We start from the raw sequence: 71,236 nt of genomic DNA on the forward strand, positions 1-71,236 counted from the left end.
AGGCAGCCCAGAGCCCTCTGATTCCCGGCCGCGGCTCGGATTTAAAGGGCTCTGGGCTCCCCGCCACAGCGGGCAGCGCAGAGCCCTCTGACTCCTGGCCGCGGCTGGGATTTAAAAGGCTCTGGGCTGCTGGCAGCCCAGAGCAGGGGAGAAACCTAGCTCCAAATATTGCTGGAGCAGAGCCCCTGACTGTGAATATTCCTGGGGCTAAAGCCCCAGGAGCCCATATAAGTTGGCGCCCATGGAGGAGGCAGCTATGGCAGCACGGTGACGAGAGCAATGAGGACATGGACATGGACACAGAATTCTCTCAAACCGCAGGCCCCAGCACGTTGGAGATCATGCTGGTAATGGGGCAGGTTCTAGCCATGGAACACCGATTTTGGGCCCGGGAAACAAGCACAGACTGGTGGGACCACATAGTGTTGCAGGTGTGGGATGATTCCCAGTGGCTGCGAAACTTTCGCATGCGTAAGGGCACTTTCATGGAACTTTGTCACTTGCTTTCCCCTGCCCTGAAACGCCAGAATACCAAGATGAGAGCAGCCGTCACAGTTGAGAAGCGAGTGGCAATAGCCCTCTGGAAGCTTGCAACGCCAGATAGCTACCGGTCAGTCGGGAATCAATTTGGAGTGGGCAAAACTACTGTGGGGGCTGCTGTGATGCAAGTAGCCAGAGCAATTACTGAGCTGCTGCTTCCAAAGGTAGTGACTCTGGGAAATGTGCAGGTCATAGTGGATGGCTTTGCTGCAATGGGATTCCCTAACTGTGGTGGGGCGATAGATGGAACCCATATCCCTATCTTGGCACCGGAGCACCAGGGCACCCAGTACATAAACTGCAAGGGGTACTTTTCCATGGTGCTGCAAGCACTGGTGGATCACAAGGGATGTTTCACCAACATCCACGTGGGACGGCCGGGAAGGGTTCATGACGCTCACGTCTTCAGGAACACTACTCTGTTTAAACGGCTGCAGCAAGGGATTTACTTCCCAGACCAATTCGCCTACATATTTCCACTGAGGTTAATGGATCTTTTTTAACTGCAGGGATTGCAGCATTAATGCCAGATCGAGGGATCAGAGCAGTATATGCTAGTGTTTTACACATGATAAGTCAGGGAAGTGTCTCTTTATTTCCAACTTAAACAGAGGCTGAAATTAACCCCTAGTGAATTTCAATATCAGCTCTGCCCTGTAGTGACACACTGGAGGTGGGGTGTATGTGTGTGTGCCGGGGGGAATCTAACCTGTCTTGAAAAGTCAGTTTAATGTATTTTAGAACCACAGTAAAAACAGTAAAACATCTCAGTCAGACTCTGATGGTTATTACATGGTGGTACTAGAGGGCTGAGCTAAGGTGGGTTGGGTGCCCTAACTATACATTTCCATATCTGACCATCTTTGGATTTATTTTATGTGGAACTTTAACTGAGCATTTATAATGCTCGTTGTGTGGTTAACAACAACATCCCTGCAACGCATTTTACCCAAAGTCACTGATATGTCCTCTCCTCTGTAACTCCACTTTAACACAGTTTTTGTCAAGCGATAGATAGATTAGATAATATCTATGCTGGAAAGGGGGAGGGGAAAGAGCCATCCAGATGATCATTACTTGTACCTTAGCTTCCTTCTTTACTTAACAATAAAACTTCCCAAGAAACAGACAGTTAATGTGACCGTTGGGAACAAACACTATCGGAGCTGATAAGGGGAGTTTTCTTTTATTGATGCCAAGTCTGAAGGTTAAATCAATTCCTGCTTCCAGAGATGGGAGGGACAAAGATTTTCACATAAACTGTGGTTCTAGGGTTTGAAGGACAATAATTCACAAAAAATTTGAAGCCAACATTCATATTTAGGCATCTAAATAAGTGGTCTGGCTTTCGAAGGTACTGAGTACTTGCACCTACCATTTAAGTTAGTTAGATGAGTTGTTGCTCCATGCCCTGGAAATCAGGGCACTTATTTAGGTGAGCAGATCTCACATTTACTCTAAAATATGCAACACCTGCCCTGAAGCCCTATCAGGCTTAAAGCCTTGGAGATAGGTGGAGATTCTTCCATGGATACAGACTTGGCTTTCTTCTGAATATTGCCCAGGACAGGGAGCTCTGAAGACCTTGGGCAGGTCATTAACTGCTCTGTGCCTCAGTTTCCCCCTCTGAAATATGGGGATTATAATGTTCATCCACCTGTGAAAGCACTTTAGGATTTGCAGCTGAAAAACTTGAATATCAGGACTAGCTATTACTATAGGTAGTGATGCCTGCAGGTCAGGATGCCTGGCAGTTCCCATTGTAAGATTCTATTTTCAATTTCTGATAACTTTGATACACTTTAACAGTTAAGACTAAAATTTTCCATGCTGGGTGTCTGCCTGCAGCTGAGCATTTCTGGAAAATTTCAGGAAAAATGGTTCAGCCATTTCTGAGAATGAGAACAGGGAAAAAATTATAAAAGGTTTAGAAAACCTGAGCTATGAGGAAAGGTTTAAAAAACCTGGACATGTTTAGTCTTGAGAAAAGAAGACTGAGGGGGGACTTGATGGTCTTCAACTATGTTACGGGCTGGTATAAAAGACACTGACCAATTGTTCTCCATGTGCACTGATGGTAGAACAAGAAGTAATGGGCTTAATCTGCAGCAAAGGGGATTTAGGTTAGATATTAGGAGAAACATTCTAACACTAAGGGCAGTTAAGATCTGGAACAGGCTTCCAGCAGAGGCTGCAGAATCCCTGATATTGGAGGTATTTAAGAGCAGGTTGGACAAACACCTGTCAGGGATGGTCTGGAGAGATGAGGTGGGTGCTGTAATATCTTTTATTGGACCAACTTCTTCCAATAAGAGATATTACATCACTCATCTTGTCTCTTTAATATCCTGGGGCGGATACAACTACAACAACACGGCAGACAGGGATGGTCCAGGTTCACTTGGTCCTACCTCAGAGCAGGGGGCTGGACTTGATGACTTCCTGAGATCCCTTCCAACCCTGCATTCTGTGATTGCCCTTGTGTAGCTGGGTGGTCACCCACTCCTGCCCTGAAGGGCTTCAAACAGCCTGGGGAGAGGGCTGTGGCAGGGAAAACAGCTAATAGGCTGATTGGTGAAGCAGCTGCAGCTGGGCCACGCCCAATCAGACCTCAGCTGGCCCTATATAGGAGGCTGGGAGCCAGGAGCTCAGCAGTCTTCTTCTGCCGGGGAGGCGGTATGGCTGCTGGGAAGCTGAGGGTGCCTAGAGTGAGACAGGGCTGCAGAAAGGCCAGAGGAGCTGAGGCACTCCAGGCTGGCAACTCCCCAGGCTGCAGGGCCTTGTCCCAGGCCCTATAGAGGCACTGGGTTACAGAGAGAGGCAGCAGGTCCAGACTCAACCTTGCCTATGCTGAGTGGCTTTTACACTGTAGTCTGTGCCAGGGAGTGGGGGCTTGATGATGACTGGCAGTAGCCCAGACTGAGGCAAGGTGGGGATTAGAGGGTTGGGGGGTTCCCCAGAGAGGGGAGACCCAGAGGCAGAGTGTGGGGGTATTACTGGGGGCGTCACCCCAGATAAAAGGGCACTGGGGTACGGGCGGGACATGGGGCCAGCGGCAAGCGGGACACCGGCCTGCAGAGTGTGCTCCGGAGGCTGGATGAGCTAATTCCCTGAGACACTGAGACACCAGCAGGAGGCGCTGCAGGGGTGCGTCCTGCACGTTTACACCTTGTCTAGAAAAAAATAAAAAATCTCACAGCTCTTTCACTGAGAAGGTCTCCTGCCTCCCTACTTTGGAGCAGGGACTAAAAATTTGGCAGGGGAGTCCACCTGGTGTCAGGGATGTGTCTTGTGCCAATCCAGTGAAAATCTGCCCAAATCTGGCCAATTCCTAAGCCTCTGAAAAATCACTGTTCACACATGCAGCTAAATTCTCTGTACTGAATATTTTCCAGCCTTTCACAGCTCCTACCTGTGACTGGACTGCACATGTGCCACCCACACGGAGCAACTGAGCATGTTTCAGGCAAGACTGCAGGTGCTGAGCAGGAGGTTACCTACAATTGCACCTCCTGACTGCCAGGGGCCCTGCGGTGTCAGGCACTTGAACTGAGAGCAGGGAGACTCTCCTGAGTGTTCAGGCTGCAAAGTCGAGCTGTGAGTGAGGAAATGCCACTACTACAGTTGCCTGTGAAAACTTAATTCAGGCCTCTTCTGCATATGTATATGATACAGACTTTCATGACAAGGTCAGATGCTGTTTTTCCACAGGGTCTAGGATTTAACTTTATTTGAACTGCTGAGACTCCTCCCTTAGTTTCAGCCATCTGTAAGACACCGCTAAGCACCCCACCTATGACAAACAAAGGGGGGTGGGCATGAGCCCAACCAGCAATTTTGAATATGTTGGCAGAGGCTCCACAGGGTATTGTCTTTGGGGAGAGGCAGGTGAGTGGAGAAGAAAGACAGAGACAGACAGACAGATACAGCTTGTACAAGCAGCTGGCAGCACAACCCTGGAAAACACCCAGAGGAAGTTTTGGGGGGCTGGCTGAAGAGTGGTTTGGGTGCTGTAAGCAAGGACACAGTCCCCTATTCTTGGCTCCTTCTGTGTGCAGGGAAACAGTTTTGTCTATTCCTTGTGAATAAACAAGATTGCACCAAAAGTCCCAGATTCCACCTTCAATTTCTCCTCCCACCTGGAAAACCAACAGAGCCCAAACTTTGAGTAGCTGCTCAGGCCAAAAGTGGTAGCGCTGTTTTATCTTCCCTCAGGAGCAGAAAGCTCTGGCAGAAGGTGCCATACAAACAGAATTTATTACTGTTATAGTGACCAGTGGAGAGCAGGAAAAGCAGATTTCAGAACTGACACGCCCCAGGTTGGCTCACATGGATCACGGAGACTGCTGGCACCAGACCCGCCATCTCGGTGCTTGCTGAGGGTGTGTGCCCATCTTAGGGGACTTTGATCACTGTTCTGCAATCAGCCTGTCCCAGGGAGTCTATGATCATAACTTTCCAACCACTTTGTTACTTTCATTTTAGCAGCAGGTGGAAGCAGCAGGAGGCAGAACGCTCAGTTCAACTAAAAATACATTAAATGAATCAATAAAGTATGAAGAGTCCAGTCTGCAGCCCCTGGGCTCTGGGACTCCCTGTGCGGAATGGGGGAGACAGCCTCAGCAAGGGAAATGGACACTTATGATACAAGCACTTCCTAGAATGGCTGTGGATGGGAGCCCCCTGCAGAGACAGAAACAGCTGGGCAGCTTCTTTCCAAGGTGCAGCAGGTAAGGGTGCTCTGGAGTTTGGTGGGTCTGTCTGAGATTTCCTTACTCAGAGCACGTCTTCTCTAGAGCAGTGGTCCAAAAACTTTTCTGTCGCACCCCCCTTACCCGTCTCCATGTCCCCCTCTGCCCCAAGGAGCTGCTGTTGGAAGCTGGGCCGGCAGCAAGGCCACAGCTCCCGGGAAGGGCGTGCGCAGGTGTAAGGGGGCCAGGCTGGAGCTGGAGCTGTGGCCAGGCCAGGAGCTGGGCTGAGGTCACAACTGGGGGCAGGTCAGGGGCTGGGAGTGGTGCCGGAAGCAGAGCCGCTGCCGGGGCTGGGAGTGGAGCTACAGCGGGGGCCATGGCCAGAGTAGAGCTGGGAGCAGAGCAGGGCTGGGTGACGCTCCCTTCCTGCCCCCTATTGAGGGATGGCCCAGGGCCCACTGCACACACACCCCACACAAATGTTCGCCACACAGTTTGGGGACCACTGCTCTAGGTGAGCTGTTACTGCCAAAGGGCCTCGTTCCTGGTGATCGCAGGGATAAGCCAATGCCTCCTCACTCTGAATTTAAGCATGGCTGTGGAAATGTCCATGTAAATTCAGAGATCTCTGCTCATTGGAACACAGACAGGGACGCTGACACAGGGCTGGTTCTCCCTTTCACTCATCTGCTACAGTTACTAATATTAAATGTAATTGGCAAGTAATTTCCATCTGTAATTTTCCTTAGGGGATGGTGTGTATTGTGGTGGAGTGTATTTCTTTTCCTCTCCCTTATTTATAAGGGCCTGGATGCACAAAAGGAGTTAAGTGCTTTAGTCTGAGGTTTTTGGCACCTAAGTCCATGGGCAGAGGGTGAAACCTGGAGTCGGGGAGGTGAGCCTTCAGCCCAGCTCGTCACTTCTTCCCATGGCCCTGACACTCCCACCCCCCTCCCACAGGAGCTCAGAGTCATCCCCCCTCCTCCGCGGCCACCAGGACCCCGGGCACCCAAGCACTCCAGCCCCATGTTGCAAGGCAGGTAGGCAGGTGGCACAGCTCCCCGAACACCGGGTGGGCGGGTGGCACGAGCACCGGCTCTAGGTGCCTAGAGTCCCTAGCCCCAGCCCACAGCTCTGGCCATGGGGGAAGAGCTGCAGAGCACCAGAGAGGGCAGAGCGTGGGCAGGACCACACAGGGCTATTGGAGAGGCAAAGCCTTCCCTGGCCTTTGATACCTGCCGCCCATGCCTAGGTCCCAGTTTTAGGGTCCATTGTGATGCACAAAACCCCAGCCAAATCCTCTAGGGGCCTAAACACTAACTCAGCACCTAAACTTTTGCAGTAAAAGTTCCCTCAGGGCCTGTGTTTCTGCCTCTTGGCATGTATCCAGCTGCCTCCCTCTCCGTGTCCACACACCTATCTCCACCTGGGCCCAGAGCGATTCACAAACCAGGGGAAGATAGGTGATCGGCCGCTTGCTGGATTGGGCCCCTTAGGCAAGTGTTCACAAAAAGTGTAGGCCTTCCCTCTAACCTCTAGTCCAGTGGTTTGGGTACTCACATGGGCAGTGGGAGACCCCCAGTTCAAATCCCCCTGTATCTAAGGGGGTAGATGGGATGTGACCTAGGATCTGTCACCTCTTAGGTAAGGGCCTTAACCTCTGAGCTGTGGGGTATGTTGATATGGGGCTTCCTCACTTCTGAGGCACGACCCCGCCAGACTATAGAGTTATTCTCATGTGGGTGCTCTCACTCTCTCTGGTCCAAATGGGAGAGCACAAGCTCCAGTATGATTCTGCAACCTGGTGGTTAAAACCCTAATCCAGTATGTGGGAGACTGAGGATCCAGTCCCCCACTGCAGTGATCCTCTCATTATTTATAGACAGTGGAATGGCTTCACCAGGACAGACAGAGGGACCCCACAGCAGATATGCTGGATCCCAGTGATTCAGGCACTGACATGCAAGATGGCAGATCCATGTTTAAATTACTTCTCACACTCTGCCTGACGAGGGACTTAAACCAGGGCCTGCCACACCCCAGGGCAGTGCTCTAACTGCTGGGCTAAAAGCTACAAGGGAGGAGCACCTCCTCCCTTCCCCACCCCCCAGCATCTGGCTAAAATGGCAGAAGTGCCCAGCTCCAAAGCCAGTCCCCCGCTGTTGGTCGTTACCAGAGCTAGGTGCCTCCCTGCAGCCCAGAGTGAGGTGCCGATCTCTGAGAGAGGGGTGGGGCTTAGCACACTCCCCTCTGTCTGGCTCCTCCCCTGGGGTAGCTTGGGCAGCTCCCTGCCTAGTGTGCTGGCTTTTGTGAATGGCAGTCTAGGGCACCCACCTCTTCCTGTTCATTGTATGGGACCCTGGGCACCTAACTCAGGCTTTGTGAGTCCCTGTGATCTCCTAGGCACCTAAAAGTTAGGTGCTGTCGCTGTGATGCTGAGCTCACAATGCTGAACTCCGGCCTGCGTCACTAAAGTGACATTCCAGAGTGAGGGGGGTGAAAGAGGAGAAGATAAAAATCTTGGTCCAGATGCAGTGAATCCCTCCCAGCTCCTCCCGAGACTGCAGGGACATTGTCCCAGAGGGCAGGTTCTGTTACTACGTGTGTCTGCCAGGGCAGGGTTGCTTCACCTCCCCTAGAGCTCTGTCAGTGGGAGTCATGGGGAGAGGGGGAGGCCATGAATCTGCACCCTGGAGCTCTGGTCAGGCTCCCTTCCTGGCCAGAGCTGGCCACTCTGTGGGCCACACAGGCCCTGGTGGCTGTCCCTGTCTAGGGGAAGTTATTCCCCACTTTGAACTTTAGCGTCCACAAGATGGGGACCTGCATGGACTCCTCTAAACTTAAATCCTAGTTTAGATCTGGTTATGCTGCCACCAGCTAGAAATTCCAGTGTCTAGCACACTCCCTGTTCCCCCAAAACTTTCCCTGGGGAACACAGTCCCAAACTCCTTGGATCTTAACACAAAGGGAAATAGCCCATTCCCCCACCTCCCCCTCCCTTAGCCGTCGGGAGAGATCACCTTGATTCAAACTCCTTGAATCAAACAAAGAGGGATTCACCTTCCCCCCTCCTCTTCCCCTGAGATTCCAAACAAGGGAAGAAATCAATCAGGTTCTAAAAAGAAAAGATTTTATTAAAAGAAAGAAGGAAAGTACACTATCTCTGTAACACCAGGATGAAAAAATACAGGGTCTAATTTATAAAACTGGAGAGACTTCCCTATCCACTTTTCTCAGGATAATCAAAAGTAACAGCAAACAGAAATAAAGAGATTTCTCCAGCCAACACACATTTGCAAATACAGAAATTAATCACAAAACTAATCCGCCTTGCTAATACTCACTATACTGAATAGAAGGAAATATTTCAGGAAGCTTGGAGAGCCTGGATGTACGTCTGGCCTCTCTTAATCTCAAGAGAGAACAGCCCCCCAAACAAAGAACACAAACAAAGACTTCCCTCCACAGAGATTTGAAATTATCTTGTCCCTTGATTGGTCCTCTGGTCAGGTGTCCGTCAGGTTACTGAGCTTGTTAACCCTTTACAGGTAAAAGAGACCTTAACCCTTAACTATCTGTTTATGACACCAGAGCTGGCCACTCTGTGGGCAACACAGGCCCTGGTGGCTGTCCCTGTCTAGGGGAAGTTCCAGGCACAGTCTGGTTCCTGGCTGGGAGGACTTGAAACCACCGCACAGCCTGGCAGGGGTTGTACAGTTGGGTGCAGGGTGAGCCTGATTGACTCTAACACTTTATCTAAAGCTCTTTGTCTGTCACAGCAGTTTGGATGTTGCAGATCCCAGGAGGCACAGTCGTGCCTCATGGAATTCATCCCTGACATTGCACCAATGCTGGAGACAATGAGGGTGGGTCACTGACATGCAAAATCACCACAGCCACATAGGGAGTTCCCAGAGAGCCCTCACCTGGGACAGGTGTAGCTGGGAGGTGGGGCCACTTTGCCCCAACAATAACTTTATATTTAACATTGAAACAACACCTCCACTTCCAGCTCTGACCACTGCTCTCTCAGGCCTTGTCTGCATTGGCTTTGTCTCTTAACATGTTCCTGGATTGCTGCCATTGGTTTCCACAGGTGGTAACCATGGTGCAAGCACTAATGAAGACAACAGCCACTGAATGTGGCATTTTAACCACCATGTCATCTAACCCTGGTCAGAGAAGGTGCAGACAACTCCGGTTTCTCTGACTCCGTTCCTTTCCCTGGTACAGGATGTCTTACCTCCTCCCCATGCCCTGTGGCGCTGTCACTGCATCCCACTCACTCGCCGTCTGGTTTGTTATTTCTCCTGTTCCCCAGACCCAGCCACGATGACGGGGAAGGTTCCCTCGTTCTCCCCCGGCTCCACAGTGAGCTCCGCTCTGCCCGGCTACGTCGCTCTCTGCCTCGCTCTACAGGTTCACAGGCTGGTGTCAGGTAGGAGCTCCAGTCTCCTCGACTGGGTTTGCTGCCTATTGCTATTATTGTTGGTCATCACCATCCATCTCACATCACTGCCTTGTGTTATGCCTTGTGAACAGCATCTGCTCAATCCGCTGCCTGGTGCATCTTTTGCTCTTTACACAACAATCAGCAACATGGAGAAACCACAGGGCACGGCTGGGTCCCCAGGAACCATAGTCACTATCTATACGCAATCTCGTCAGGCCTACTACACACACGCTGCTGCTCTGACTGGTGGCTTCTAAAGCATAGCACATGGTGAGCACCATTACAGAGCTCACAGACTATTTAAAGGGACACTACCCAATTCCTGTGCACTGCACTGCTGGACCATATAAGTCACAAATCAGACTCTTCAGCCACAAACAAGTCATGAATCCCTGACTCTCCAGTTATGAAGTAACAACCCACAAGTCATTCACACTGCGCTAGGGCTAAGCGCTAAATCTCATCTCAGAATGGGGATCTGAGGATATTTGCCGGTTTCTTCATCCTGTGCTCTCGGTGCAGCCCATTTCGTGACCCACTCCACACCTGGGGCTGCCTCCACAGCTACTCAGGTTCTGTGGTTTTCCCCCCTGCTGTGGTTTCCAACCTGCTAATTTAACCAGCTCTCTCTGTGTCTCCTGATGCTGAGTCTCTGCCCTGAGACCGCCCCTTTCTGTGCAGTTTCACAATGGCTGGTTCTCTGCCCCCTGCTTTTTTCTATCTGCCTCCTCCCCACTCTCCATTATCTTACCTCTGACTTGCCTATAAAGCCACCACCTGCAGAATGGTGATGATTATCTGTTTTCACATCTTTACACCTTGCAGGCCCTTACACCATCCCTACACCAGCTGGGGAGGGGCCTGCACTGGAGCACCATGAAAAGATCTTTGTGTATCACAGAATCAGTCCTTCCAGTATCCATTATCCCAAGGGGCCCAAGAGAAGGGTTGAGCCCTATTCAGATATAATCAGGAAATTGTCTAAAGTTCACATGTGAACTCTGTGTGACAGATATTGCAGCCACATGCGGCATTTAGGGGACTATCAAATTCACTTTATGAATGTTCTGTGTATCTTTCTACCTCCATCTATAAATAGTATCTATACCTGCTATGTGTAACTTTGTGGGCTCGGGATTGTAATCTACTCCATGGGGGAGGGTTACCCCATCTCCTCCAGGATTTACACACCATGGGGAACAATTACTGCTGGGACAGATAACAGCTCCAGAGAAGTGCCACCTCTAGGGAGAATTGCACAGACTAGTTCAGACCAGGTCCATAGAAGCCAAAGAGAACAAAGATTTTTTGGTACAAATCCTTGAGGCCTGGGATCTTCGGCTACAAACTGACAGGATCTGTTAACCAAGTGGACAAACCCTTAGAGAAAGGTTTGAAAGACTTTGGACCCTACCAGAGCGTCCCATGTGCCAGATGAGAATCCTTTGGGATATGTGTAGCATGTTCAGACCTTCAGTTGGTTTATGGTAACTTTTCTCTGTCAAGCTTTTATACTTCTATGTTCTCTGCTTTGGAAGAGCTGTTTGGTTACTGGTAGCTGCTGGCATACGCTGTTCATTGCCCTGGGAGTGAAAGCACAGTGCAGGTGCTGGTCTTTGGTGAGGCCTGCTGGGAAAACCACAGTGAATTGCAGGGAGGCTGCAAGTGTAAAACCCCAGTGTGGAGGGAGAGGGATGTGTGTCCCTGCCCAGGGAGAGGTGATGGCTGGAGGTCTGAGACCTACGGGAACATTTCTTGAGCAGGCCACAGAGGGAGTCAGAGGTGCAGTTACCCCAAGCCTGTGACTCTCTGTACTCATAGACATGTCTAGGGCACTGCATGGGTATGGGGTGTTCACTTCTAACACAAGGTGTTCTCTTACTGTGTGTCTTACTGCTGAATTAATGCCACCCCCAGCTCCTCACCGGTTTAACTTCCATTTTTTATTGTACAATTTCACAGCACAGTTCACAGTGGCTGGACCTGACCATCCAATCACTGCCTCCCTAGGTGGGAAGGCCGTACTGTCCTGCCACCTCTCCCCTAGGATGAGCGCTGAGAACATGGAGATGAGGTGGTTCCGATCCAAGTACTCGCCAGTTGTGCACCTGTACCGTGATGGGCAGGATCAGTACGGTGAGCAGATGCCGGAATATCGAGAAAGAACTGAGCTCTTGAAAGATGACATCACCACTGGGAGAATTTCCCTGAGAATACGTGATATTCAACTCTCAGATGATGGGCAGTACAAGTGTTTTTTTAAATCCAATGTGTCTTATGAAGAAGCTTTATTGGAACTGCAGGTGGCAGGTCAGTAACTTGTTCTGATACTTTGATGTCTTCAACAGGGTAATAAGTGGAGTCAGAGGGGTCACTGTGAGATGACACCTGATTTTTCTCATTATAGTGGGGCAGTAGCTCTGCTCTGGTTAAGGTGGATTCTAGTTTACTGTTTAACACAGGCCTGCACAACTCGTAAAGCAGCGAGGGCCATATTACTCCAAAGAAAACAGCTGAGGGCCGAGCCCCCCGGCCCCGCCAACCCCCCTCCCCGGCACTGTCAACCCCCCCAACACCACCAACTGGGATTGATCTTGGCTGGTGCCTGGCACCTACAGGGTTATAATGGTTGATGCACAGGGTCCTGTAGCCCAGAGCCTGGTATAAGAGTGGGAGAGTTGGAGAATCCCCTCCTCCCCCAGATGGTTAAAGGCAGGAGGCCTGAGCCCTGAACCAGAGAGACCAGAAGGGGAACAGGTGTAGCTAGTTCTGTAATGGTGACGTGAGGTTTAGGTCAGGTGCAGCAAACACCAGACTGCTGACAATCCCCATGGCAAGGAGACACCTCTGTGCACTTCTACTGACACAGCCTACAGACCTCAGCACTGAAATGTGGCAAACGTGATCCCTCTCCTCATATCACAGTGACAGCTCTGCCAGCCTGCTCGAATGAATCCCTCCACCAGTCACTACAGCGACTGTGAACACAGGGGAGGCAGTGGGAGTGAGAACAGAGAGATGCTAGAAATCTGAGAAACACAACACAAGCAATGGCAACTTCTCACAGCCCTTCCTCATGCCTATGTATTACGGCACCGCCCTCACTGAACCGTGCCCAGCACCTGTTACCAGCCCAGGAGGCAGAGTTAAGGTTGCCGGGCTGGGGCGCTGTGAGCTGTTACTTTGTATCTCTTGGGTTTCAGACATTTACGTTTAGCCGCTCTCTGCGTTTGGGAAGGCACAAGGACCTGCTGGGCAATCGTCATTCTGCATTAACGAGTGTCTGTTGGGAACTAATATGTAACTATAGAGCCCCTGTGGCCGATGGAGTCTGCTCTGCAGAGCGGCTCCAGCCAGGAACAGGGGCACAATGGAGCACAGCAGGATAACTCACTTCCAACCCAGGGCATAGGTGATGCATTAGGGAGCATGCGGGGTCACATGCTCACCGAGATTTGCTGCCTGGCTTGTACTGAGCATACCTAGTAATAATGCTGAAGCCAGCTGCCCTCTCTCTGACTCCCCCCCCCACACACACACACACTGTCGGCAGGCACGAGTTGTCCCAGCCCCAGAGGCACCTGTTTGAAATCCTCTGGGGTAAACGCACACACACCAGAATAGTACAACCAATATAGGAAAGGGGAAGGGGAAATATTTATTTACAGAGGGGCGAAGGTAGAAAAACAACTGGAGGAATATTGGGGGCGGGGGTGATGAAACAGGCTGAGATCCAACACGAGGTCCCAGTGGTACCACAACATAAAAGGGTAGATGCCAAGCACTGCATCTACTCAGAGTTCAGAAGTTCTGGGCAGAGTTCCAGTCCAGTGGTGAGTCTTGGGTATCTTGGTCATCTTTGGTGCCAGTGAACTTTCCCCAGCAAACCCCTCCGGTGCCCTCTTCTGCCGCTCTCTGCAAAGCCTCACAGAGCGACAACCTCCCAACTTACCTGGGTACAGCCTCCCTCTTTATTCCCAATGGAAGGTCACAAGCCCCAGTACTCACGGCCCCATACAGCTGTGGGTGACAAGGATACTGGGTCCAGCTCTGGTTTGTCCTTCTCAGGTGATTCCTTCCCATCACAGTGCTCCTCCTGGCTCCTGTCTTGGGTGTCCCCAGTCAGCTGCTCTGTCCCTCCCGGGCTTCGGACAGGTTCTCAGCTGCTTCTCTTGTTGGGAGCTACAGACACACACACCCTGTTGCACTCCCTCTGTCCACCCTCCTCCCCATAGGTGCCAACTCCATGGGTGTTCCAGGGCTTGAGCACCCATGGAAAAAAATTAGCGGATGCTTAGCACCCACTGGGAGTCATCTACCCCCTCCCCCCTAGCACCTCCCATCCGCTGGCCCCGACAATCAGTTCCTCCCCCTCCCTTCCAGCGCCTACCGCCCAATGCCATCAGGTGTTCCATGGTGTGCAGGAGGCGCTGGGAGGGCGGGGGAGGAGCAATGGCCAGGAGTGCTCAGGGGAGGGGGTGGGGCAGGAAGAGGCGAAGTGGGGGTGGAGACTTGGGAGAAGGTGTGGGGTGGGGGTGGGGCCTGGGTTAGAGCTGGAGGTTGAGCACCCCTCACGGAGCCTGGAGGAAGCCAGTGCCCCAGGACAGGTTTTAAAGGGGCCGTGCTCTCTAAACCCCAAGCGGGGGGTACAAATATGTTTCTAAAATTAGCTTTGTAAGTGAAAGGAGTGGAAGAGTTTAGCCTTCCTGCCCATCAGTTAAGCAGTGCTCAGCTCCTTCCAATGGTTCTTCTTATTCAACCCTTTGTCCCTGCTGCACGTTGTGCAGTGAAAGGCATGTGACATTATGACTGACACAATATCTCATTGAAAGATGACAGGGCCAGAAAGAGTTAATTAACTCACAGACTGACCTGACCCAGGGGTGAACCTTGAGGACGGTTAGGAAGATATGTAAATGACTAGAGCTTTGAAATGCAAGTCTGCATTGTTAGAGGTAGAAGGGGAGATGTTTGCTCAGGGCTTGTGATGTCAGCAAACAAGTCTTGTCTATTGCTGTAGTTTTAATTCAAAGATCAAAAAAAAGGAATATTAACATTTATGATGATACTTGAGTAAAATAGTATTATTGTCTCTGTGTCTCTTTGAAGGTTGTGCTAACCTGTATCTGAACTGTTTAATGGGTAAATTACTCTGTGCTAATTGCCAGGATGTTTGGGAGAAGGAGTTAAGCCTATTGTTTTCTCAGGCTGAAAGGCTGCTGGAAATGTATAAGAAGCCTGGGACACGATCCTGCTTCATCTCAGATCTGCTTTGGGTTTCAAGAGGGGAAACCTTAAGCCACAAGGATTGAGATCCCCAGTCATTGACTGGAGCCACCCTGGATATGGAACTTGGACTATAACCTCTGGACTATTTCTCAAAGGACTTTTGGCAACTACAAGCTCATCTCTGCTGTGTATCTGAACCTCAAGAATTGAATTCAAGTCTGTCTGTAGATTAATCTTTTAACCAACACTCTCTATCTTTTCTTTTTTAATAAATTTTAGCTTAGTTAATAAGAATTGGCTGTAGCGTGTATTTTGGGTAAGATCTAAGTTATAATTGGACCTGGGTATGTGGCTGATCCTTTGGGATTGGAAGAACCTTTTCTTTTATATGATGAAGTAAGATTCTTAGGAATCATCATCATATCTGACAGGTGTGTCTGGACGGAGGCCTGAGGCTGGGCACTTTAAGGGAACTGCGTGGTTTGGACTTCTAAGTAACCAGTAAGGTACTGTAGAAGCTGTTTTGTGCTGGTTGGTAAATCTAAGTATTGGAATAACCACCAGCATTTGGGGTTTGTCTGCCCCGTTTGGTTTGCAGTTCACCCTGATTGAGTGACCTCAGCTGGCTCCCACGGGCAGCACCGTCACAGTGGCGTAGTCGGGCTTGGATCCACAGAACCAGGTCAATTAAGCTTTGGGTCAGAACCCCACGCTATCCAAATTGGAATTTTGGTATTGAGAGTTTGGTTGGTTAAAGAGCGGTTGCAATGGGTGAGCAAAGAGCATATGAGGGTCTTGACAAAAAAGCCCTGGAAGATTTGTGTTCAGAAAAGGGGATAAGCTTTAGAAAGAAAGCTACAAATCAAGAAATGAGAGATCTGTTAACGGCCAGTGATCAGGAGGCAGGAGCACAGCCCTTACCTGATGCTGTAGAAACTGCAGAAACAATTACAATGAGAAAGGCAGCAAATAAATTGCAACTGGAGCATGAACAGAAACTAGCAGATCTTCGATTGCTGGAAAGGCAAAAAATAGCTGAATTAGAAAGAGAAGCTGCTAAAAGAAAGAAGGAGGCTGATGAGAGGCGTCTGCAATTATTGGCTGCTGAAGAGAAAGCTCGCCAGAGGCAACAGGAGACTCACAAAATGGAACAGGAGACGCACAAGATGGAACAGGAGACAGTTAAACTCCGGCTCCAAGTAATGGAAGAGCAGAAAAAGTCATCACCCCCTGGTACTCCACTTACCCACCACCGGGAGAAAAGCTGGGAGAGGATGTGTCCCATCTACAACGATACTGAGGATATAGAGGAGTTTCTGGGTACCTTTGAACGCCTCTGTAATCTGTACCAGATCCCCGATGATCAGCAAATGCCTGTCCTGCTGACCAGACTGACTGGAAAAGCCAGGGAGGTATTTAATGAATTGGGGGAACAAGAAGCCTTGAACTATGGGCAGTTTAAAGATTCTGTGTTAAGGCGGTTCAAGGTTACTCCTGATTCTTACAGAGTTAAGTTTAGAAAGTTTAAGATGTCTAATGATTGTACTTTTGTGGAATGTGCTCATAAGCTGATGGGTTTTGTTAAAAAATGGGTTATGGGAGCAAAGGCACATGGGAGTTTTGAAAAGCTGCTGGATTTAATAACTTTGGAACAGTTCTTAGACATTGTGCCTGACCATGTGAGAGCAGCTGTGTGTGATAGGGACCCTGAGTCAGTCCTACGGGCGGCAGAGATTGCGGATGCCCATACCCAAAACAGGGCTCGAGAAGGGTGTAAAGCCCTGGGGAAAACTAATCACCATTCTCCCCAGTTCAAGAGGAGGGAAGGATTTAAAGGTAAACCTGGCCCTGACTCTTATAAGGTTGCTCACAGGGGCCCAGAGGGTGGGAACTCTCACCCCAAGAGTAAACCGGTTAAATGCTATCACTGTGGGATGTTTGGCCACATAAGACCAGATTGCCCGACCCTAAAGAGCAGCCCAAAGCCAGCAACCCCAAAAGCCACAGTAAATGCCAACTCCATTACCCTGAGCTCCCAGGCTGAACCAAGTCCCAACAGCTCCACCTTAAGTCCAGGTGCAAGCAGAGCAGTGGCTAATGCCAACCTCATCTTCTCCAGTGGTCTGGGAGGAGGTGATGAGCTCACCAGTTATGTCAGGACTGAGGCTTGGCAAGGAAGTGAGAGGTTTATTAAGGAGGCAAAGGTCAATGGTGTTGAATGCATGGGGTGGCGAGACACTGGCTCGGATGTTACTATAGTCAAGGGACATCTGGTGAAGCCAGAGGACATGTTGCCAGGAGAGTATGTGACGATAGTGGCCCTATCTGAGTACTCTGTGGACCTGCCAATGGCTAGAATCCACCTTGAGTGGGATGGCTTTAAAGGGGATGTGAAGGCTGCTGTCCGGGATTTGATTCCGGCTGATGTTTTGGTAGGAAATAACATACTGGGGGTGCCTGGCCAAGTTAATGTGACGACCAGGTCACAGAGAAACTGTGGGTCTGTGGCAGATACCCTGACTGACTGCAGTGAGGGGGATGGTGAACAGACAGAGAGTGTCTCTCAAGATGGATCAGGCGAGGGTTTGTCTGAAATATCAGAGATGGTTCTGAATTTAAACGAAACCCAGAGTAAATTCATTGTGGCTCAGCAGAGTGATGGGTCCTTAGAGAAAGCCAGGAATGAAGCTCAGAGTCAGATCCCAGTTAGTAAAGAGAGAGGCAGGTTTTTTATGCAGGATGGTCTGTTGTATAGGGAACCGCCTAGGGGAAGGAAGAATTCCCAAGCGGCAATTCGCAAGCAGCTTGTGGTACCTGAGAGTTACCGCAATGATTTGTTGAAGTTGGCTCATGATGGTCCTTTTGCAGGACATCTGGGTGTAGGCAAAACGTGTAACAGACTAGAGCAAAATTTCTACTGGCCTCACCTCTTTGGGTCGGTGAGGGATTACTGCAGGAGCTGTGAATTGTGCCAGAAGCGTAAGGGGTTAAGGGGGCCTAGCAAGGTGCCCCTCCAGCCTCTGCCCATTATTGGGGAGGCTTTTGCCAGAGTGGCTGTGGATATTGTGGGGCCATTCCCCAAACCTTCCAGAAATGGGAAGAAATACATCCTGGTGTTGGTAGACTTTGCTACCAGATATCCTGAGGCTGTAGCCTTGGCTAATATTGAAGCTGAGACAGTGGCAGTGGCTTTGTTCTCTATTTTTAGCAGAGTGGGTTTTCCCAAGGAAATACTGTCTGACCGTGGGTCTAACTTCATGTCTGTGGTTTTCAGGCAGTTGTGGGAGTTATGTGGGGTAAAGCACCTGAAAGCTGCTCCCTACCACCCCCAGACTAATGGCCTAGTGGAAAGGTTCAATGGAACCCTGAAGTCTATGCTGAAAATGTATGTGGATAGACGCCAGAATGACTGGGATGTTCTGCTGCCGTATCTATTGTATGCATACAGGAGTGTGCCCCAAGAGTCTACAGGGTTTGCTCCCTTTGAACTGCTCTATGGGAGGCAGGTCCGGGGGCCCCTAGATTTGGTCCGTGATTCATGGGAAGGTAATGTGGAGGAGACAGAGCAGCCAGTGGCAGAATATGTGGCTCAGTTCAAGGAGAGTTTGCAAGAGATGATGAAGTTGGTTGAGCAGAATCTGAAAGAGAGCCAGGATTCTCAGAAAGCCTGGTATGACAGAGATGCTAAGGAGAGAGCGTTTGAAATAGGGGACAGGGTGTTGGTGTTAGATCCTGTCCGGAGGAACAAAATGAAGGATGTTTGGACCGGACCCATGGAGGTAGTGGAAAGGATTAATGAGGTTACCTATGATGTGAGGAAACCCCATGGCCGGGGAAGTGTGCAGACGGTGCATGTGAACAGAATGAAGGCCTACCATGCAAGGGAGGTAAATGTGAACATGATCTGTTGTGCTGAGGAAGAGGCAGTGTCTGTTCCTTTGATTGACATGGTTGCTGAAAGCCAGGAAGAGACGCCTCTTGAGAGCATTGAGATGGGGGAGGGTTTATCCCCCCCTCAAAGGAAGGAGCTGCTAATGTTATTAAAACACCACAAGCGAACATTCTCCAACAGGCCAGGGCTCACTGATAGGATGACACACTCCATTCAGACAGTGGGTCCCCGCCCAGCTCCCAGCAGAGCGTACAGGGCCAAGGGAGAGATGCAAAGGCAGATCCAGGAAGAGGTGAAAAGCATGCTGACAATGGGGGTAATTACCCAATCTATGAGCCCCTGGGCCTCTCCCATTGTGATGGTGCCAAAAAAGGATAAAACCATGAGATTTTGTGTGGATTACAGAAAGCTAAATGCTATCACTCAACCTGACCCTTACCCCACACCCAGAATAGAGGATCTGTTAGATACGCTGGGAGGGGCCAAGTTTATAAGCACCCTGGATTTGACTAGGGGATATTGGCAAATTCCCCTAGATGCTGATGCACAAGAAAAATCCGCTTTCATAGTGGAATCTGGCCTGTATGAGTTCAAAGTGTTGCCCTTTGGGATGCGTAATTCGGGGGCTACTTTCATGAGACTTATAAATGAGGTCCTACGGGGATTAGAGTCTTTTGCCAGGGCCTATATAGACGACCTGGCCATATTCAGCAGTTCGTGGCAAGATCACCTTAACCACACAGGGGTTGTGCTGCACCGGCTCAGAGAGGCCAATCTAACTGTTAAGGTGTCTAAATGCAGAATGGGAGCTGCTGAGGTGACCTACCTGGGACACAGGGTGGGCAATGGGCAACTGCGCCCTGAGCCTTTGAAGGTGGAGGCCATTAAGAACTGGCCTGTCCCTAGAACTAAGAAACAGGTCCAATCGTTCATTGGTCTGGCCAACTATTACAGGAGGTTTGTTCAGGGATTCAGTGACGTTGTAGCTCCCATCACAGACCTGACGAAAAAGGAAAAACCAGACCGGGTGCAATGGACGGAGGCCTGTGAGCAGGGATTTCAAAGCATAAAAAGTGCTTTGGCCAAAGAGCCTGTTTTAGTCAGCCCAGATTTCAAAAAGCCTTTTTTGCTGTGTACAGATGCTTCCAATATTGGGCTGGGGGCAGTGCTAATGCAAGAGGGGGCAGGGCGTAAGAGACATCCCGTGGCGTACTTAAGTAAAAAGTTGTCCCCCACTGAGCAAAATTACGCTACCATTGAGAAGGAATGTTATGCCATTGTCTGGGCTGTCAAGCAGCTTAAGCCCTATTTGTACAACCAACAATTCACTGTGTTGAGTGATCAGGCCCCTCTGGTCTGGCTGCACAAGGCCAAAGGTACCAACTCCAGGTTGCTGCGCTGGAGTTTAGCCCTTCAAGAGTATGAAATGGATCCAATCCACATAAAGGGGAAGGAAAATATTGTAGCTGATGCATTGTCCCGGATGGGGACTCGTTAGGATGCTCTCAGTGATGTTTGTGTCATCCCTTCCTGCATCAATTTTGCGTTGGGGGTGTGACATTATGACTGACACAATATCTCATTGAAAGATGACAGGGCCAGAAAGAGTTAATTAACTCACAGACTGACCTGACCCAGGGGTGAACCTTGAGGACGGTTAGGAAGATATGTAAATGACTAGAGCTTTGAAATGCAAGTCTGCATTGTTAGAGGTAGAAGGGGAGATGTTTGCTCAGGGCTTGTGATGTCAGCAAACAAGTCTTGTCTATTGCTGTAGTTTTAATTCAAAGATCAAAAAAAAGGAATATTAACATTTATGATGATACTTGAGTAAAATAGTATTATTGTCTCTGTGTCTCTTTGAAGGTTGTGCTAACCTGTATCTGAACTGTTTAATGGGTAAATTACTCTGTGCTAATTGCCAGGATGTTTGGGAGAAGGAGTTAAGCCTATTGTTTTCTCAGGCTGAAAGGCTGCTGGAAATGTATAAGAAGCCTGGGACACGATCCTGCTTCATCTCAGATCTGCTTTGGGTTTCAAGAGGGGGAAACCTTAAGCCACAAGGATTGAGATCCCCAGTCATTGACTGGAGCCACCCTGGATATGGAACTTGGACTATAACCTCTGGACTATTTCTCAAAGGACTTTTGGCAACTACAAGCTCATCTCTGCTGTGTATCTGAACCTCAAGAATTGAATTCAAGTCTGTCTGTAGATTAATCTTTTAACCAACACTCTCTATCTTTTCTTTTTTAATAAATTTTAGCTTAGTTAATAAGAATTGGCTGTAGCGTGTATTTTGGGTAAGATCTAAGTTATAATTGGACCTGGGTATGTGGCTGATCCTTTGGGATTGGAAGAACCTTTTCTTTTATATGATGAAGTAAGATTCTTAGGAGTCATCATCATATCTGACAGGTGTGTCTGGACGGAGGCCTGAGGCTGGGCACTTTAAGGGAACTGCGTGGTTTGGACTTCTAAGTAACCAGTAAGGTACTGTAGAAGCTGTTTTGTGCTGGTTGGTAAATCTAAGTATTGGAATAACCACCAGCATTTGGGGTTTGTCTGCCCCGTTTGGTTTGCAGTTCACCCTGATTGAGTGACCTCAGCTGGCTCCCACGGGCAGCACCGTCACAAGGCATCATCTGTGTTTATAAATGGAAGAACCAGTCCCTTGTCCCTGCTCAGGAAACTGCAGAATTAGGGGGAGGGATAGCTCAGTGGTTTGAGCATTGGCCTGCTAAACCCAGGGTTGTTAGTTCAATCTTTGAGGGGACCATTTAGGGATCTGGGGCAAAAATTGGTCCTGCTAGTGAAGGCAGGGGGTTGGACTTGATGATCTTTCAAGGTCCCTTCCAGTTCTAGGAGATTGGTATATCTCCAATTATTTATGGAGCAGCTCATCCACCATCATTAGAGAAAATGAAGTGTATGCACACGAGCTAGAACAGCACTGAATGAGAGGCAGGGTTACCTAGTGGATAGCGCAGTGGATGTTGTCTGGTCTACACTACAGAGTTGAGTCAATGTAAGATAGCTTACATCAACCTAGTTATGTCAGTGTCCACACTAGAGCCTTGCTTGGATGTAAGTGCTGTACTACAGCTCCACGAGAGGTGTAGGGCTTATGTTGGTTTAGTTAGGGAGATGCAGTGTCCATGCAGACAGTGGGGTTACTTACATCGACTGCTGGCTGTCTTGTCAATTTCAAGGTTTCATGCTGGAGCTGTGAAATTGACAAGAAAGTTGGGGTCACAGCTCAGGCTGTCACACTGTGGGTGGGTGGGGGCTCCAAATAGAGCCCAACTGCCCCCCAGGCTCCGAGCTCCCCACTCCCAGATGGGCTTGTGCCCGGTCTTCCCATCCAGAGCCAAGCTGCCGCCAGGATCCTCACTCCCCAGAGGAACCCTGCTGCTCCCTAGGGACCCTGCTACGATCCGGGCTGCTGCATGGACTCCAGGCTTCCTGCTCCCTGCTGGGAGCCCAGGGGCCACCTGAATTGGAGCTTTGATGCAGCTGGGCTCCCAGCAGGGAGTCAAGAGCCCAGGGTGGTGGGGAGGGGCAGCCAGGCTCTCAGCAGGGAGCCGAGCATCCAGGAGACACCCAGGCTCCGGGCGTGGGGATCCTAGTGGGGAGCTGGGAGCCTCAGTGCAGTCAGGCTCTGGGCAGGCAATAGGGAGCCTGTAGCCCAGGCGGCACCTGGACTCCTGCAGGGAGCAGGGAGCCTGGACAGCAGCCTGGCTCAGATCAGGGAGCCTGGGGGTCAGCTGGGTTCCCAGCGGGGAGCTGTACATGGAGCTGGGTGCGGAGCTGAGAGCCCAGGCTCTCAGCCCCCCCTCACTGCTCCCTTTAAGAGAGTGGAAGCGCTCCTGTGGAGGAGGTGCACCACCGATGGAAGGTGGGTAGTGTGGACATGAACCACTGCAGTAATTATAGCAGTGGCTGTAAGTTGACCTGACATAGGTCGACATAAATTTGTGGTGTAGACATGCCTGGAGTGCCAAGGGAGAGCAGTGCTATTCCTGCCTTTGTTACTGAGCTCTGCATGGACTTGGGCAAGTCTCTGGGCCTCTGTTTCCTCTCTCACCCTTTGTCCGTCTTGCCTGTTTAGACTGTAAACTCCTCAGGGCACCGACTGTCTCCTGTGATGTGTGTACAAAACCCAACACACCTGGGTCCCTGTCTCAGCTGGGGCCTCTAATCAGGGGCGCCAGAATAGGTGGGCAAGGGGGCCATGGCCCTAACACTTTTCAGCACTGGCCCTGCTCTCGCCCCTTCCCCACCCCCCTAGGCAGGTGGAGGGTCCACAGCTCCCAGCCCACTCCAGCTTCCGGCTTTGCTGGGGGTGGGGTCTTGGGTTGGAAAGATGGAGCAGGTGTGGGGCCATAGAGGGGGTAGGGGGCCCTGACCACCCCACTTTTGGGAAGACTCCGCCTCCCCTGCCTCTAATCACTACTGTCAGAGTAACAGTCATAGCCAGTAACTCTGATACACTTGTACTTCGTGTTTCTCATTGTTTTAACGCACTAACAATGTTACATTCTACATGGAACTCTTCCAGCCACTCACTCCCATCCATAGCACAACTGTCAACTCTGAGTAACCTGAGCTGCCAATCACGGCCAAGAGTGGGTGTTATGCAGAGTTCACTTTATAACTTCAACAAGATCATTCCCTTTTGTAATGTTACCAAACTTTGGTTACACAAATACCCTCTATAATTCCATGTCACTGCAGGAAGAGTGAGCGAGTTCAGTCTAGTTTGGCAGCAAAACTCCCACCCCTGGATAAACACACATGAGATAAATATGCACATTTGGATGGTCATGGACGCCTGTATCCTGAGTTGCTCCAGTTTGGAATAAAGACACCACAGTGTAGTAAAGCTGCTCAAACTAAAACAATCTTTATGCTCATAAGAGGACAAGCTGAGGGTTAACTGAGACTCCTCATAAATCTGAGAACAATCTTATCATGACGTCCACACAGCAAATACTTTGCAAACAGCAGCAACAAAATTAGCATCAGATTTCTTCAGCACCAAACGGTTCATAGGCCACACATCCTGTGCATTTAAAACATACACTGCTGATTTGGCATTAATGTGACCACCTCACCCTGGGCTGAACCAGCAGCCAGCACCCAGCTCTTCGAATAGGCTGATGTCCTTCTTGTGGGTATCTTCTTGCTGCAGTGAGTAAAAGTAGGCCTGTGAGTATCAACACTCAGGGCAAAAATCTTCACCTCCCCTGTGGTGTGACTGTCGCCCTCTGTGTCTGGCTGAACTATGGGCTTGTCTACGCTATCCCTTACTTCAGTATAATGTTATGGGGTGAATAACCTACATCCCTGAGTGACGTAAGTACCCCAGAACTTAGGTCGGTGTAAGACAGCACTATGTCAGTGGGGGAGCTTCTCCTGCCTACACCCCCGGTGCCTCTCACAGGGGTGGAGTTATTATAACGATGGGAGAGCTCTCTTCCATTGGCATAGAGCATCTTCACCTGACGCACCACAGTGGTGCAGCAACATCAGTGCAGCTGTGCCGTTGTAGTGCTGCTAGTGTAGACGAGCCATGACTGAAGAGTTTGGCACCTTTTTTCTTTATACCTGGGAGTGGAATTGGCCCCCACCCTTGGAGATGCCCTACTGAGCATGCTGCAAGGGCTCATTAACTTTTCCTTTGTTTACCTGCTAGTCCCCAGCCAGCTGGAGTCAGGGGATGGCTGTTCCTCTCCTCTGGCAGGAACAGAACCAATATTGACTACGACTGTTTAAAAGGAACAGCAGCAGAGGCACTGGTGGGGGGAGGGAGAGTTACATATAAATTTCACCTTAGGCCCATTAACCTCAGTTCTTGTCTTTGGCTCTTGGGCATTTCTCATGAGTCTGTCGGACCAAAGTCTTGTGAGTCACGTCCCTGCTGGGAGAGCACTCCGGAGCCTGTGCTCTTCTGGGCAAGAATCTGAGCGGGAAGGCTCCAGACACCCGTCCCTTCTCTGTCTTTCCTTGGAGGTTTTTTCCCTCTGTGTGAAATTTCCAAATACCCTAAGGGCCTCTCTGCTCACAGACTGACCCCGCAGTAATGAAATCAGTTTGAATTCACACCTTTGGTTATGGTACAAGACCCTTGTTCTCATTTTTTTATTTCAGTTTATCTGATCAGGAACAAAAACCTCACGTGTGAGCTGGTGTGGGAGGCGTGACCTTAACCCTGCATTTCCTTGTTATCCAGGGTTTGTGTTTCTGCTTTGCTGAGTGTATTTCCTGGCTTTCAGAGGTACCCAGGGTAACTGGAACAGTGTGTATAGTGGGGGTGCTGAGATCCATTGAACCAAATTGTGAACACTGTATAAGATGGAAACCACTACAGCACCTCTGGAGGTACCTGTTCTCTGCTACCCACTTCTGCATTCTGGAAGGACACAAGGCACTGCCAAGGCAACCCGGACTCCCCTATAATAAGATTTTTATTAGTGAATTAATTTAAGGCTTGTCTACACATACATGTGCACTGGTTTCAATGCACGAGTGCAAACCTCTGCATGGACACTATTAAATGAGTTTGGAAATGGCTTATATTGATTTATCTTGAGTCAATTCCTTCCTGATCTCAGAGTGTACACACAGGGATTTGCTCTTGATTAACTAAATCATTTTAGCTAAATTGGAGCAAATTTGTGCATAGAAAAGCCCTGACATTAACATTAATTCTACATGCTGTATATTAAATAGGAATCTGACCAGATTAACCAGCCAGCTGCACTCGTGGACTCACATTCAATTATTGGTTTAATAGGAAATGGCTTTTGATAACGGTGTAATGAAGCTTTTTGCTCATTACTGGTCACTGTAGGATTATCACAAGTTCATTTATTTCTTCTGTAGGTTTGGGCTCTGCTCCTGTCATCTCTGTGGAGGGACATCAGGACAGAGGGATCCGGCTTGTGTGTCGATCAGCCGGATGGTACCCAGAGCCCAAGGCTCAGTGGAGAGATCTCCAGGGGCAGCTCCTACCATCAGCCTCTGAAGAAATAACCCCAGAGGCCAATGGCCTGTTTCAAACAGAGATTGCCATTGTTCTAACAGAAGAGTCCAACCAGAAAGTGTCCTGCTCTGTCGGGAACCCTCGACTCAACCAGGAGAGAGAGTCAGTGATTTCCATTGCAGGTCAGTGCCCGTCCATGCCACACATGGGTAGACTGAGATGCTGCAGACATGGGCAGAGAGTATTTATCATTGTGTCTCCTGTTTATTGTCCTGAACCTTCAAGGTGCTGAGCACGTCTTGTAAAGTTCTGAGCAATCTCAGTTCTCTTTGGATGTATCTACACTGCAATTAGACACCCACGGGTGACCTGTGCCAGCTGGCTCAGGCTAAGGGCCTCAGGCTAAGGGGCTGTTAAATTCCAGTGTAGACTTTCGGGCTGGGGCTGGAGTCCAGGCTTCAGACCCTTGTGAGGTGGGAAGGTCCCAGAGCTCGGGCTTCAGCCTGAGCCCAAATATCTACACTGCAGTTAAACAGCCCCTTGGCCTGAACCCCATGAGCCTGCGTCAGTTGGCACAGGGCAGCTGCAGGTGCTAATTACAGTGTAGACGTGTCCTTTAACTCCAGTAGTAGCTGAGGGTGTTTAGCACCTTGCAGGCTGGGATGTCATTGGACAGATTTTCATAACAGCTCAGTACCCAGCAATCATCCTTCTTCTCACTGGGGCTGGAGGAGGGAATTCTCCTTTGTTCTTGTGGTATAGAGAGGACTGTGTTGGAATTGCAAGCTATTGCTTTAAGAGAGGGGGGATTAAAGGGCTCTGTAGGAAAGTGTGTGAGCAGAATCAGGGCTTGTCTACAGGAACAGTTAGTGCACAGGGAGCTGGGGTGTAAGTCTGTCTCACACTGGCCTGCTGGGCACTGTCTGTCTGTGTGGACCCTGCTACATGCACTAACAAGTCCATAGAGCGCTTTGATCTACCCTGCTTTGAAACCGGAACAGAGCAACGTGCACCTGGGAACCTTCAGTGCATGGCTGCAGGGTCCATATGGATAGTTAGTGGCAGCAGGCTAGTGTGAGGTGGATTTACACCCCAGCCTGCTGTTCACAAACTGTTCCTATACACGAGCCAACATAAAGCAAGGTGGGGTGAGTTGTGCCCACTGCCTTGGGGAGAAGCCTCCCCTCTGGTTTGGGTTCTTGTGTGTTGAGGTTCTGGATTCTAAGGGTATGGCTACACTTGCGAGTTGCAGCGCTGGTGGAGGCTTTCCAGCGCTGCAATTAGTAAGTGGCCACACCTGCAGGGCACTTCCAGCGCTGCAACTCCCTGGCTGCAGCGCTGGCCGTACACCTCACTAAGCATGGGGAATAAGGATTGCAGCGCTGGTGCTGCAGCACTGGTCATCAAGTGCGGCCACACACCAGCGCTGTTATTGGCCTCCAGGGCATAAGGGTGTATCCCAGAATGCTTTTAACTAAATTGCTCCCTTTGTTTTGTTATGCAGCCTCTTTTTGTTTTGTTGTGAACCTCCGGAGCTCCGTTACTACCGGAGCTGCTCTACCGGAGCTGCTTATCAGCTCCTGTTTGCTGTGATCAATCTGTGAACAATCAAATGAGATCCTCCTCCCTGCGTGATTCACAGGGGTTGAGTGTTTGCGTTTTGCTTGACCAGCAGCGAGAAAAGGAGTCATTCACAGGGGTTGAGTGTTTGCTTTGCTTGAGTGAAACGGGGGGAGGGGGCAGAGGGGGGAAAGAGAGTATGTTGGATGCAGGCTGTTTTCAGTTAACAGTAAGGGGGTGGGAAAATTTTCTGATTTTGCACAGTGTCAGTTCCAAAAATCCACTCTCTCTTCCCTCCCCTCCCCCCGGTCCCTGTCACACTGCCCCACACCCCCCTCTTTTGAAAAGCACGTTGCTTCCACTTGAATGCTGGGATAGCTGCCCATAATTCATCACTCCCAACAGCGCTGCAAATGTTGCAAATGTGGCCACACTGCAGCGCTGGTAGCTGTCAGTGTGGCCACACACCAGCGCTGGCCCTGCACAGCTGGACGACCAGCGCTGCAACTACCAGCGCTGCAGATTTGTAAGTGTAGCCATACCCTCAGACATAAAGTCGTGTTACGCTGCAACCTTCCAGCAGGAGTATTTATGTTTGTGTCTAACTTCTGTGTGTGCTGTGACCATCACAGTTCTCAGTGGGGGTGGGGGAGGGAATTCGCCTTTGTTCTCAGTGAGAGCAGCTGGGTGATATGTGTTTTTAAGAAATCTGGCTAATGAAGTAATTTTTCCTGATTAGTGTGACGATGCGGTTCTGGCGGGACCCAACTGAGAGTGCCAGTTCAGAACCAATTGCTTAAACAGGGCAGTTACAGCCCAAGGCTGGGGTTTTTCCACCTCTAAGGCAAACCAAACCAGCCAGACAAAGAGGACTTTGGTTTCACCCCACTGGCTAACCACAAGTCACACAAGCAATTCCCTTTGACACTCCAGTCTCCCAGTATCACCACCAGTCCCACTCGTCCTGGGGATGAATGGTTATGAAAACCAACACCCCAATAAAAGAAACAGGTTCTCTCGATCCCAAAAGACCAAGCCCCAGACCCAGGTCAATATACACATCAGATCTTACCCACAAATCACGCTGTTGCCAATCCTTTAGAATCTAAAATCTAAAGGTTTGTTCATAAAAGGAAAAAAGATATAGGTGAAAGTTAGAATTGGTTAAATGGAATCAATTACATACAGTAATGGCAAAGTTCTTAGTTCAGGCTTGTAGCAGTGATGGAGTAAACTGCAGGTTGAAATCAAGTCTCTGGAGTACAGCCCCTGCTGGGATGGGTCATCAGTCCTTTGTTCAGAGCTTCAGTTTGTAGCAAAGTCCCTCCAGAGGTAAGAAGCAGGATTCAAGACCAGATGGAGATAAGGCATCAGCCTTTTAGAGTATCTTTTCCAGGTGTAAGAACACTTCTTTGTTCTTACTGTGGAAAATTACAGAAAAATGGAGTCTGGAGTCACATAGGCAAGTCCCTGCATATTTTGCTGAGTTACAAGGCGTATCTGCCTTCTCTCAATGTGTCAATTGTGTAGCTGATGGTCCTTAATGGGCCATCAAGCGGGCTAGGCAGAGCTAACACCAACTTGTCTGGGATGTCTCCCAGAAGCACAGCACAAATTTGAAATACAGACAGTATAGAGCCAATACTCATAGCTCCAATTACAAAATGATAGATACATACAGACAGCATAATCATAACCAGCAACGCATAACCTGGTCTTAGACACCTTATATGACATCCTTTACATAAGATTTGGTGCCACTATAGGACCTTGGTTGCAACCATGTTCTGTATGGTCCCAGATTATATCAATAACATCACAACCAGCACAAGAGCCCTGGTTATGATCTGAGCATTGCTGCTTAGGTGACATCTGAAAATACCTCATCAGTGTGAGAGCTGCACTACGGGCCCTGACCTGCAGTTCAGACTCTGACAAAACTCCCATTGGCTTAAATGAGAGTTTTGCGGGAGTCAGAACTGAGGATCAGGTTGTAACTTGTACTTAATTGCACAGAAGGCAGGAAACGCAGAGCTCCATGGCTAGCATAATTCTGATCTCCACGGTGAATGTCCATTGTAGTTTTTTCACTTTACAGTCACACAATGGGCCTGATCCTGCCTTTCTGCATAACCAAGTCGGTGGGAGCATTGGGAGTGCTGGCAACAAAGGATCAGGTCCAAAATATTCAGAAACAAAATAATATGTAAGAGCAGCTTAATTTTTAGAAAAAAAGCTTCATATTTTATATATTATTATCTATCAAATAACTTTGTTAATACAGAATGAATATTTCATCACTGTAATGATAAGAATATGGCATTTGTAAAGTACTATTAATCTGAGATTTCAAAGTGCTGCACTGCTTAATAACCTCTTGGTATGCTCAGAATGACATGATTGTTATAGTATCAGAGGGGTAGCCGTGTTAGTCTGGATCTGTAAAAGCAGCAAAGAATCCTGTGGCAAGACTTGCATCCGAAGAAGTGGGTATTCAGCCACGAAAGCTCATGCTGCAAAACGTCTGTTAGTCTATAAGGTCCCACAGGATTCTTTGCTGCTTTTACATGATTGTTATAGAATCATAGGACTGGAAGGGACCTCGAGAGGTCATCTAGTCCAGTCCCCCACACTCATGGTAGGATTAAGTATTATCTGGACCATCCCTGACAGGTGTTTGTCCAATCTGCTCTTAAAAATCTCCAATGATGGAGATTCCACAAACTCCCTAGGCAATTTATTCCAGTGCTTAAACCACCCTGACAGTTAGGACATTTTACCTAATGTTCAATCTAAACTGCCCTTGCTGCAATTTAAGCCCATTGTTTCTTGTCCTATCCTCAGAGGTTAAGAAGAAGAATTTTTCTTCATCCTCCTTATAACAACCTTTTATGTACTTGAAAACTGTTATCATGTCCCCTCTCAATATTCTCTTCTCCCAACTAAACAAACCCAGTTTTTTCAATCTTCCCTCATGGGTCATGTTTTCTGGACCACTAACCATTTTTGTTGCTCTTCTCTGGACTTTCTCCAATTTCTCTACATCCTTCCTGAAATGTGACACGCAGAACTGGACACAATACTCCAATTGAGGCCGTATCAGCGCAGAGTAGAGCGGAAGAATTACTTCTCATGACTTGCTTACGATATTCCTGCTAATACATCCCAGAATTATGTTAACTTTTTTTTGCAACAGTGTTACACTGTTCACTCATATTTAGCTTGTGATCCGCTATGACCCCCAGATCCCTTTCTGCAGTACTCCTTCCTAGGCAGTCATTTCCCATTTTGTATGTGTGCAACTGAGGCTATGGCTACACTTAAACTTCAAAGCGCTGCCGCAGCAGCGCTTTGAAGCGCTAAGTGTAGTCAAAGCGCCAGCGCTGGGAGAAAACTCTCCCAGCGCTGTCCGTACTCCACCTCCCTGTGGGGAATAACGGACAGCGCTGGGAGCCCGGCTCCCAGCGCTGGGGCTTTGACTACACTGGCGCTTTGTAGCGCCGCAATTTGCAGCGCTGCAGAGGGTGTGTTTTCACACCCTGCTGCAGCGCTGCAAATTTGTAAGTGTAGCCAAGCCCTGACTGTTTCTTCCTAAGTGGAGTACTTTGCATTTGTTCTTATTGAATTTCATCCTATTTATTTCAGACCATTTCTCCAGTTTGCCCAGATCATTTTGAATTTCAATCTTATTCTGCAAACTACTTGCAACCCCTCCCAGCTTGGTATCATCTGCAAACTTGATATGTGTTCTCTCTATACCATTATCTAAATCATTGACAAAGATATGGAACAGAACCGGACCCAGAACTGATCCCTGCGGGACCCCACTTGATATGCCCTTCCAGCTTGACTGTGAACCACTAACTACTCTTTGGGAGCGGTTTTCCAACCAGTTATACACCCACCTTATAGTAGCTCCATCTAGGTTGTATTTCCCTAGTTTATTTATGAGAAGGTCATATGAGACAGTATCAGAAGCCTTACTAAAGTCAACATATACCAGGTTGACCACTTCATCCCTATTCACAAGGCTTGTAACCCTGTCAAAGAAAGCTATCAGGCTGGTTTGACACAATTTCTTTTTGACAAATCCATGCTGACTGGCACTTATCACCTTATTATCTATAGTTAATAAATCTGTTTGTTTGTTCTACATGAAGCTGTGTGTTTGGTCTGAAACGTGTCAGAGACTCCCCTTGGGATAACAAGCCCGGTACATATCAATTTCTTTGTTACATTGATGAACTCATATAAGCTTGCAGAGTCCAGCGGGCATAACTGGACACTGCAAGATGGAGGTTCCTAGGGTTGTTTCTGGGACCAGAGATAATGGCTAGTGTCATTTGGTTGCAAGTAGCTGGGAGAAGCTGTGCCTGAACAGCCCAGGAGTGGGGCTTCTCACAGCAGAGCAGAGTAAGGCTGGCTCCCAGAGTCAAGGATTGGAGCGATCTAGCAGATCATCTGTCCAGATAACACCAGAGGGGAAGGTCACAAAAAGTACTGAAGTGCAATCTCTTCATCATGAAAGTTGAACTTACAAATGTAGAATTATGTACAAAAAAACTGCATTAAAAACAAAACAATGTAAAACTTTAGAGTCTACAAGTCTACTCAGTCCTACTTCTTGTCCACTCAGACACACAAGTTTGTTTATATTTGCAGGAAATAATGCTGCCTGCTTCTTGTTTACAATGACACCTGAAAGACAGAACAGCCGTTCACATGGCACTATTGTAGCCAGCATCACAAAATATTTACGTGCCAGATGCACTAAAGATTCATAAAATAGCAAAGAATCCTGTGGCACCTTATAGACTAACAGACGTTTTGGAGCATGAGCTTTCGTGTGTGAATACCCACCTCATCTTCGTGCTTCAGCCACCATTCCAGAGGACATGCGTCCATGCTGATGACGTGTTCTGCTCGATAACAATCCAAAGCAGCATGGACCAGCACATGCTCATTTTCATCATCTGAGTCAGATGCCACCAGCAGAAGGTTGATTTTCCTTTTTGGTGGTTCAGGTTCAGTAGTTTCCACATCGGAGTATTGCTCTTTTAAGACATCTGAAAGCATGCTCCACACCTTGTCCCTCTCAGAGTTTGGAAGGCACTTCAGATTCTTAAACCTTGGGTCAAGTGCTGTAGCTATCTTTAGAAATCTCACATTGGTACCTTCTTTGCGCTTTGTCAAATCTGCAGGGAAAGTGTTCTTAAAGTGAACAACATGTGCTGTACACTTTGTATTCTGTGTTGTAATTGAAAATGTAGAAGAACACCCACAAATATTTAATAAATTTCAATTGGTATTCTATTGTTTAGCAGTAGATTAAAATTGCGATTAATTTTTTTGAGTTAATTGCGTGAGTTAACTGTGATTAATCAACAGCCCTAATATTTATATTTTATCTCTATATCCTAAATATATCTGATACATTCAGCATTGGCTACAGGAGGATTGCTGTAGCATAGCGGAGCTCCACCCTATTCCCTCCCTACCCTTGACATGCTCCCTCTGATTAATTAACCACATTCAGTAACCAGGCTAAAGCTTGGACTTTCATTGGCTTAATAATAAAGCACAGAGGAGCCACATCTCACTGTGTATTTCCCTGTGAGAGTCTTTTAACTAGTCACAGAGTCACCACTGTCACAGTGTCCTGCCTTCATTCTGCACACGTTTGCTCCCAAGTCAATGGCACTTTCTCTTGCAGAGCTGTTTTTCCCACGAGTCAATCCTTGGATGGTGGCTCTGGGGGTGATCCTGGCTGTTCTTCTTCCCCTGGCCGGTTACTGCTTTTGGAGGCAACACAGAGTGAAAGGTGAAGTAACAAGAGGGGGGAATTTGGTGAGAGAGAGAGAGAGAGAGAGAGAGAGAAATTGCTTGCTTGCTTGACTGAAAAACAAAAACAAAAGTAGAGTTACTAAGGTTGCCAACTTCGACTGAACCTATTCCGGGAGATATTTTTCCCAACATGACATAATGTCATTTTTTAAAAATATCCTATTAAAATCTCCTGGATTGCTTTCAATAGTCACTGGGACATGGATGCTGATCCCAGGAAATTCCAGGCCAATCCTGGAGGGTTGGCAAACCTAAGAGATACAGGGATTCAGTGTTTGGAGGACGTGTCAGGCAGTGGGAGCCGGGCTGAGGGTGAAGAGGGAGCTGAAAAAATTATGACATTGACTGAACTGAGAAGTGTCAAGAGGTTTCATTCCTTCAGATCTCACTGAAGGATCCCAATTCAATGTGATTCTGAACTTTTCCACGGGGATCAGCATTGCTCAGATTGAAACACCATGTGGGGCTCAGTGAGCTGGGCTTGGAGTGCCGACATATATAACTTGGCTGCTTGCAGGAAAAAAACAGGAAGCAAAGGAGGAGAGAGGGAGGTTTTTAGGGCCAATTCTGCCCCCCAGTCGGTGCTTGCACCCCACCCATCTAGCTGAGTAGGAGCTGCAGAAGGGCAAAGCAGTGGCTGTGAAAATGGACAGGTTAGCAGTTTTCTTAGCTACACTAAGGTTTGTTCAGCCTGAGATCCTGCTGACCTGAGCATCCAGCTAAACAAAGGCACCTTCCCCCCATTCTTCCCCCCATCCCCCATCTACCGAGACCCTAGGAGGAGCTGTTATCACTTATCATTAGGACCAGGGGCAAGTACCACCTACAAGGCCAGGAATTGGCCTAGGATTGAGCCAACCAAACCCCGTCTCTTATCCAGCCCAGGTCAGTGCCCCATTCCCATCGCTCACTTCCCTCTCCCACCCCCACAGGCAGGAGCTGGGGACAGCTGAGGCCGTTCAGGGGATGGGCACAGAGGGGAGCAGCTAGATCAGACAGGAGTGTGACAGGGCCCAGGCAGCAGGGACGCTGAGTGCAGGGATGATGAGACAGATCTGTCTGAGTGTCCTGTTTGTCAGTCTGTCTGCCTCGCTTTCATAATTACAGAAAAATTACATGAATAGTGGGAACTGCATCATAAACACTATAGGGTGAAATCTCACCTCTCGCCCTTTTCTTTCCCTAGATACCCTACGACCTGATATGGAGAGCAGGAAAGGTCAATGTCTGGGCCCATTACATTGACTGACAGTAGAGTTATCTCATAAACACGACAGGGTGAAATCTCACCATTAATTAACTGTTGCAACAATTTCGCAAGGGTTGTGGTGGATTCTCCAGCACTGGCAGTTTGTAAATCAAGTTTGGATGTTTTTTCTAAAAGATCCTCTCTAGAAATTGTTGTGGGGAAGCCCATGGGCTTGTGTTACACAGGGGTCAGACTAGGTGAATCACAATGGTCTCCTCCGGTCTTGGAATCTATGAATTTATGACCTCTTGCCCTGTTCTCTCTCTAGAGACCCTGCTGTCTGGGCCAGTTACATTAACTGATATTAACATTATCGTCAAACACGACAGGGTGAAATCTCACGTCTCCCTTTTCTCCTTCTAGAGATCCTGCGATCTGAGATGGAGAGACAGAAAGGTCAGTGTCTGGAACAGTTACATTAGCTGTGGGGTTACCAGGGCTGGCTCCAGGCAGCAGCGAAGGAAGCAGGTGCCTGAGGTGGCCAATAGAAAGGGGCGGCACTCCATCCATTGTTGGGGCAGCACGTATGGGTCTTTGGTGGCAATTCGGCGGCGGGTCCTTTATTCCCTCTCTTCCTCTTCAGCAGAACTTTGTTGGCAGCTCAATCGGTTTTGTTTTGTTTTGCTTTTTTTTCCTCTTCACCTCTTGGGGCGGCAAAAAAGCTGGAGCCAGCCCTGGGGGTTACCATTATAAATACGACAGGTGGAATCTCATGTCTCTCCCTTTTCTCCCTCTAGAGGCTCTGCGATCTGAGATGAAGAGACAGGAAGGTCAGTGTCTGGAACAGTTATATTAGTTGTGGGGTTACTGTTATAAATACAACAGAGGGAATCTCACATCTCTCCCTTTTCTCCCCCTAGAGATCCTTCAATCTGAGATGGAGAGACAGAAAGGTCAGTGTGTGGAACAGTTACATGAGCTGTGGGGTTACCGTTATAACACAACAGGGGGAATCTCATGTCTCTCCATTTTCTCCCTCTAGAGGCTCTGCGATCTGAGATGGAGAGAGAGAAAGGTCAGTGTGTGGAACAATTACATTAGCTGTGGGGTTACCGTTATAACTATGACGGGGTAATCTCATGTCTCTCTGTTTTCTCCCTCTAGAGGCTCTGCGATCTGAGATGAAGAGGCAGAAAGGTCAGTGTCTGGGACCAATGAGATGGGTTGAAGATTTCATGTTATGTCAGTCGATTTAGCTCACTCAAGCCAACTTAATTCATTTGAAAGTCACTTGTAATGCTGTGGAGTCTCAGTTTAAAACTTTTAGCTCGGTTTTAGCCCTGCAGCCCTCCATATCGGCACCAAAGCCCAAGCAGGGAGCTCAGGGGCTGCTCGTGCTGACACAGACGGGTTCTGAAGGGAAGGGACCATTTGTCCTAATAAACCCCACGGGAATTACAGAAATGGCACCTTGAGCCCAGGGGCATGAATACACCAGCCCAGCTGGGTCAGCTTCATTGACGGGGCCGGCTCTAGGCACCAGCGCTCCAAGCATGTGCTTGGGGCGGCACTTTTCAAGGGGCAGCACTCCAGCTCCCCCCCCCCCTCTTTTTTTTTTTTTTTTTTGCTTGAGGCGCAAAAAGCCGGGAGCCAGCCCTGGCCAGAGCCCTGCTACTGGAGCCGAGCCTGGGCTGTGGCGGCGAGAGGGGCTCCCGGAGTGTGTGAGGAGCCGGGGAGGGAGGGAAGTGGGGCCCAGGATGCAGGGAGGGAGGGGAGGTCCTGCCGCTACCACCGCTGCTGCTGCTGCTCTGAGTCTCCCCAGGGAGGCGCGGCGTTTCCCTGCCCGAGTGGGCTGTGCAGGGCACTGCCGGGCTGGGCAGGGGGCGCAGATCCCAGCTCACGTGCTGACAGGGCGAGTGCCAGACCCAGCCCGCCGCGCATCTCCCCCGCCTCAGCCTCGAGCTGCCTGCTCTTGGGGGGGAGAGGCAGAGCCCGGCGCTGAGCGGGGCAGTGGGGGTTACTGCCACGCCAGGGGTCCCCTGCAGCTCGGGCACCTGGGGGACAGTGTCTGCCCTCTCAGCTCTGCCTGCACGGGGCTGGGGAAGCAGCTGTCAGCACCTGCCCCTCTCAGCCCTTGCGCCCCCCATCCCACTCTCAGCCCCTCCACTTGTACCTCCCACCATCGCTCCTTCGCCGCACCCCTTCCTCTTGTACTCTCCTTTCACCCGCACCTCTCACCTTGTACCCTCCCCCAGCCCTCCCACACCTCCCCCTTCCCCTGCACCTCTTCTCCCGCAGCCCTCCTGATACCCAGCGGTGGCTCCAGGCTTCAGCGGCAATTCGGCGGACCTCCTGCAGGCATGCCACCGAATCTGTGGGACCAGGGACCTCCCGCAGGTGTGCCGCCGACTGCCGTGCTTGGGGTCAGCATAAAAGCTAGAGCCACCCCTGTTCATTGGTGGAGACTGTGGGCACATCTACTGTGCAAAAACCCACCCGTGGCTGTGAGTCTCAGAGCCTGGGTCAACTAACTGGGGGTCGCGCTGCAGGGCTAAATATTAGCAATGTGGACATTCCTGCTCAGGCTGGAATCCAGGCTCTGAGACACTCCCGCCTTGCTGGGTTTCAGAGCCCAGGTGCCAGCCTGAGTGGGAATGTCTATACTGCTCTTTTTCAGCCCCATATTGTGAGCCCCACAAGCCTGAGACAGTTGACCCAGGCTCTGAGATCCACTGCTGATGGGTTTTTTTGTAGTGTAGATGAACCCAGAGAGACTTGTCCAGTATTTAACAGGATCCTCAGACGGGATTCTCCTGTGTTCTGGCCCTTCCATACCCTTGTAATATGGAAGGGGGCAGGATTTCCCCCTCAGCTCCCCCCTGCAGTGACTCCATACAATAACCATACAGGTCTGACCAGTGCAGAGCAGTATGTGGGGTTCTACATTAAATAAAACTGATATTTAATGGCACATAGTGATTTTCAATTTTCCCCTCATGATGTTACTACTGGGCAGAATTAAGGTTGTTTAGGGTGCCTTAGCTGCATTTCTAGACCACAGCATGTTTGAATTTCTTTTAAATTTAACCTTAGTTCTGTATTTCCTGGGTGTATAACACTTTAGGGGTAATTACAAGATCTCTGTAATGTGTTTTACCCTTAAGTTACAAGTATTCATCCTCTCAATCTTAACTCTATGTTAAGAGGAATTGAATTGTGCATTATGACCCAGATCTACAAGGAGATTTAGGCACCTAAACTCCATACACGGGCATCTCAATCCTAGTTTTAGCCTCAGTCATCCACAACCCCCCACTTGGCTAACTTCTATCCCTGTAGGTGCCTAAACTGACTTGATACATAAATCTCTGCTGTAAAAATTCTCTCAGTGTCTAAATTTCTACCTCGTGGCACATGGAGCTCATGCTGCCTCACTCTAGATGTCTGGGAACCTATCTCCCTCCTGTGCCCCAGAGCAACACACAAACTAGGGGAAGATGGGTGGAGGAGCATCTATCTCACCCATGGAGTCTGATCCTCATATGCCACCCAACACTACACTACAGCGTTTGCCAGAAGCTGGGATTGGGTGACAGGGCATGGATCACTTGATGATAACCTGTCTGTTCATTCCCTTTGGGGCACCTGGCATTGGTCACTGTCAGAAGACAGGATACTGGACTTGACAGACCTTTGGTCTGACCCAGTATGGCCGTTCTTATGTTCATACACAGATCAGAGGTGGGAGACAGGGAGAAGGCAACTCTCCCTTATAACCTTTAGCCCAGGGGTTAGGGTGCCCAGCTGGGATGTGGGAGACTCTGGTTTAGGTTCCCCCTCTCTGTGAGATGAAGAGAAAGGATTTGAACGGGGATCTCCCACCTCTCAGGAGAATGCTCTAAGCACTGGGCTGTGGGACATTCTGATGTGAGTCTCCTTCAGTCTCTTTTGTTCAAGTTGTTACACTTCAATTAAATATTAATTGAGAATCAGTCTGTAACCCCTTGGCCATCTTGTGTGGAGCACGGCAGGTGCCTTGCTCTGTTGCACAAGACACACTGAGGTCCCTAAGCCACTGGCTCCAGAAAAGAGGCTCCTGGCTGTGAATTGCTGAGAGAGAGGCTCTAAATTCCTGAAAGGGGTGGGACTTAGCACATATCCTTCTTGTCGCCATCTTCCATTGGCTGGCTTACATGGCTCCTAGCACACTGGGTTTTGTGGATCCCATTCTAAGGTGCCTGCTTCTCCCCATTCATTGCACAGGGAGATTTCTGATCCCTGAGATCGTGGACACTGCGATTTGGCCAGGAAGATCATTAGGGACCCTAGTGAGAGTCGTCTGACTGCAGTTGTTAGGAGGGACATCAGACTGGAAGGGATCTAAGACAGTTGGAGGCATAAGCACTGTTTGCAGATTGGGTTCACTGAGTTCAGAGGTAAAGGGGAGGAGGGAGATGGGGCAGTACCTGGAGGGGTGGGTGGGAAAGAGGGGCAGGTTTCTGAGTAAAGTTAGACCTGGGCATAAATATTTTCAGGGTCAGGACCCCAGATTGTAAACTCTTTGGAGTAGGGATTGTGTCACCTTCCAGTGCTGAGTGTGTGTGTGTGTGTGTGTGTACAGGACCTAGCGCCATGAGGCCCGGCCCTGAGTGTGTGTGTACGGGACCTAGCACTGTGGGGCCCAGCCCTGAGTGTGTGTGTACGGGACCTAGCGCTGTGGGGCCCGGCCCTGAGTGTGTGTGCAGGACCTAGCACTGTGGGGCCCAGCCCTGAGTGTGTGTGTACGGGACCTAGCGCTGTGGGGCCCGGCCCTGAGTGTGTGTGTACGGGACCTAGCACTGTGGGGCCCAGCCCTGAGTGTGTGTGTACGGGACCTAGCGCTGTGGGGCCCGGCCCTGAGTGTGTGTGTATGGGACCTAGCACTGTGGGGCCCGGCCCTGAGTGTGTGTATACGGGATCTAGCGCTGTGGGGCCTGGCCCTGAGTGCAACCTCTAGATGCGACTGGAAAGCAAATAACAATGTGCAGTGGGGCAGGAGACTGGCCCTGGTATATGGAGTTATTGCAGGGGATGAGGCTTAAAGGTGTGTGTCTGTGCAGAAGATGGGGGATGAAAAGGGTTAGGTGGGTTGGAGGTTGAAGGGATCAGTGTGGGAAGGACAGAGCATAGTGATGGGGAGCCAGGAAGCCCTGCTCTGTGGCCCATGTTGATCTGTGCAGTATCTGAGGTGTATAACAAGTAAATGTAACAGCTGGGGCAGGACAGGTTTAGGGTTGCCAGGAATCTGGTTTTTGATGAGAACACCCAGTTGAACAGGGACCCTGGCAGCTCTGGTCAGCACCACCGACCGGGCTGTTAAAAGTCTGGTCAGTGGCGCAGTGGGGACCCCAGGCTAAGGCAGGCTCCTGGAAGCAGACTCCAGATCCCTGAGGCACATAGGCGCCTGGGCAGCCAGGGAAGCTACGTGAGCTGCCCACGCCCTGAGTGCCAGCTCCACAGCTCCCATTGGCCAGGAATTGTAACCATTGGGAGCTGCAGGGGCAGCGCCTCTGGCTGTGAGGGCAGCATACAAAGCCTCCCTGGCCACCCATACAACTAGGTGCTTCAGGGACCTGGCGACCGCTTCCGAAAGCCATGCTTAGCACCACTAGGACCCAGCACCCCCTCCCTCATCCCAACCCCATGTCCCATCCTGGAATACCCTTCCACACTCAGACTCTCTCCTGGAGCCTGCACCCTGCACCCCCCACACTCCAACTCCCTGCCCCAGCCCTGAGCCCCCTCTTACACCCCAAGCCCCTCATCCTTGGTCCCACCCGAGCCTTCACCCGCCCCACACCTCAATCCCCTGCCCCAGCCTGAAGCCCTCTCCCACACCCTAGATCCCTCATTTCTGGCCCCACCCGGAGCCCAAACCGGAACCTGTGCCCCAGCCCAGAGCTCTCTCCAACACCCCAGACAACTGATCCCTAGTCCCAGCCAGAGTCCTCATCGCCCTTCCTCACCCCAACCCCCTGCCCCAGCCTGGTGAAAGTGAGTGAGGATGGGGGACAATGAGCAATGGAGAGAGGGGAGATGGAGTGAGTGCGGGGCAGGGCCTTGTGGAAGGGGCGGGGCCTCAGGAAAGAGGTGTTGGGTTTTGTTCAATTATAAAGTTGGCAACTCTAGACAGGTTGGGTCCCCGCCTCCATAAGAAGCCAGCTCCTGTGCTGTGCTCTGCTTAGCGTCTTATGGACAAATCTTGCAAAACATTCATATCACCAGTGAGGAAGATGTCGCTTGACTATTGTGCGTTAAATTTTGAGACTCACTGTTAGCTCACAATGTCTTTTACTTTCCAGCGGAATACGAGGCAGTGAAAGGTATGTGTGTTTTTACTAGTTTTGATTATGCTTTAAATTGGAAAAGGAACACTCAGAACTATGTGTGCAAAGAAATGTTAGGGTAAAAAATTAATGTTACTGTTACAAGTAACGTACGCAACAAGAGGAAATCCAGATATTATCCAGAACTAATGGATGGAAAAATTGTGGTATTGAAATATGAGTATTAACAGTTTTATTTTTCACATCAACCCTTGAAAATTCTTGTAAATACAAACAAACAAACTTCACTCCCTGACACTACAGACACCCTGTAACAAGAACAACAATTATTTTATACCAATAAGGACCAGCCGTGTGAGTTCTCCACAAACATGCTCCAACACTCGTCAGTTTGCTTGGAGCAGGATTGGGCTCCCTAAGCCCTGTTGGCTTCCACACACAACAGCTGTAGGATCAGGCACATGGGTCCAATCCCACTGAAGCCAGCAGCAGTTGCAGGCGCTCAGCACCTCTTGGGGTCACTCCTGCATCATCCACATTAGGGAAACACTTATAATGGAAGAGTTCTTTGAGCTGGAGACCCAGATTTTCTGCTGTGCCAGGATCTGTTTGAAGTGGGGGTGGGGCAGTGAGGGAGCAGGTTATGGCTCCCTGATTCTCAGGCTGCTCCAGGGGCTGCTCTAATTTGTTCCAGCTGGCTGTGGTCCCTGAGATTGGTGATTGTGCTCTGCTCTGCCCCAGCACACCTCCTCCTAACCCAACAAGCCTCCTACACCAGAATGGAGGCGGGGGGAGTTGGCACAGGAGCCAGCTATGCTGCTTTACTCCAGTTGAGCTCTCCCTAAGCCCGGGGAATTCTCTGATATCCAGGGACTGGTTCCTGTCAGTCTGCACCATCCCTGCACACAGTGACTGGAGCAGGGGAGAGAACCGGACCTTTAATCACTATGGTCCCCATTCTGTCACCCTGACTCACATGAGTGATCCTCACAGGTGCAGTCCCATTGATTTCTGTGGGGAGGGTTTGCAGGATCAGGTGCGATAAAGCAGAAGCCCTAACTACTGATTAGGAGCCTAATCCTGGTGTCCTTACTCAGGCAAAATTCCCACTGAAGCCAATGTAATTTGGGTTTAGAACTGGGCATTTATGTACTTGAGAATCTCTCCTATTGATTCATTTATGTTCTTTTTTCCCTCTTCTCCCCTCTCATTCCCATGGACCCTCTGGCAGAACTGGGTAAGCTCCGTTTCTGGTTTGTGGAGTTTGTTTTTCACAGTATGTGACTTGTCGAGTCTGTATTTCAAGTTTGTAAATTCTCATGTCTGATTATTTCAGGACTCATCAGAGCCCGAAGCTACGCAGGTAACTAACTCTAATACTGCTGCAGTCCCTCTCAGTCTCATTCCTCTTGGATACTCGGTTCTTGCGCAGTCCTCTTACAGCTCTCACAATAACTAAGGGGTCAGGCAAAATGTCATTGCCCCTGTGAAAGTCTGAGGGTTTGGTTATTCGCACCCCCGCTAGGATACCTGCTGGGGGTGGGAGGGATCTGGTGCAGATTGTTTTCCTGCTCTCTGTTGCTGTGTTATAGCCTCCAGTCAATGCATTGTTTATTTCACTGCTGACTATTTCTGGCAGAAACATCCAGCCGATGAGCTTATCCAACCCTGCTGGATGCAATAGCAGAGTGGGTGGAGGGCAGAGGGGCAGCTGGTGGCTCTGGAAGGGTCACTGGGGTGAGGAACAAGGGATTTAAACCTCCTCTCCCCACACTTAGGACATGTCAGGATGGGGAATTCCTGGGGAAGAGCCCAGCATAGCTAGTGTGGAATATTCTGCATTCAGATTCTTCCAATGTGGAGTAACACAAATGAGACAAGGGGACTCTTGGTATGGAATAAGAGTGTCCACACAGGCAGCAAGTGCTGACTAGCTGCTCTGCACTAGCTACTCAGGGCTTTTGCCCATGTAGACAAGTCCTTAAAGTTATTTCCAAGGGGAAGAGGAGAATATCCCCTCAGGTCCCCTCCCGGGAACCACAAGCCCTGACTGCCCTCTGCTGGTGCAAAGCTGGGCCTAGATCTGCTGGTTCCTAGGTCAGCACTTCAACCACAAGAGCATCCGTTCACTAATCCCATAACAGACAGGTCACTGGACTGGCCAGGGAGGGGCAGTGACAGAGGAGGGCTTGGGGAGCAGAGCCCCGTAACTCCAGGGGACTATCACAGAGCTTGGTTCTCATGTGCTACCATAGGACATGGACCTTGGCCATATGCACTGTGCTAGTGCCCAGGGCCTGGGTGAGTCAGTGTGAATTAAAGCAGCACAAGAGTGGGGTGGGGGGGCAGTTGGTGCTGGGAAGCCAGGTGAGAGCAGAGGGTTCTGAGGAAGGAAGGAGGAGGAGGTGGTTGGATGGTGCTCAGGAGTTTGTTCCCTTCTCCCACCAGCTCCCACTAGGCCTGGAACAAAGGGAGAAAGAAGATGAGTGGGGGTGGTAGACAGAGAGCAGAAGGAGGTGTCAGGTGGGCAGAGCAGATCCTGAAGGTGGGGACAAGGAGTGGAGTCAGTGAAGAGGATGGCAGTGGGTTTTACGGGGCTGTGATGAGTTCGGTTACAGAGATCCCCTTGGGACTGTCACCTGATGTGCTGAAATTACCTCTGAGCCCATTTTCCCTGCCAGCTTGGGACTCCAGAACCCTGCCTTGTTGAGCCAGACACACTAGCCTGCTGCAACACAGACCCAGGGTCTGGGCCATGCCCCCAAAGCTGCAGACTTGAACTAAAAACAGCTCAGCACCTGTCTCCAGCACCCAGACACCCAGCTCCTAATGGGATCCAAACCCCAAATAAATCTGTTGTACTCTGTATAAAGCTTATACAGGGAAAATTCATAAATGGTTTTATCCTCTATATCACCAATAGAGAGATATGCACAGCTATTTGCTTCCCCAGGTATTAATCACTTACTCTGAGTTTATTAATAAACAAAAGTTATTTTATTAAGTATAAAAAGTAGGATGTAAGTGGTTTCAAGTAATAACAGACAGAACAAAGTAAGTCACAACGCAACATAAAACAAAACACGCAAGCCTAAGCCTAATACATTAAGAAACTGATTACAGGTAATATCTCACCCTCAACAATGTTCCAATAAGTGTCTTTCACAGACTAAACTCCTTCTTTGTCTGGGCCCAGTCTGTGTTGATTACTTAAGAATTTTCAGTTATCACTCTGAGGGTTAACAGGCTTTTGTCCCAAGATCAGCCCCAGTGTTATTTAAATTATTATATAGCTGGGAACTCCGATGTGCACAGCTGCAACACTCACACTGTAGGAACTCTTTTATATTTACAAATTGTTTATTAATATATTTAGCAAACTCACAAACATCCCAGCCAAGGAAGGTAGATAAAGATACTACACAATGTCCATCTGCACATTCATATACTTACATCAGTTTTTGCAAAGCAACCTAAAATGTTAGCCATTGCTTTTTATATGATGAGCCAGAGTTAGGGGGCAGCGATCAGAACAGAATGTCAGGGCAAGACTAGAGTCAGGAAGGCCAGATGCTCCTTCTGGGTTATTTCAGACCCCTGCCAGCCCTGTTCCCCTCCCACCTCATTTCCCCCAGCCCAGCACAGTCTATGACCATTAGCCCACAGCACAGCCATGCCCATTTCACACCCGAGGCCCCGGAGCCTGTAGGAATCCTGAGACCAGCTCCTCAGTGCCTCATTCTAGGGAATCTCCAACCTCTGGGAAGCCTCCTGTCACCCCACACACTTCCGGAAGTCCCTTCCTTGGCAGGGTCCCAGGCCCTGAGAGACTCGCTGGCTGCTCCAGGCTGGCCAGGCCCAGGGTCACCAGCAGGGCTGTTGGAGCTGGCACCGCGCTCTCTGCCAGAGCTCCCAGCCCCTGACCCAGCCCGGCCTGTTGTCCCAGCGCTGACCCCTCCCCTGCGGGTGGGGACGCTGCTGCTCTCAATGGCTGAGCCCCTCTCTCTGCCGCTGCCTCTGCTGCTGCGCTCGCAGGCTCAGCCTGTGCCAGGGCCAATGTGGCACTGCTGGGGCTGCTCCTTCCCTCGGCACCTGGGTTCTGTGTGTCTGGGGCAAATGGCGGGTGAGTGGGCAGGGACCTGCTCAGAGACACAAGCCCTGTGCTGCACCCAGAGGGCAGAGACCAGCCAGGGCTGGGCAGCAAAGTGCCACCCTGCAGGGATTAACTCTTTTCTTTCACCCACCCCAGCAGCCTTGGCCGGTCAGTGCCTCTCGACTGCCTGTGCTCTGACCCCAGGGACCCGTGTCTGGCAGCTCCAGGGACTCACTGGGTGAACGTGTGGGGCAGAGTAACCAGGGATCCCTGTGCCCCGGGGTCCTTGTGTGAAATGGGGAAGGCCCCATGCTGTCATGCAGCCCTTAGGGGCTGGGCAGTGAGTGTTGCTATTGATATAGCGCCCACGAGTGAGCCAGGCACTGCAGAGACAGAACAAGGGGCTGCCGGCCCCACAGGGCTCCTGGTCTGAGTACAGACAAGGCCCAGCAAGGGCAGCAGCAAACATTGGGGGAGGGGGCACGAGGATCTCATTGTGGGGCCAGACACTCCCTGAGCCCATACTGTGCGTCTTCTGGGTGTGGCAGACAGTATTGTAGTGACCCTGATGGCTCCATGCTGGGCCCTGGGTCACCCCCCAGGGAACAGGACAGGGCAGAGGCAGCCTGAGGTCCGGGGGAGCTGGAGGCTGTGGGGGAGGGGGAGCAGCCTGGGAGCTGGGACAGGGACACTGGAAGCCAGGTGGGTGCCCAAACCCCTGTGCTGTGTTTGGTCTAGGTTCCCACTCTGTGATGCAGGCTCTGTTGGGGTCAGATGCTGTGGTGAGGGGCCCACGCAGACAGACTGAAGAGAGCAAGGCTCTGTCTGCATGGGGAAGGGGCAGCAGTTCTGTTAAAGGGGTTTCAGTTTTGTAGACTCATCATGGGGTGGCACCCTCATGTACCACCCTCAGCCGTTTCAGGGTGTCTGGGCAAGTATCTTGCCTCAGTTTATTCTCATCAGCTCTCCTTAAATTACGCCTCACAGTCTAAAAGATCTGAAAGAAAAGTCCTCTGCTGGGGTCCAAGTAAACCACAGAAAATTTTTTTCCTTCACTCTGCTCCAGACTCCAGCTCTCACTCCAGCTCCTCACTGTCCTCAATCAGGAGCCCTCAGTCCTTCCCAGAGCTGGGCTTGGATTAGTTTCCATCATGGAATCAGGGGCGCCCAGAGGGGAGGGCAAAGGGGGCAATTTGCCCCGGGCTCCACAGGGGCCCCCAAGAGAACAGCTGAGGATCCTGCCTCCGCTCCCCTCCTGGAGCCTTAGCGCATCAAGCGGCGTCCTCAGACAGCGCCGCAGCGAGTCTCCGGAGGGGCCCCTGAGCCCCGCCCCGCTCCGAGCCGCATGGTGAGGGGGCGGGGCTGCGAGCTCCGGGCTGAGCTCAGCTCCCTCTGTTCAGCATGGAGCTCCCAGCCCCGCCCCCTCCCCATGCGGCTCGGAGCGGGGCGGGGCTCAGGGGCCCCTCCGGAGACACGCTGCAGCTGTTCAGTGAGGCGCTGAGGCTCCAGGTGAGGAGGGAGCCGGGGGTAAGAGGCTGGGGCCGGGGCGGGTTGGCTAAGGGGCAGGGATTCCTGGGGACAGTCAGGGCACAGGGAGGGGGAAGAGGTTGGTGGGGTTGGATTATGGGCGTTCCGGGGGTGGCTAGGGGTTGGGGCAGACAGGGAGCAGGGGTGAGGTCTCTGGGGGACGGTGAGGGGACAAGGAGCAGGATGGGTCAGGGATTCTGAGGGAGGCAGTCGGGGGGCAGGAAGTGGGTGGAGGTTGGATACGGGGTAGGGCCAGGCTGTTTGGGAGGCACAGCCTTCCCTACCCTAAAGCTCATTCAGCAGTTTGAGGCTTGCAGAAGAGCCAAGCTGTTAGCTTTTCCGTTAGGGCTGCCATCCCTTTCACTTCTCAAATGCCAAATTATAGTCTACATGTAATTTCAGTGCCATAGGGAGATTCATGTCAGGGGAGGGTAGCTTCATTTAAAATTAGCCACTGGGGGGAAGGATCACATGAGAAGAGCAATATCCTTCCCAACCCTACCAAGGGAGACCCCCCTCCACTGCATTCCCTGAGGCTTCAGAGGGGTTAATTCGGTGGTTCTCAAACTTTTGTCCTGGTGACCCTTTCACATAGCAAACCTCTGATGCGACCCCCCTCCCTTTATAAATTGAAAACTCATTTTTATATATTTAACACTATTATAAATGCTGGAGGCAAAGTGGGGTTTGAGGTGGAGGCTGACAGCTCACGACCCCCAGTAATAACCTTGTGACCTCCAGTTTGAGAACCCCTGGATTAATTTAATTTTAGCACCCTGTGTCCATTCACATGCATGTGCTATTTTGAGCATTTCAGTTTTGACAACATAGGCTCATCCCAGATTCTGGAACAAGCTCAAATGCTCAGTTCGTGGAGTATGTACATAAGCTATAGTAAAGAAAAACCCACAGTAACCATCTCCAGTTTGTGAGGGACCACATGGAGCCAGTCTCTAGGAAACAGATAAATGCATGGAGATTAAGTCCATTAATGGCTATTAGCCAGGATGGGTAAGGAATGGTGTCCCTAGCCTCTGTTTCTCAGAGAGTGGAGATGGATGGCAGGAGCGAGATCACTTGATCATTACCTGATAGGTTCACTCCCTCTGGGGCACTTGGCATTGGCCATTGTCAGTAGACAGGATACTGGGCAGGATGGCCTTTGGTTTGACCCAGTATGGCTGTCCTTATGTTCTAACCTAAATGAACCCAAAGTTATAGAGACAGATATGAGTCAAGGAAGCCAGCAGAGTATCAGAAACCTGGAAAAATCTCTGCCTCGATGGGCTCAGGTGTTTGGTTACAAGCTGAGGTGGTTCAAAAGTTTTGGATTGTTTTAAGCAGAATTCTTTATGGTTTCTTTATTGTTTCTTTAAACAGCAAGCAGCAAATATTTGGCCACACACTTCTGAAATCTCAAACCATATTCAGGTTTTGGCAGACTAATTTCAGCTTTTCAATTCAAAAAACCACAACAAATTTTGAAGGAAAGCAGACATTGTCCATGATTTTTTTCTGCTTTTTAAAAACCCCTAGTTTTCGATCCAGAAAAAGTTTTGATGGAAAATATTTGTCCAATCCTTTTAATGAGCTTTAGTGCCTTTTAGCACTAGCTGATGCTGAGAACCAGTGATACCTTGTAAAGAAGTTTTCTCAAAACTGGGTTTGTGCCGAAATGCGGAAGGTTTATTTTTCCCAGGGGCGCCTGTGGAGGGGATCAAGTGGGGCAATTTGCCGTGGGCCCCGCAAGGGCCCCCAGGAGAATATATTATTGCAATTTTTTTATAGAAGGGGCCCCCAAAATTTCTTTGCCCCAGGCCCCCTGAATTCTTTGGGCGGCCCTGCATGGAATCAGATCACTCCAGCCCTCCCTCCTGGAGCTGGGGTCATTTCAGACTGTGTCTTTATTCTCTGCATCCACTTTCTCCAGCCGGGGGCAGCTCTCCAGGGTTCTGTCCTGCTACAGCTGCTGCTGTCATTGTCATCTCTAGCAGCTCCTCCCCCTCAGGGGAGCTCCTCTGACTATGGAAGTGGTCTCCAAACTTTTTTGGTCATGCCCTCCCTTATCTCGTTTGCGCCCCCACCCCGGGAGCTGCGGTCGGGAGCTGGGCCAGGAATGGGGCTGCAACTGGGGCCAGGAGCCGGGGTCTGTGGCTGGGAGTGGAGCCGCAGTTGAGACCAAGAGCTGCAGGCTTCAGCCGGGAGCAAAGCTGCTGGTGCAGCCCGAGTTGCAGCTGGGGCCGCAGTTGGGGCCGGGAGCTGGGGGCTTCGGCTGGGGGTGGAACCATGGTTGGGGCTGGAGCTGCAGCTTGGGTGGCAGCCTGGAGCAGAGCCAAGGGTGAGTGGAGAAAGCTGGGGCCGGAGCTGCAGCTGGGGCTGAGAGTGGGGCCAGAGTGGAGCTGGGGACAGAGCAGGGCTGGGTGGGGTTCCCTTCCCGCCACCCATGGGGGTTGGTCCAGGCCCTGCCCTGCCCCCCAAAAGTTCCTCCACACCCTCTAGTGGGTCACAACCCACAGTTTGGGGACCACTACTCTAGGAGCTCCCCTTCCAGGCTCCTTGCTCTGGTGAGCTCTCCTGGGAGCTTCTCTCCTCAGCAGCTTCCTGTCCCTAGGATCCCTTCAGCTGAGCCCTGCTAACCCTTTATCAGCCTCATTAGCTGTTTCGCTGTCAACTAGCCACCTAGGGATTTAATTACTTCCAGGTTGGTCTGGGTTGTCTCATTCTCCCTTACAGGAGGCTGTCACAGGTCGCCTGGTCCCTGACTCCCCTAAAAGGGCCAGCCCTCTTGATACATTTCCTCCCACCCGCAGAGCCAACCTGTATTCAAAGGGAGGCTTGACCATGGCTGACACTTGGTTATGTTCTGCAGCCAGGGTGAGGTTGGGGGTATTTCCTGCCCTGCTGCCACAAGGAAATCTGCAAGGCCCTTGGCTATAATTTTATTCTCACCACTGAAGTATGAAGAGACCAGGAGTTTGATTCTCCAACTGTCTATGTAGCTCATGTCATGGGTAAAATCCCCCATAGTCTTCAGCATGTCATAGTTCAGAAGAACTCTGGCCATAGCAGAGGTAGTCAATAACACTAGGCTTTCATCATTGGTGTGATGGTTGTGTGGCAGATATGGGCTGGCTACAGAGCTTCTCTCTCAGCCAGATACACACCAGATGTGTTCATCACAAAATCCTTTAATGTTCTGCCAAGTATGGCTGAGGTCAGCTTAAATATGATATTTTACACACAGCGCTACCTAGGGATGAACAGCATAATACAGTTTAGTGTTCCATTACATCTCCCCCTTTAAGTTCTACATTCCTACCATTTATAATATTTCCATTATTGCACTGTCTTTGAAGTTCAGTGCGGATCAGTCTGTTAGGTGTCTCTGAATGGTGCTGGTCTTCTAATTACACAACCCAAACAGGTAACAGTTTGGTCATCTGGCTGCCCATCAGTTCTAATGACTGACTATGGTTTGTCTGGAATCCTAGAGTCATCTTCTTGTTCTGCATCCACCATCTGTAGAGTTTCCTCAGTTGATTGTTCTTTCTGAGGAACAAACTGTAAATGTTGACAGTTTCTGTTGAACTCTTCTCTCTCTTGGTCTGGATCACATACAATCTGGGTGTTGAATTCTTTTTCTTTACAGCAGCTAGAGTATTCCATTCTTTTTCTCCATCCAGTTTGGCACAAACATGGTCACCAGGTTCTAGGTCTGGTAGTTTTCTGCATGATATCTGTTGTAAAAGAGTTTGCAAGCTCTTTTTTGTCTTTATTTGATTTGGCTACTCTCTACGTCTGACAACATCAGAGAGAGATTGTTTTCCGAAATTGGGAGGGTCTTCCCATCAGGAGTTGTGCTACATTATACCCAGTAGCTGCTATTGGGGTTGATCTATAACTCAGTAGAGCAAAGAATGGATCTTCCTGCTGAAGGATATTCTTGGCTGTCTGTACAACTCTCAGCCTCTCCATTCACTTGTGAGTAATATGGGCTGCTAGTAACATGAGGAAGATCATATTTTGTTTGGATAAATTAAATTCTACATCAGTGAATTGTGGTCCATCTGTCACAAGTTCTTCTGGAACCCTGAAATGACCAAAAGTGCACGTCAATTGCTCTATAACACTCTGGTGTGTTACATCTTTCAAGTACACTATTTCTATACACCTGGAAAAATAGTCCATGGCTACCAGGTAAAGATGTCATCTGAATTCACAAAGATCTTCAGCTAGTCTCTTCTAAGTTCTATTTCATTCAGACTAGCTCCTTGTTAGTGTCACTAATTACTACTGGCCATATCTTTTCCCCCGCAGCCTTCAGTAAAAGAGCTATGGGAGCCCAAGGGGAAATGTTTCTACCAAGGGCACATTTAATAGAGGCTCTGGAGTGTTTCATAACTAATGTCCTGAGCCTGGCCTGCCCGTACTTGTGCATTTCTGGGGATGTTGACAGTCACTCCCTGGAAGTCACTGGGATTTGGGCTCCTAAATTGCTGGAACACATTTGATATAGAGCTGGGGGTAATTTTGGTGGTAAATAGTTTATTTGCTGAAAAATTATATTTTGAGTTGACTGAAATTATTCCTGAGTCCATGTCAAGTTTGCTGAATAGTTTCAATGAACACAGAAAGGTGCCACCCCTTCCCTTCTAGCCTTTAGCCCAGTGGCTGGGTCCTCAACTGGGAGCCCCAGGTTCAATCCCCCTGGATGATGTGGGAAAGAATTGGAATGTGGGTCCCGCGGCCTCAGGTGAGGGTTGGAACTGCTGCGCTCCAGGTGTCTGATGTGGGGCTCCCTCAATCTCTCCTGCTGAAAACATCCCCCTGTGTCTAACACTGCCATGGGCACTGGGCCAGAGTTTGGTAGTGAGGATGACTCTGCAGCCCAGTGGGTCAGGCCCCCCAGAGTCTAGCTCTTCTGCTCCAATGATCCTGTAATTATTGATCCATAACCTCAGTGAGGGGAGGGGTTATGGCCCCTGGCACAGCAGTGTCTCAGCCATGTCAGTGCCACTGTGCAAACCCCTAGTGCAGATGCGGGTATGAACTGGGACTGGCCCCTGGTGCAGATTCTCCCATATGGAGGCGGCAGGATCCTTTCTGAGGATTGGAAACATGTGAGATGCAGAGACTCACGCCAGGATCTGCCTGACAATCCTGAGAGATTTGATTATCAGTGTGTGTGGGGACGGCACCAACCTGCTTTAGTAACAAACACACGGCCCCAGAGCAACAGGGGGAGAAGGGAGGGGTGGGGCCTGGTCCCTTCACCTCCCGCTTGCCCCCCTTCATCTCCCCTGGCACCTGATCCTCCCTTACCCTTCCCTCAACCCCTGTGCCCACCTGACCCCTGCCTCTATCCTGTCCCCTCCCCCTCACGCAAAGTCCTGCTGCTCCCATGGACCCCTGCCCCTCTCCCCCTGACTTTGTCACCCTGGCATGTGCCTCTGCCCTCCATACACCTCTGCCCCCCGGCACCTGCCAATTTCCTCATGGCCCTGTGCCCCCTGGCTCCCGCTCCTCCCTCACTCTTCCTTTAGTTTTGTGCCCACCTGGCCCCGACCTCTAGCCTCCCCCTTGACCCACCCCTTCTTCTCATCCCCTTTCTGCTCCTGTGGGTCCCTGCCCCTCTGCACCCACTTTGGCTCCCTGGCATGTGCCCCTGCCCTCCACCCATCCCTGCCCCCCTGGAACTCACCCCTCCCTTCTCCCCCTGCCATCCTGGCACCTGTCCCTCTCCCCCAAACATCCTTTGCATCTTGGAGCCCACCCATCACTTCACCCCCTGCTACCTCTTGGTATGAACCTCTCCCCTTTCCCCCTCTGCTGCCATGTCTCCCACCCCTCGCCCCCCACCTGCCCTCTTGGTGCCTGCCACTGCCCTCACCCCTCTGCCCCTTCATGTCCCCACTCCTCATTCTCCTCTGCTGTCCTGGCTCCCACTCTTCTCACCCCCCTCAGCCCACCCTGGTACACATCCCTCTTTCCACCCTCTCTGAACCCTGGCACCTTCCCCTTCCCTCGTCCCCCTGTGCCCACCCTCCTCTAGCCCCACTCTGATCTTCTGGCTCCTGCCCCTCCTCAATCCCCTCTCTGAACAGCTCCTTCTGGCCACCTGCCCCTGCCTCTCTGCTCACTGCTTTCAGCCCCCTGGTGCGTGTTCCTCCCCGCCTCTGCCCTCCCTGTGCCTGCTCAACCCCTCAATCCCCCAGCACCATATTCCCCCGCACCCGCCTGGTGTTCATCCCTTCCCTCACTCCTCCTGCACCCGTGGCACCTGCACCTCCCCTTGCCCCCTTCCTCCCTGGTGCCCACCCCCATCACACCCTCTGCCCCTCTGACTCCACTCTCTTCACACCCCTTTTCCCACATCACCCATGACTTACCCCATCCCCTGCCTTGCTCGTGCCCACCCCTCCTCTCACCACCCCCATCTCCTGACACACACTCCACCCCCATTCCCTCCTTTTGTCTGCCCCTTCCTTTTCCCTCTTCAGTCCCCCATCACCTTCCCCTCCCCCTGCCCCTCTGGTGCTCACCTCTTACCTTGCCCCCCTCGACCCCCAACATCTCCTTTTGCCCATTGTTCTCCCTAGTGCCTGCCCCTCCCCCAGCCCCATTGCTGCTCCTCTTGCCCTCCTTCAGCCACTGGTGACTGCCCCTGCCCTAGCTCCTGCAGCCCCTGGGAACTTTCCCTTCCCCCCCGCTGTCCTCCTGGTGCCTGCTCCTCTTCCCCCCCCATGCCCTTGTGCCTGCCCCTCCTCTTTGCCCCTTCCCCTCTACTCCAGTCATCTACCCCTCTCCTTTCCTCTCCCACCACCAGCCTGTCCCCTCCCACCCCTGTCCCCACTAACACCTTCCCACCCCTCTCCCACTTCTCCTGCCCTTTCATTGTCTCCTCACAGGCAGATGGGCCCTGACTCCTTTCAGGCAACAACCCCTTCCCCCCAGTGATGAACAGGGGTGCAGGTTAATTTTCCTTTGATCCCAGTGACCAGCCCCCAGAATTGTCCCAGCACTGACTCTGTGACTCTCTCCCCAGTGGACGTGACTCTGGATCCAGACACGGCAAATCCCTGGCTCGTCCTGTCTGAGGATTGGAAACGTGTGAGGCGCGGAGACAAATGCCAGGATCTGCCCAACAACCCTGAGAGATTTGATCATTGTTTCTGTGTCCTCGGAACTGAGCAGTTCACGGGTGGGAGGCATTACTGGGAGGTGGAGGTGGGACACAAGTTAGGCTGGGACCTGGGGGTTTGTAGGGAATCTGTGAGCAGGAAGGGGAAGGTCACGTACACACCTAGGAATGGATACTGGGTTGTATGGCTGAGGGGTGGGGGATACAGGGCCAGTACCTACCCCAAGACCCTCCTCCGTGTGAGCATTAGGCCCAGCCGGGTGGGGATTTTCCTGGACTATGAGGCGGGCGAGGTCTCGTTTTACAATGTGACTGACGGGTCCCATCTCTTCACTTTCACTGACACCTTCTCCGGGACACTCCGCCCTTATTTCCATCCCTGTCGCTGGAGTAAAAACGCGGCTCCCCTGATAATCTGCCCGGTCTCAGCTCAGGCCGGAGGGAATCTCTGTCCCTGACAGTGACCCCGCGGCACAGACTGGCCTCTCCCAGCTCTTCTGCTCTTCCCACCGCCAGTGCGGGAGGCCAATTGCTGCAGTAACTGGACTTTTTGTGCTGACCGGACGCTGCCAGTTTCCCTTTTCAGCTGGAGGTTCCAGTCGAAAACCAGACACCTGGGAACCCCCAGCCCCCACCTTTCCCATCCCCTGCCCCAGGGGTAGCAGATGATGGTGCATGGGGGTGATTCACTCCTGTCAGAAATTTAGTACCTCTGTGAAATACCAGTGTAAAATATGAATGAAAAAAGATTATTCTAATTTAGAAAATATTATTGTAACAAGGTGTAGATACAAGAATATTTTAATTTTCATTTCAACTCTATTTCAAAAACAAATATCTAAACATAATTTTAGAACTGGAATTATTTACATTTATTTTTTGATTCTTCCCTCAAATCTGTGTTGAGGTTTAACTTCTCTAAATAACGTCATTTGTATTTCAACTGTGGAATTTCAAGAAATCCAAAATATTTATCTTAACAAAATAAACGATTAAATTGTCAGACTGGGTTGTTCAGTGACAATGTACATATGTCATAAACAGCACAACTACACACATGTGCAGCTGCTCTCTCTCCCCCTCTCATTAGTGTCTTGACTGGTTCTCTCTGGCAGTCAGGGTACATACACCCGCCTCCTGCACTACACCTTTGACAATTAATAGGTGAAAAAATGATGGAATTAATTACGCAATATATTTAAGTGAACTCACACAAGATTATATAATATTATTTAAGCTTCTGTCTGCATTAATTCATATGATTTTTAACTTTCTAGCTACTTTATAATTGGTAATCAAGATATGACCCTTCCTTTCTTTTTCTCACATCAGTTAACAAAACACTGTCCCCAGCCTCAAATGCTCTCTTCCTATCGATAGAAATCTCTTCTACAATCTCCATTTTTTAGTTTATTTTTCTTTAGACATATTGTTTGCAGGCAATGCACTGTCAGTGTCCACTGTTGATTTCAATGTACTGCCGGGCTCTTCATGTTCTTGGTTATAAGGACACAACAAATGTAGTTTGATAAAGAAATAGAGAAGGGTTGTATTCCTTTACTGAATCATCACAAATTAACTTAATTGTATTAAAGACGCTGGCACTTAAAGACACATAACATGAAATTTGGTGAAGCTTTATTTCTTCTCAGCCATAAATGAGTCGAAAGGATGAGTTATATGGGCCAGTGGTGCCCATGCTCCAGCAATATTCAGGGCCCGGGGGCCTGGCTCCACCAATGTTCGGGGCCACGTCTCTGCCATGGGTCTCTGCCATGGCCCTGCCTACTGTCCCCGTGCACCTCCCCCAGAGCATCTCCTGGCCCCGCCTGCCACCCCCACATATCTCCTCTGAAACGTCCCTGCCTGCGCCCTGGGCAGCAGGCGGCTGCCCAGCTGCTCCACGCTGGCCGCTGTTGCTGCTGGCTACAACAAAGGGATCATCGTCGGCAGCAGGCTGAGGCAACTGCTGTGCCTGAGGAGGGAGGAGGGGAGCAGGTGCACATGTGATGGCAGCCCCCTCCCCCGGCACCCACCGGGAGACAACTCCGATGCCGAGGGGGCTTCCTGGACTCTGGACCTGAGCAGCTGGGGCTTGGGTGAGTATCAGACCCATGACACCCTGCCCCTGCACCCACATTCACCACTCCTGCACCATGCTTGGCAAGAGGCAGCCCCATCAGGCACCCCCAGTGAGGCTACAGTGAGGGGAAGCAGCAGGGGAGGAGGTGCACATGTGATGGCAGCCAACACCACCTGGACCTGAGCAGTTGTGGTTTGTTTGAGTGTCGTGACACCGTGAGCCCCTCCCACCCCCACCCACAGTCACCACTCCTGCCCCAGGCCGGGTACTGGGCAGTCCCATCCCCCACTGAACAATGACGAAGTGTTTGCTGCCCCCTGAAGAACATCAGAAAAGAAGGGGATATAGTTTTAATTTTAGAAAGTATTTGATTTTGAGGGTTATTGATCCAAGAGTGCTGGTAGAGGGAAACTGTTAAACATACTATTTCCAGTCCATTTTTACATTATTTAAAAAAATATAGATCAATTTACAAGGCAGGTGTGGAGGAGGTGGGACTTGAACCCATTCTGAGCACCACCAAAAATGATACAAACCTGCCACCCCGAAGCTGTCCCAGCGCAATGGGCAATAGAATTCATTGTTGCGCTATGTCATCCATTAGTTCACAGGGGCACTTGTTATATCTGATTAGAGGCTTTATTGTGCAGCAATAATAAATACAGATCATGATAAACAATTAGCTGAAGTTTAAAAACACTTCAGATGTACTTAACATGGGGAAAGATGCAAAGTGTTTGATTTAACAGGGAGCCATCCACCCAGGTCCACTTCATTGCAGGGCTTGTAAAGTTAAGTCCAATCCAAGCAGGACATTTGTCTTGCATGAAATCCTGTATGAACCTGGGGTGTCCTAATTTCTGTCCCCACCAACTGTGTCTGAGGAGGGGAGGCCAATGCTAATGTGGCTGCATCCTCCAGACTTTCCAGAGTTTCACATCCTAGCTGCGGGGGGGAGGGGGGGCACTGTATGAGGGGATTTGCCCATCCCAGCTGTGGCGGGATCCATCCAGACATGCAGGACTGTGGTCAGAGCTATGACTGAGAACAGGAGGTCTCATGGGCAGTGTGAGATGTGGATGGAGAACTGGTCTTAGGGTCAGTATTTTCTGTGGCCAACATCTGGGGGGCCCTATTGTTTCTGGTTCTGTTTTTGAACATAAAGAATTTAGGGGAAAAAGCAGCAGGGGGGATGGGGAGAAATTAACAAAGAGGAAAGTGAGGCTGAGTCTCAGGGAAAATGTCCTGGCAGTGACATCTGTGGGGCTGCAGAACCATCCCCCAGGGCCAGTGCTGGGCACCCCATTATTCCATGTTGCCTCTGAGAACCCTGCATCAGTTGACATACCACAAATTAAGAAACACAGTAAAAGAACTAAAAAAGAGCCTCCGTGGCTTAACAACCATGTAAAAGAAGCAGTGAGAGATAAAAAGACTTCCTTTAAAAAGTGGAAGTCAAATCCTAGTGAGGCAAATAGAAAGGAGCATAAACACTGCCAAATTAAGTGCAAGAGTATAATAAGAAAAGGCAAAGAGGAGTTTGAAGAACGGCTAGCCAAAAGCTCCAAAGATAATAATAAAATGTTTTTTAAGTACATCAGAAGCAGGAAGCCTGCTAAACAACCAGTGGGGCCCCTTGATGATCGAGATACCAAAGGAGCGCTTAAAGATGATAAAGTCATTGTGGAGAAACTAAATGGATCCTTTCCTTCAGTCTTCACAGCTGAGGATGTTAGGGAGATTCTCAAACCTGAGCCAGCTTTTGTAGGTGACAAATCTGAGGAACTGTCACAGATTGAAGTGTTATTAGAGGAGGTTTTGGAATTAATTGATAAACTCAACATTAACAAGTCACCGGGACCAGATGGCATTCACCCAAGAGTTCTGAAAGAACTCAAATGTGAAGTTGCGGAACTCTTAACTAAGATTTGTAACCTATCCTTTAAATCGGCTTTGGTACCCAGTGACTGGAAGTTAGCTAATGTAACGCCAATATTTAAAAAGGGCTCTAGAGGTGATCCCGGCAATTACAGACTGGTAAGTCTAATGTCACTACTGGGCAAATTAGTCAAAACAATAGTTAAGAATAAAATTGTCAGATACATAGAAAAACATAAACTGTTGGGCAAAAGTCAACATGGTTTCTGTAAAGGGAAATTGTGTCTTACTAATCTATTAGAGTTCTTTGAAGAGGTCAACAAACGTGGACAAGGGGGATCCAGTGGACATAGTATACTTAGATTTCCAGAAAGCCTTTGACAAGGTCCCTCACCAAAGGTTCTTATGGTCTTGTTCATAAGGGTATCTAACCATATCTGCTGGTTTTTGCCATAATTTATTTTATTAAAATGCCATTCCCAGCAGTTCCAGCCTTTACACCATCCCGTGATTTCTTACCTGGTAATCTTCAGCAGCCTCCTCTATGGGAACCGCAGGGTATTCTTTGTGATCTCAGGACAGAAGGCAAAGGAAACAAATGGGTGTTTGATCCTTTTGGCAGAAGACTTTTAAATCCTCCTTGTGTTTTTCACACACTGTCTCAACTTCTGGTTGTTTTTTTGGCTCCAGTGTAAGTTTTCTGGAAGCTTCTATTCCTTAGCTGTCTGTTTGGTTTGAAGTTTCTCTGGGAGAAGGTTTCTCTGCACTCAGGACAAGGGAAGTCTGTACTCAGTTCCCCCCAGCACCGAGTGATGCAGGCCTGGCAGAAATGGTGCCCACAATCTAGAGACACTGGGTCTTTAAAATAATCTAGACACACCTCACAAGTCACTTCACCTAGGAGCAGTTGTGCTGGATTCACAGCAGCCATGGCTGCTTCTGCAGAGAGGAGAAGAATTTAGTTTCATTTTCCTGTTCTCAGAAATGGGCTGATTCTGAACTTTGCACACCAAACAGGCGTTTCCTACGTAAACATTGCCTCATGTTACTCTTGGGACGCTGGAACAGGGCTGGATTAAATTTTTGTGGGCGCGGCGCCAAACATATTTGTGGGCCTCCACTGGGGAGATAGGGCATGTGATGGGAGTGGTCTGCACAGTGAGGGGCCAGTTTGGGGCAATGAGGCATAGTGGGAGTGGCCCCACTCAGCCCAGCACAAGGGCACTGTTTACAAACCCACAACTGCTAGACGCACACTGGCCTGTCCAGACCTGCACTGCCATTGTGTCCCTTCCACACTGCCCCCTGCCCAGTGCCCGGCCCTTATGCCAGAGCTCCCTCACCCAGAGACCTCCCCCAGAGATCCCTACGCACAGGGCCCCCTCACCCAGAGACCTCCCCCACAGATCCCTATGCCCGGCGCCCTGTCACTCATAGACCTCCCCCACAGATCCCTATGCCCGGGACCCCCTTGCTCAGAGACCTCCTGCACAGATCCCTACACCCGGTGCCCCCTTGTCCAGAGACCTCCCCACAGATCTCTATGCCCAGTGCCCCCTGCCCAGTGCCCTGCCCCACAGATCCCTATGCCCCGCGCCCCCACCCCAGAGACCACCCCCACAGATCCCTATGCCCAGTGCCCCCCCAACCAGAGACCTCCCCCACAGATCCCTGTGCCCCGTGCCCCCCCGCCCAGACACCTTCCCCACAGATCCCTACTCCCAGTGACCCCTCACCCAGAGACCTCCCCCACAGATCCCTATGCCCAGTGCCCCCTCACCCAGAGACCTCCCCCCGCAGATCCCTCCACCCAGCGCCCCCTCAGTGCGGCGGGGGGGTGTCTGGGTGCAGGGGAGGTGAGGTTCATTTGGGTGGAGGTCCAGGTACAAGTGGTTGGGGCTCAGTGGGGAGGGTGTCTGGGAGGGCTCATCGGGGTGGTACAGATGCAGGGGAAGTGGGGGCTTGTCAGGGTGAGGGTTTGATGGACCTGCTTAACAGGGGAGCCCCAGGTGCTGCCAAGGGGATCCGCATGCTGGGCCCCCTTCCCCACCGCTCCAGCTCCTCCTCATCCCACCCCCTTCCTTCCCCACTGTCTCTGTCCTCCTGCCCTACCATGGGCACTCACTGTTGTACAAGGTGAAGGATGGCTCCCATTACACAGAAGGGAGCTCAACCAGCACTAGGACCCAGAAGGGGTGTCCAGCTGCAAAGTCCAGGGAGCTGAGCAGCACCTTCTCTTTTCAGCGGGGCTGCATAGCTCCTGGGGGGGGGGAGGGGGTCAGTGTCATGTGACCTTGCACCCCGATGTGGTCCCACAGAGTGGAAGAGGTGATTCCTGCCTGGGAGGAAGGACCTGCTTTGGAGATGGCTGTGCCAGCCGTAGGAAACAGGGGAGGAGGGGGGCTTCATCTCTGCTGCAAGAAACAAAACTGTGTTCACCGAGCTCCAGCCCAGGGCCAGCTCCAGGCACCATCATGCCAAGCAGGTGCTTGGGGCAGCAATCTGCAAGGGGCGGCAGTCTCTGTGTTTTTGCCCCGAATTGCCACCGCTGATGGCGGGGGCAGTCCGTCTGCCATTAGGGCGTCACGCGCGTTTCCGCAGCGGCGGCAATTCGGCGGCAGTTTCTATGTTCAGCTATCTATGGCGGCGCAGTTTCTGTCTTCCAGCTGAAGACAGAAGCTGCTGCCGAATTGCCGTGGCTGCGGAAATGCGTGAGCTGCCGTAAGGGCACATGGACTGCCCCTGCCGTCCACAGCGGCAATTCGGCGCACTGCTTGGGGCAGCAAAAACAGTAGAGCCGGCCCTGCTCCGGCCTGTGTAAAGGATCATCCTAAAGTGCGGGCTGCATGCCGGGATCCCGGGGGGAGAGTTTCCTGCCCTGTGCTGCGCAGGTGAGATCATCAGAAGGGCCCTTCATGGGTTTAACACCAGTGCCAGCTCTGGGGCTTTGCAGGGAACTGGAGCAAAAACCAGGAGAAAGGAAAATGTGAGAAACATCAGTGCTACTTACTAGGGGCAGCAGATGGCAGCGAAACTCCCCTGCTTCTTCTAGCTCCTCCAGCGGGCAGTGGGCTGAAGGATTCAGACACATCCCAGCTGGGACAATTTTCCCTTTCACTTTCCGTTGTGTTCACTAACGCGCTGTGACGCTAGAGAAAAGCATAAACACTCTGGCTGGAATCCTGCAATGACACATGACTTTATCGCTGAGAATTCAGACACACGCTGGTCCTGAAGGCAGGGGAGCAATAAGCCTGTTCGCCAAGGATGTGTGGGATGGGTTTTAACCAGGCCGCAACTTCATTAGTCAAGTTACATTCCAGGTGCCCAACAGGGGACAGCCCGGCACAGTCACTCGCACCCCGTTGTCCACCCCGTGGCCGGGGGAGGGCTCCAGCTGTCACAGTGGAGTGTCTGCTGACTAATAATAACTTTTCATCCATAGATCTCAGAGCGTGTCACAAAGGAGGGTCAGGATCATTGTCTCCAGTTTACAGATAAGGAAACTGAGGCAGGAGAGGTGACCTGCACAAAGGTCACCCACAGGATGGAGATAGGAAGGGAACCCTGATCACCTGGGGCTCAGTCCAGTGCTTCAAGCACTCAGAAGTGATGACCCCATTTCCCTCTCCCAGCCTGCCTTTCCCCTGGCAGCAGGGAGGCCAGGACAGTATCCCTTTAATAGGGAAGGGAGTATAGGATGGAGCCAGAAATTTCCATGGAGTTGGGAGGAGCTGATGTTTGATAGCTGGGGCAGGGTAAACTGAGGCTGGGGCACTTCACGAGGGCTGGGCTATGTCCCCATGAATCAGTCATAGAGCAGGAGGAGAGAGTTGATCATTGGATAGATTAATTTCCTCAGCCTCTGTGGCCATGACTGAGTCACGCAGGGCAGCAGCTTCCCTCCGAAACGGAGGATTTTCTGTCAGTCACTAGCAAGAGGGGAAAAGCGGGAACCATGAAGAGATTTTCTGTCAATGTTCGCTAATTGAAGAACAAACCAGAATCACTGGGACGGGATTTTTGTATCCATCTTCGGTGATGAGCTCAGGGCCGGATTCTTAGCTTGTGACACAAGTGTCATTCTAACATCTGGTCCAAGCTGGATTCTGATCTCAGTGAACCCTCATAGGTAGGGTGAGATTTCTTCCTTTCCTCCCATTGTCTCCCCTCCAAATCTAGGATCAACGCTGATATCCCTGTGATATTCAACAGCCTTACCACCCCGAATTGAGACCACTTTATCTTGTGTCCTCTTCAGGTGCTGAAACACGAACAGCCAGAGAATCTGAACTGAGCCCCAAGGTCTAGGAACCAGGATCCAGGCTCTCCTGAGAAAAGTAGGACGGACTTCAGCCATTCACAGGGCTGAGCCTTCCTTCCTGCACCAGGAAATTCAGAATGCCCTGGAATTCTGCCTCCAAATGGACCCCACCCCGGGCTTCAGCAGAACTTCTCGGCCTTGCCCAGGGTTTTGAAGGACGTGATTCTGAGGTCGCCAGTGAGCCAGAAATTATTGCTGGGCCTACCACAATGCGGAGCCGGGATGATGACAGCAATAGGGATTAGGGTATTTTTCTTTCCCAACGGGATAGCGAAAAGCAAAGCAGGCATCCCTGAACAGTTAAGTGTTGCCAACCTCCTAAGAGTTCAGGGCAGACTGGAAACCCAGGGGGAAATTACCAATGAGCTGAGAACATGCATGGACCTTGCTCTGCAGGGGTTCAAGAAAGAGTCCTCAGGCATACACGACAAGGCCCAGATGTTGATCCAATGCAGAGGAACAATGTTGTAATTTAAATCTGGAGACGGGAAACATGAGGTGTACATTTTTTACCGCAACGGGGAACTCCAGTATGATGTGAAAGAGCCAACCATGGACGTGTATCTATCTTGATATGCTGAAGGTGCGGAACCGATGGGAGGTCAGGGGGGAGATGACTGAGGTGCTGAAATGATGCTTCAAAGACACCCTGGAGAAATTCTTCAAGGAGCCGGCGTGCCTGCAGAACAACACCCGGCTAGTGATGAGCTCAGTGAGAATCGAGCTGGTCTTTTGCTCTGGAAGAGGGAGAATGAAATCAACATGTATTATGATAATTGGGGGATCCTTCAGTATGTGGTCATAGTGCCCGGATGGTGGGCCAGGGTATTCAGAAACATATTAACCATAGTTCTGATAACAATCCCAATCTTTGTTTGCCCAGTGGTGATTTCTTGCCGACCTAGACAAAACCCTTCCAAACAATTAGCTTTAGGAAACCGTGCTTGTTAAAGGGTTGGCTGCCACTCAAGCACACCCTCATGGTCAGGCATGGCCACCCTCAGTTTCCCATCAACGCAGATACCCCTCTTGGTGAGGTGGATTACCCGGCAAAGTTCTCCCATCAACGTAGGTAGCATCTTCACTGTAGCGGTTTACGTGTAGACAAGCCCACGGGTGTCTGTTCAACCACCTGTCCATAGAGTCTGTGTGACGGGGCGCGACTCACCACTGCGGCGCCTCCTGCTGGCTGTCCGGGAGATAAGCCCTGCTAGCCAGTGTGCTCTCTTCTGGTGGTGTCTCACCGCCATCACTTCTGCTCCAGGACCCATGTCACTCTCAGGACCACGTCATCCTCTTCTGCTTCTGGGAGACCTGTTGTCTGCTGTCCAGCCACTTCCCTCAGTGGCCACTGCAGCCCATTGTCTGTCCACTTCCTCAATGGCGGAGGGGGGGAGGGACCCAGATTCACCCACTACTCCTGGTGCCGGCCCAGGAACCCTGTAGATGGCCGCCACTTACTGCGTCCAGTCCACTTCCTCAATTCATTTCCCTGGGCCACTTCTCCACGACCCCCAGCACCCTCTTTGCCCTTGCCTCAGGGCCTCAGCCTTGCACCCACCCAGGAACTGTCTTTAGCTCCCCCAGTCCCTGCTGGCAGCAGTCTGTCCAGGATACTGGCTTTCCTTCCTCCTGCTAGGAGCCTGAGCTTCCCTCCTCAAGTTCCAGTCACTTACTGAAGCTGCTCTGCCCTGCAGCTCTTCTTATATGGGCCTGCCGGGCCCTGATTGGCTGATTCTCTCAGCCCTTCTCTGATTGGCTGACTCCTGCACTGCCTCCCTAGGGCCTTATTAACCCCTTAGATCCCAGAGTGGGGCAGGCACCCCATCACAGTCTGGCTTTTAAAACATCCTGATATTCAAAACACAAGGCAAAGGTCTAAAATAAAAAGTCTACAAAGTTTGACTCAACTCCCTGCTCTCAGCAGGTCTCTCCCAGCCCTTCCTAGCTGGAACCCTCTTGCCTTCTCCCTCGGCATCCTCTCTCGGCAACTCTTCCCAGCTTTCTGTCCAGCCCTTCCTAGACTGAGTGGTCCCAAACCCATCTCCCAGTCCAGGGTCTTCTGCTCACTGCAGCTCTTCGGGGGGCTCTGCCCCGGCTTCTTGTCCCAGATACCTGCTATCAGGCGTCATTGCCGGGCCCTTAATGAGGCACAGGTGGGCTGGACTAATTCCCTCTTCAGAGCCCCAGTCCACCCCATGGCTCATTCCAAAGAAAGACTGAGTCCTCGATCTCCAATCACAGCATGGCTTCTGCGGTATATGAAGTTTTCCTCAGAGCCTTCTCTCCTGCTATTATCTGACAAGGTGACGATCCCAGCTTCCATTTCAAATAAACTGGACATTTCTACCCCTCCTGGTTGCTGAGAATACGGGTCTGTGACACTGAGCTAGAAAAGGTTAAGCAACTTGCAGGCTAACTGACCCAAGTTCTACCTTTAAAGACATATTGGAGAGGTATAAATGGTAATTAGGGTATTCCTTATAAATAGCTAACAAAGCCATGTCCGAAAGAGTAGAGCTTCAAAATGCAAACCTATATTGTTACTTATATCTTGTTAGGTGTTAGCCTTGTAGCCAGACGGTTCCTATCTCACTCCATGACGTTGATTCAAAGATCAAAAGGGAATATGAACATTTTGATGAAGTTCGGGTGTAGCAATATCATTGTCTTTACTACTCTTTGACATTTGTAATAAGCTACCTGTAAATGGTGGGAGATGGGCAATTACCTTATGCTAATCCATGCAGTGTAAGAAAGTAGGAGGTCTTCTTCCTTACTAAGCAGCAAAGAGTCCTGTGGCACCTTATAGACTAACAGACATGAGCTTTTGTGGGTGAATACCCACTTTGTCGCCTGTGGGTATTCATCCGACGAAGTGGGTATTCACCCATGAAAGCTCACGTCTGTTAGTCTATAAGGTGCCACAAGACTCTGCTGCTTTTACAGATCCAGACTAACATGGCTACCCCTCTGATACCTTCTTCCTTACTATTCCTACTATACTTCACCTATTATTCACCTACTGTCAAGGGACTACCAGAGAACTGCAAAAAGAACTCTTGGGCCCTGATCCTGTATCTCAGGTCTGCTTAAGCGTCATCAGGGGAAGTCTGAGTTTATAATAATAGGAGATATACCCATTTCCTAGAACTGGAAGGGACCTTGAAAGGTCATTGAGTCCAGACCCCTGCCTTCACTAGGCAGGACTAAGTACTGATTTTTGCCCCAGATCCCTAAGTGGCCCTAAGGATTGAACTCACAACAGTGAGTTAAGTAGGCCAATGCTCAAACCACTGAGCTATCCTTCTCCAAGACTGAAGTCTCTAACTTTAGTCTGGGTCACCTTGATATTGGACATTGGACGATAACCTATGGAACTAATTCTGGAAGAACTTTTTTGCTCACCATCTCTACTATGAAACTGACCTAAGAATTCTATTCATACCTGTATCTCTAATGATCTTTTAACATACACATTCCCACTTTTCTTTTTAAATAAATCTTAGTTTAGTTAATAAGAATTGGCTGTAAGCGTGGATTTGGGTGAGATCTGAAATATTCACTGACCTGGTGGGTGATGTGTCTGATCCTTTGGGATTGGTAGAACTTTTTATATAATGAACAAGATTTTCAATAGTCATCATATTTGATGTGGCTGTCTGGGTGGGAGCCCAAGGCTGGGTTGCTTTAAGGGAACTGTGTTTTTGACTTCCCAGCCATGCGTAGCCTTGCTTCTCGCCCCCTGATGGCCCCCGGGACCCCTGCCCCATCCACCCCTCCCTTTCCCCTGACCGCTTCCGGACCCTCTGCCTGCTCCCTACCATCATCCAACCCCTCCTCTCATTCCTGATGGCTCCCCGGGACCCCTGCCCCATCCAACCACCCCTTCTCTTTGTCCCCTGACTGCCTCTGGAACCCCTTCCCTGACTGCCTCCCACCATCCCATCCAACCCCTGCTCCTTCCTGACTGTCGAACACGAAGTCAGAAATACAGCCTCCTTAGGCATTCCAGGCCTGGATTCAACCCCCGGACACTGGACCCTATAGTCAGTGGTTACTGAAAACCAATTTCATCACATGTAAGGTCCTCTAATCCTGAGAGAGCGGTCATACAGCCAGGTCAATCTATCACTCAGATCTTACCCAATAATCGGACTGCTGCTAATCCTTTAGTAGCTAATATCTAAAGGTTTATTTATAAGAAAGAGGAGAGAGTTAAAATGGTCAAAGAAATCATGTACATATCATCATTGCAAAGTTCTTGGATCAGGTTTGTAGCAGTGATGTTACGGTCTGCTGGCTTGTTCAGTCTCTGGTAACGTCCTAAAGATTGGAAGGTCCTCAGTCCGTAATCAATATGCTCCTTTTACTGGGAGGTCAGAGATCAGAGCAGGAAAGAGGCAAAATAGAGATGCTTCCAGGGTCTTTTATACCTTCACCCGTGTGGAGAGGATGCTCTCTGTCTTTGTTTGTGGAAAATTACAGGCACAAGATGGAGTCCAGGGTCACATGAGCAAGTCACAGGCCCTTCGATGGGTCAATGAAGCAGCCATTCTGGCTAAGGCGGCCACAGGAAGGCTCATGGGATGGGGACAAGCTTCTTCTGTGGCCCATTGAGAGAGCTAAATGGTTTCCTTAATGGCCTGTCAACTTGAAGAGTCCATTCAAAGTGGCTGGTTGACTGGATGTAAACTGCCTTGTGGGTGTTGCTCAGGAATACAGCACACAGGTAGGATGCCATGATAGAGTCAATATTTATCACTTCGGATTCAAGGATGATTCATGTATATGAACAGGACAATCATACTTGATAGGTTGTAACTTTTCCATTGACTCCTTACATGAAGCACTTCTTACGAGTTTTGGTGCAATTGTACAACCGTGGTGGCAGCAAAGAGATATGGTCCAGTTTCAGTCATGTGGCGTCACAGGCGGTTGGTGCTCTGGCTCTGATAGGGTGTGTAACCGAGCCAGGTTTATGTGCACTGGGAGCTCCCCAACCTTGTACTGGGCTTTCCTGTTCCTATATCGCACAGAGATCTCACACTGCCCCTCTCCTGACAGGAACTCCAGTCTATTCCTGTCCCAGTAGATCCGCATCCTGGCGTTCCCCTGCACACACGGGGGCTCCCGGTTGAACCGGGAAATGGCCTCCCCAAAGCAGCTGCTCAGCTCCTCACTCAGCACCCCCCAGCGCCCCAGTCTGTCCCGCACCCTTGCTAGGTCTGCAATGCTGAGCGGCTCTGGGCTGGTGTGTGACCAAGTCACTGGCCTGTCCCCTCCCAGCTCTGTGATGTGATACTGGGGGTCCCCACCGGCGAGGAGCACCGAGATCTCACACTGCCCATGGCCGGAGATGAACTCCAGCTCCCCTCCACTCCACCGGATCAGCAGCCTGGCGTTCTCCTGCACACACCGGGGCTCCTGAACGAATCGATTGAAGGCGTGGGAAATACAGGCTCTTAGGGTACTGGTGTCTTCCTGACAAGACCCCAGTTTTCGCCACACTCTCCGTAGGATGTCAGTGCTCAGTGGGTCTGGGTGGGCGCGTAACCGAGCCAGGTACATGTGCACGGGGAGCTCCCCAATATTGTACTGGGGTCTCCCTTCCCCGTAGTGCACGAAGATCTCACACTGCCCCTTTCCTGACAGGAACTGCAGGATCCCCCTGCCCCACTGGATCAGCAGCCTGGCGTTCTCCTGCACACACCGGGGCTCCTGGCTGAACTGGGAAATGGCCTCCCCAAAGCAGCTGCTCAGCTCCTCACCCAGCGCCCCCCAGTGCCCCAGTCTGTCCCGCACCCTCGCTAGGTCTGTGACGTTCAGTGGCTCTGGGCTGGCGTGTGACCAAGTCACTGGCCTGTCCCCTGCCACCTTTGTGATGTGATACTGGGGTTCCCCATCTGTGAGGAGCACCAAGATCTCACACTGCCCCTGCCCAGAGATGAACTCCAGCTCCCCCCCACCCCACTGGATCAGCAACCTGGCGTTCTCCTGCACGCACCGGGGCTCCCATCTGAACTGGGAAATGGCCTCCCCAAAGCAGCCTCTCAGCCCCTTCCCGAGTGCCCCCCAGTGCCCCAGTCTGTCCCTCACCCTCGCTAGGTCTGCGACGCTCAGCGGCTCTGGGCTGGCGTGTGACCAAGTCATTGGCCTGTCCCGTCCCAGCTCTGTGGTGTGATACTGGGGTTCCCCATTGGCGAGGAGCACCGAGATCTCACACTGCCCCTGGCCAGAGATGAACTCCAGCTCCCCCTCACCTCACTGGATCAGCAGCCTGGCGTTCTCCTGCACGCACCGGGGCTCCTGGATGAACTGGGAAATGGCCACCCTAAAGCAGCTGCTCAGCTCCTCGCCCAGTGCCCCCCACTCCCCCAGTCTGTCCCGCACCCTCTCTAGGTCTGTGACGCTCAGCGACTCTGGGCTGGCATGTGACCAAGTCACTGGCCTGTCCGCTTTCAGCTCTGTGATGTGATACTGGGGTTCTCCGTCGGCAAGGAGCACCGAGATCTCACACTGCCCCTGGCCAGAGACAAACTCCAGCTCCATCCCGCCTCCCTGGATCAGCAGCCTGGCGTTCTCCTGCACACACCGGGGCTCCCATCTGAACCCTTCCCAGGCTGTGTAGAAGCAGTCCCTCAGCACAGCAGTGTCTCCCTGACAGAAACCCAGGTCAGTGTGAAATTTGAACAGGCTGTCAGCACTGAGTGGGTCCTTGTGGGAACATAACCGGGCCACATACAAGTGCCCTGGGAGAGTCTTAATATGAAAATGATAACGGGGATTTCCTTCCTGATAGGAAACAGAGAACATGTATTCTCCGTCCCCCGACAGGAACTCCAGACTCTGTGAGCCCCAACACAGCCTCAGCCTGGCGTTTTCCTGCATGCATGGGGGCTCCTGGCTGAACTGGGAAATGGCCTCCCCAAAGCAGCCACTCAGCTCCTTGCCCAGGAGCCCCCAGCACCCCAGTCTGTCCCGCACCCTTGCTAGGTCTGTGACGCTCAGCGACTCTGGGCTGGTGTGTGACCAAGTCACTGGCCTGTCCCCTTTCAGCTCTGTGATGTGATACTGGGGTTCCCCATCGGTGAGGAGCACCAAGATCTCACACTGCCCCTGGCCAGAGACGAACTCCAGCTCCTGCCCATCCCACCGGATCAGCAGCCTGGCGTTCTCCTGCACGCACCGGGGCTCCCGTCTGAACCCCTCCCAGGCTCTGTGAAAGCAGGCCCTCAGCACCGCAGTCTCTCCCTGAGAGAGACAAGCCAGTGAACAATGCCAGCAGACTGTTAGAACTGAGCCGTTCCTTGCGGGAACGTAACCAGGCCACATACAAGTGTCCGGGGAGATCCTTAATATGGAGATAATAACGGGGATTTGCTTTGTGATAGAAAACAGAGATGGTGTAACCCCCCTCCCCCGAGAGGAACTCCAGGCTCCCCCCGGCCCAACTCATCATCAGCGTGGCATTCCCCTGCACACACGGGGGCTCCCGGCCAAACCTCTCCAGGGCGAGGTCCAGGCAGCTGGCCAGCTCCTCGCCCAGCTCCCGCATCGCTCCAGTCTGTCCCGCGCTTCCTGCAGGGTCTCCATGCTCAGCAGCTGGGGCGGGCGTAACCTGGCCAGACACATGTCCCCTTGAGCTCAGCGACGTGGCACTGGGCCTTCTCATCGGTGTCACACACATGCATCTCACACGCCCCTCCCTGAGGTGAACGTCAGCTTCCCGCCCTCCCTGAGGTCAGCCATCCTGGCGGTGCCCCCACAGTCGAGGGCTCCCTGCTGGACTCAGTTGAAGCAGCTTCTCCAGGATTTGGATGCTTCCTGCTGGTGATTCACTCTCTGTGCTGTGATGTGCAACTTTATCACACTCACGGACTTTGGGTTGGACCCTGCTGGAGGCCGATCCACGGCCTGATCTGTCACGTGGGCCCGTTCCTCCTGCCTTCTCCCACCTTTGACCATGGAGATGCACCCGCACCACAGGCCCGAGATCCGGGTCACAGGTTGGTTTTGTGTTGCCCTTAGTGGGGCTCTAGGTCAGACTCCTGCAGAGCAGGGCTGAAACGGACTCTCAGCTCCTCCATCACGTCCCCCTGGGATTGCAGCTTCCACTAGGTTCTCAGGGTGGAGCAGATGCCGGTCGCATGGATTCAGTTTGGTCCTTCTGGAGCTTCCTCCTCCCAAGGGCTCTGCTCAGCTTCTCTCCTGCTCTGCTCCAGCAGGTCCTGAGGAGAAAACAGAAGAACATTAGGGCTGGTCAGGGGGGGTGAGTCTGGAGTCTCCAAGAGCCGTAGACCTCAGGTCACAGCCCCAGGCAATGGCTAATGGAGCAGACATAGGAGAGATGTTTTTCTGTCTTTAATGGCACCAGGCAGAGTGTCCAACATGCAGCCTCGGGCCAGATCCAGCCTTCGCTCTGCATTTATGTGGCTGCATGACATGTTCAGCTTGTGCAGGGTTTGGGAGCAGAGTCATGAAAGGAATGAGGGGCTGTGACGCTGAGTGTCACCACGCCTGTTTTTCAGCTGTCTGGCAGACCACTCTGACTCACCACACCTGAGTTTGGCACCTGGGCTCCTATACCATGCCTGGGGAGAGCCAAGTGCCTGAGACTTCAATTCACAACTGGGCCGTCCTTAGGCATATGCAGCACACGTGGCTGTGTGGGGCACCTGAAAATTTGGGGCACCATTTCCCCTTGCTGGCCATGGCTGGATTCCTCTATTCTCCAGTCCCTCCCCACAGGCCTTCAGGCTTCTCCCCACCCCGAACCACACCCCCAATCCTGCCCCCCCCTCGCTCTGCTGCCCCAGTCCTGGGCAGGGCCAGCTCCAGACCCCAGCACACCAAGCGTGTGCTTGGGGCGGCATGCCGTGGGGGGCGCTCTGCCTGTCGCCGTGAAGGTGACAGACGGCTCTGGTGGACCTCCCGCAGGCGTGCCTGCGGAGGGTCTGCTGGTCCCGTGGCTCCAGTGGAGCATCTGCAGGCCTGCGGGAGGTCCACTGGAGCTGCGGGACCAGCGGACCCTCCGCAGGCACGTCTGCAGGAGGTCCACTGGAGCCGCGGGACTGGTGACCGCCAGAGCGCCCCCCATGGCGTGCCGCCGTGCTTGGGGCGGCAAAATTCCTAGAGCTACCCCTGGTCCTGGGGAGCCCAGACCTTGCCTGGAGGAGCGAAACTTCCACATGAGTCAGCCAGTGGGAGGGACTTAAAGTGCTCAGTGTCTCTCACACTTCCTTAACACACACACATAGACACACACACACACACTTAGTGACAGCATGAAGCCTGTCTTGAGCCACTGCTGGTGTGTGTCAGCAATGGGGGGTGGTTCTGGGGGTCCGCGTGCAGGGGTGGTGTGTATGCCCCCTCGACACACTGGGGTCAGCGGCGCCAGCTGGGGACTGCCATCAGTGGAGCAGAGAGGCACCAGTTTAATAATGCTGCGTAGGGCTCCGTATATCCTGAGGAC

At 50.9% G+C, this 71,236-nt stretch overlaps 1 protein-coding gene across 1 annotated transcript; it reads left to right on the forward strand.

The window, feature by feature from the left end:
- The first annotated feature begins 11,732 nt into the window (after positions 1-11,732).
- On the forward strand, positions 11,733-54,075 carry LOC120383804 (butyrophilin subfamily 1 member A1-like). Its single transcript, XM_039502064.1, has 10 exons — positions 11,733-11,994; positions 25,694-25,975; positions 33,067-33,174; positions 34,384-34,416; positions 35,429-35,461; positions 35,551-35,583; positions 40,728-40,748; positions 41,944-41,949; positions 42,049-42,075; positions 53,378-54,075. The coding sequence occupies exons 1-10, from the start codon at positions 11,733-11,735 to the stop codon at positions 53,929-53,931; spliced, it is 1,359 nt and encodes a 452-aa protein (XP_039357998.1). The 3' UTR covers positions 53,932-54,075.
- Positions 54,076-71,236: the final 17,161 nt, after the last annotated feature.

This window comes from Mauremys reevesii, linkage group 15, assembly GCF_016161935.1.
Source record: "Mauremys reevesii isolate NIE-2019 linkage group 15, ASM1616193v1, whole genome shotgun sequence".
Classification (NCBI taxonomy): domain Eukaryota; kingdom Metazoa; phylum Chordata; order Testudines; family Geoemydidae; genus Mauremys; species Mauremys reevesii.

Excerpts from the sequence above, each read along its gene's own strand:
- LOC120383804 (XM_039502064.1), top strand. The coding sequence starts at position 11,733 with ATGAGCGCTGAGAACATGGAGATGAGGTGGTTCCGATCCAAGTACTCG. Across the intron at positions 33,175-34,383 it reads GAGGCAACACAGAGTGAAAG|ATACCCTACGACCTGATATG; the intron begins GTGAAGTAACAA and ends TTCTTTCCCTAG. Across the intron at positions 42,076-53,377 it reads CAGAGCCCGAAGCTACGCAG|TGGACGTGACTCTGGATCCA; the intron begins GTAACTAACTCT and ends CTCTCTCCCCAG.